The sequence below is a fragment of the Primulina tabacum genome, chromosome 13 (genome assembly GCF_025594145.1).
Source record: "Primulina tabacum isolate GXHZ01 chromosome 13, ASM2559414v2, whole genome shotgun sequence".
Taxonomy (NCBI): Eukaryota; Viridiplantae; Streptophyta; class Magnoliopsida; order Lamiales; family Gesneriaceae; genus Primulina; species Primulina tabacum.
Genome location: NC_134562.1, coordinates 19,681,522 through 19,753,610, shown reverse-complemented (window position 1 = coordinate 19,753,610; position 72,089 = coordinate 19,681,522). Strand labels below are relative to the sequence as shown.

General features: G+C 37.3%; 1 non-coding gene across 1 annotated transcript; it reads left to right on the top strand.

Annotated features, from left to right (window-relative positions):
• Positions 1-32,413: 32,413 nt before the first annotated feature.
• Positions 32,414-32,522, top strand: LOC142523556 (small nucleolar RNA R71). The gene has a single exon (XR_012814744.1). It is a non-coding gene; the product is annotated as a small nucleolar RNA R71 (small nucleolar RNA).
• Positions 32,523-72,089: the final 39,567 nt, after the last annotated feature.

Genomic DNA, 72,089 nt, shown 5'->3' with positions numbered 1-72,089 from the left:
AACCGTTGGGTGATCGCTGCTACGTTTAAGTATTGTGAGTATGATGTTGGGATGATTTTTGGTGCTTCGTTTCGTGTTGATCGGCAATTGATTGCACTAGAAGTCGTAGAAAGCATTTTGGTGTCAAAATATCGTGTTCAGAGGTTGAGTTGCGTTGTATGATTGGTATCGTTGTTTGAGGCGTCCTGGTAATTTGAAAGATTGCCATAGCATCCTAGGATGGGTCTCGAGGTGTTGGTTCACGGTTTGCACGATTGAGTTAGGATGATTAAGCCACAAGTGCAGTGATTTCTGTTGGTTACCATTTTTTGAGAGTCTACACGGACCCAGAGCTAGACCCTGACAAGGGGTCCGTGCCCTTGTTTCTTTCCAAGTGTGAAATTTCAGAGTCTACACGGACCAGGAGCCGGACCCTGTCACGGGGTCTGTGTCTTTATTAGTTTTGTAGGTTTAGTTAGCCGAGGCTACACGAAACTAGACCCGGAGGTGTACACGGGGTCCGTGCCCTCTATTTCTTGGGAAATTTACCACACGTCATATGGAAATTGTTCTGGGGTTCAATGTCATGGTTTAGTACGATGATTAAACGAGTTCATGTCCCGAGAGATTTAGAATGTCATAAGGAAATTGTCATCTTTGGGTGTGAGCATGACTAATACGTCTAAGTTATAAAAGATAAGTGTTTGAACTCATGTTAGTATGTGCAGCAGTGGCCCCAAGCGAGATCCAACGAATCTCTCAACGCCATGTAAGTATGTTCGATGTGCAAAGAAAAAATATATTTTATATTTTTGAGCTATGCTAAATGTCTTATGACCAATTATGAACTGGTTTGGAAGTCGGTGAACGTGGCCGAGGACCTCTCCACCTCGGTAAAGCATGACGGGGTTTAGATCAGGATTGAAAAGCAGTAAAGCATGACCAGGGATCAATCCACCCGGTAAAGCATGACCGGGGATCTCATGTATTTGGTAGTTGATTTTCCCTGCCAGCCCAGTACTGTGGTTTAGTCTGATCAGACACATTTATGTATTGGTCACTTACTTTGAAACATATCTCTACGCAAAATGATGAAGTTATGCATGTTAAAGTATGTATGATGCAAGTATGTTTATGAAAAGTTTTACGATTATGGCACGTCTATGATTATGATATTACGTTCAAGTTTCAAGTATGTACGCTCTACTTTAAAGATGCATGTGGTTTTATTATGTATTACTTGTTATATCTAGTTTATACGTGTTGAGTCTTTAGACTCACTAGACTTGATCGATGCAGGTGATGACGAGTATGAGGAGAGAGGGGTGGGGAGCAATGAGCAGGCTCGGTCTGCATAGGAGGCTAAACCCGAGGACCGCCCAAGTTTTAAGACTTTATGAATTTTTAAATACTTGATTTCACAAGTTGTGTTGACAATGTTTAAATGTTCCCTTTTTGCAAACTTCGATGGTAGTTGTTTTATTCCAAATATTTTAGACGATCAAATATTTGTTAACGCAATTTGATTATTACGATTTATTTAAGAAATTTTTTATTTTTCTGCAAAATTTTAAAATAGTTTAAAAGTGCGGTACATTACAGTTGGTATCAGAGCGGTGTTCTTATAAAGGGTTATGCCTACTACCAGTTGCGAGAAGCTCACGAAGCCACACCTCAAGTCTGTAAGTTTTAAGGTTTTAAATTATTTCATGTAGTAAGCATCAAGTCTTGATTTCAGCATATGTATATTTAAATTCAAATTACATGCATCTTATGATATTGATATGATGTTCATGCATATTGGGTTTACGTGTTGGGAAATTTTGGAACAGTATGCCTCCTAGAAGTATGGTTGCCTGTGGAGCAGGGGATGAAGAAAGGGAGAGGGTCACTCCTCCTCGTCCACCCCCAGATATGCAAGCTCAGATGCTTGCATGGATGACCCAGTTCTTCGCACAGTTTGCGGGGAACCAGATTGTAGTGGACACAAGGGCGAGGCCCAGACCAGAGGCAGTCTACGAGAGGTTTAGGAGGATGGATCCGAAGGAGTTCACGGGGAATACGGACCCGATGATAGCTGAAGGATGGATTAAGTCCATCGAGGTAATCTTTGCGTTTATGGAGCTGCAGGATGCAGACAGGGTTAGGTGCGCCATATTTTTATTGACAGGAGATGCCAGACTGTAGTGGGAGAGCATGTCTGTGTCGGTGAATCTGCAGACTCTGTCATGGAATGGCTTTAAGGATGTTTTTTACTCCAAGTACTTCACTGAGGAAGTACGATCCAGACTGACTAGGGAGTTTATTACGCTGCGTCAGGGAGACAGCAGCGTAGCTAATTTCGTGAGGAAGTTCGAGAGTGGGTGTCACTTAGTGCCCCTAATTGCTAACGATGCTCGAGAGAAGTTGAGGCATTTTATGGATGATTTGCGGCTGATCTTGCACCGTGATGTGAGGGTTGCTGGTCTGACACCTATGTCGTTTCCGTATCTACGGTCTTGGCGGCAGAGCAGGACCAGAGAGACATAGAGGTCGACAGACAGGGCAAGAGGCCCTACCAGGCACCTCAGCAGCAGCAACAACAGCGACCCCAGTTCAAGAGGTCTTTCCAAGGACAGCAAGGGAAAAGGCCATTTCAGGGACCGCCGAAAGGTAAGGGTCCTATCCCGCAACAGAAGGCTCCACAGAAGCTTGGTGAGTACCCGATATGCCCAAAATGCCACCGCCAGCATCCGGGACAGTGCTTTTGGGGATCGGGCAAGTGCTTCAAATACGGAGCCAGCGATCATATGTTGAAAGACTGCCCACAGTGAAGGCAGCCAACCCAGGTTAGGGTGTTCGCCATGCAGGCAGAGGAGGAGAACCCAGACACGACCCTTTTAACTGGTAACTCATTTAATTCAGCACTGCGTTACTTTTGATATGCATGTTTCAAATTTTATTTGGGATTATTAGTGTGCTAGTTAGTATTTTTGGTGACTTGTGTGGAGATTTTTCTACTATGCTTGAGGTTAAGATTAGAATTTTGGGATTTAAGTTTGTGTGTTGTGATAACATCTCTCAGGAAATATTTTCATAAAGAGGTTAGCCATGAAGGCCTTGATAGATTCAGGGGCCATTCACTCCTTTATTTTGGAGACATTTGCAAATCATCTGGACGTCAAGTCTATTGGACTCGACGTTAACTATTCAATTACAGTTCCATAAGGGGAAGAATTATCAGCTACTAGCGTGATCAAAGACATCGATCTCGAACTGCAAGGTCACCTAGTGTATGCCGATCTGATCGTGTTGCCGATGCCAGAGTTTGACATAATCTTGGGAATGGGCTGGTTGACAAAGAACATAATTCTTATTGATTTTCAGAAAAGATCAGTGTTGGTAAAACCTTTGGGCATGGAGTAGTTTCTTTTTGAGCTAGATAGATGGAGAAGTTTCCCTTGCATGATCTCTTGCATGCATGCACGAAGACTTATTCATAAGGGTTGTCAAGCTTTCTTGGCCAGCATTGTTTCAGCGCCTGACGCACCCACTCCATCGATATCGGATGTACCAGTAGTCAGAGATTTTCCAGACGTGTTTCAAGATGACGTCACAGGCCTTCCACCAGAGAGAGAGGTGGAGTTTCCCATTGACCTTGTGCCAGGCACCGTGCCAATCTTAAAGATACCGTACCGTATAGCTCCAGCTGAGATGTTAGAGCTCATGCAGCAGATTCAGGAGCCTCCTAGATAAAGAGTTCATCCGCCCTAGTTTCTCACCTTGGGGCACACCAGTACTCTTCGTAAAGAAGAAGGATTGGAGCATGAGGTTGTGTATCGATTACCGAGAACTAAATAAGATAACAATCAAGAATAAATACCCACTTCCAAGGATCAAGGACTTGTTAAATCAGTTGCAGGGAGCTACATTGTTCTCCAAGATAGATTTACGATCAGGGTATCATCAGCTGAAGGTAAAGGATGCATATGTTCATAAGACAGCCTTCAGAACCAGGTATGGGCACTACGAATTCTTAGTAATGCCTTTTGTACTGACAAATTCTCCAGCAATATTTATGGACCTCATGAATAGAGTATTTCAGCCCTACATAGATCAGTTTTTCATAGTGTTCATTGATGACATTCTCATCTACTCGAAGAGCCATGAGGAGCACAGTCAACACTTGAGTACAGTTTTGCAGGTCTTGCAGAGTCGCAAGTTGTTTGCAAAATTTCGTAAGTGTGAATTCTGGTTGGAGAAGGTAGCGTTTTTGGGTCATATAATATCTAGCAGTGGTGTCGAGGTGGATCCAGCTAAGATGGCAGCAGTTAAGGAATGGGTTGAGCAGAAGAATGCGTCAGAGATCCACTGTTTTCTAGGCTTAGCAGGCTACTATAGGAAATTCATTCAGGGATTTTCTTCGATAGCAGTGCCACTCACCTCTTTGACTTAAAAGAATGCTAAATTTATTCGGAGTGGAAAGTGCTAGAAGAGCTTTGATACTTTGAAACAAGCTCTCATTACAGTGCCAGTGCTAGCCATGTCAGCAAGGCAAGGCAATTTGTGCTATACACCGATGTTTCTAAGCTCGGTTTGGGCGCAGTTATGATGCAGCATAGTCGGGTTATAGCTTATGCCTTCAGATAGTTGAAGGTGCATGAGAAAAACTACCCGACTCATGATCTTGAGTTAGCTGACGTTATCTTTGAAACGTCTGCTTATTCGTTTTCTTAAAACATGCTAATTTTTTTTAACCTCCCATAGCATCGGCCGAACCACCAAAAATTACACAAAATATTTTGGACATCATTTTAAAATAAAACAACCAACTATATATTTGAGAAATATGGGCCCATACTATAATCTCTCAAAAACCTCTCAAAACATAAATAAAAAGTCGTAAAATATTTTTAACATAATTTGAAATCATAAATCATAACTAGTGCGGAAAACTAACGTCGGTCCTCGGGTTATGTGCACCTTCAGTCCAGTCAGATCAACCATCAAGACCTCCATAATCATTATTATCATAAACACCTGCATCAATCACACCTAGTGAGTCTAAAGACTCAACACGTCATATCCTTGATAACAAGTAATACGTAATACAGTTAACATATAACAGTGAAAAATACTTGTACTTAAAATATCATTTTCATGAAGATGCATAAACTTAAAACATAACATTTTCGTAAACATTTTCATGATGCATAAAAACATTTTCATAAAAACATAAACATACTCATATTCATATTCGTATTCCTATTCATATGCATATCCATATTCGTATCCATATTTATATTCGTATTCATATTCATATTCGTATTCATATCCATGTTCGTGTTTGTTGAATTCAGATCGTTGATTGTGACTTTCATATACGTGTTGGGCGATGGATCCATCTACATGTAACCACAGTACTGGGCGGCGGGGACACTAGCGACACTCTCACCCGTCAACTGGGCCTTGGCCTTACATATTAACATATCATCATATACATATACATATCCGTATCCAAGAAAATACGATCGTCGGGCTCCCACTAGGACCATAACCCTCATGATATCTCCAACATATCATCGTGTTAGTCGCAATCCTTTCGCATCTTTTAACATGTTATCATTACTTAATAAAAATCATGCATATAACATTTTTTATTTTAAATCAAGCATGCAACATGTCTTTTAAATGTTTTCCTTAAATCATAAAAATTCCTTAGACATTTAAAAATCATAATTTAACCATGAACATCTCATAAACATTTTAAAAATAATCATAATATCATAAACATCCATAACTATAGAAAGTAAACATATTAGCACATAAAACAGCATTCAGGACACTGCCATGACGTTTACTAATTTCTAGGTGTAAAAAGACCGTTTTACCCCTGGACGTATAATTTCCCGTTTTTGACTTTTTCTTAATTTCATTGACTCTAACATGTCCCAAATAATTATTTAAGCATACTTGAATTTTCTAATATTTTTATTTAGCTTAATTCGATGACTTTTAAATTAATCTTTAAATGTGACGTATTAATGCGTTTTAATCCCGAATTAAACCAAACCTTAATATAAAATTCCCAAATTCAAAACTTAGACTTTTAATAATTATTTAAGCTTAAAACTAATTTTCCATAATTTTATAAAGCTTAAAACTAGGCTTTTCAATTAACTCGTTAATTAGCGTTTCGCGCGGCGATTAAATCTCGAATAAATCCAAAACTCATTATTTTGATCCCAAATTTTTACCATAACCTTTTTATGATTTATTCTACCCTTCCAAGTCATGAGCCACACCCGTGGACTCATGGATTCAATTTTAGCTTTATTATTTTCGTTTTTGACCCTATGTCGAACACACCGAGCCATCTTCCAATTTACTCGAGCCACGCCCGAGTCACCTCAAGCCAAACCCAAGCCAACCCATCTAGGCACCCTCTTGAGCAACCCTGACACATAAAACTAACCCTAGCTCATGCCCAAGCCCTGCAACCGAGCCACCAAAATCTGCACGTGAGCCCTTCCTTGCCCAAGACTCCTAGTGACTCTAGGACTCCTCTAGCCATCTAACCACTGATCACCCATGACCCTTACTGAACCTAGACCAGTCCCAAGCCCGAGCCACCCCAAGCCCAAGCCCCTGAACCAAGCAACAAGGTGCTGTACATGGACAGCACCTGCGCGTCTCCTTATGTGCGTGAGAGTCCTACTTGTGTGGGACTCTTTGCAGCATCCACCAACGAGCCCTAGCCTCCCTGACCCACTATGGACCACCATGAGCCATCACCTGGACCACCGTGGTCGAGCCCCTAAGCCCCACGCAAAGAAACAAGCCATAGCATCTTGTACAAGCCAACCCCACTCACGTACGGTTCCTACTTCTGATATTCACGTTAGCAGCTTGTTGGGGTGTTTTGTGACTCTCTAAAACATGTAAAAACACCCCTTAACCCTATCCTAATCATGGCAGCCCCCTTTTAACATACTAAACATGTTTTTGAATCAATTAACAAGCTTTCAAATTCATGATGAAGCACAAAAACGAAAATAATAAAAGTGCATCTTGTTTTTCCATACTTTTCATGCATAAAAACATATTATGATGTGATGATGAGTAAAGGAGAATATGGCGTGCCTTTGCATTTTAAACGCACGATTTTTCGTTGACGATTGCGAAGAACGATGACGACAACCTTGGCTTGAATTCCTCTTTGAAACTCATGAAATTTTCTACCAAATTGTGGAGTGTGTGTGCCGTGTTTTTGGAGAGATTTTGGAGTGCAAAATTCTGAAAAGTGGCGTGTGAAAAGTGTAGGGTTATGTGGTCTAATTTACATATTAAATAGTTAATTAAGTACTAACCAAGCTTAGGCCCATTAAGCATACAAGTTAGGCCCATTAGTGCTTAATTAAATATTAAAAATATTTTGTTTAATAAAATTTGTTAATTTATTAGCCGGGTTGCCAAAACGTTCGCATTTTTGTTGAAAAACCAACACCGATAAAATTTACGTCCCGGCGTATAAAATCACCTCAAAACCTCATATTTTTTTTAAATAAGAAAAAACATCACCCTTGATTTAAATAATTAAAAATAATTTTTTAATAAAAATATTTTCTATTTTTCAGCCCTCGGTTTCATTCCTCGATCGCAACACGAATAACCTTTTAAAATTACATTTTAATGCAACAATGTAGAAAATATAATTTTAAATATGCAAACATGCATAACATAATTAATTAATGCAACTAAAACAATTAATTAAAATACAAGAGAATTTAATAAATCGTATGCATGTGGTTCGCGTGGACCTTTAAATTTTCGGGGCGTTACAGTCTTTGTGTTAGAAAATATTATTTATCCAAGAATTTTGGTGTATGACAAAATCCAGACAGCTCGTTGTAACAGGTATCAGTTCAACCACACATGTATCAATTCAATCGCCCAGCTTCGAAACCAGCCAAAGCTCAGGAAGTCTAAACTGCACGAATTTCAGACCGCTGACATATTCAATCGTCTGGATAATAAGAAGCTTGGAACCAGTTCATTAAAGAGGACTATTTATTGCTCAAAGACATTCTCTGACCGGCACTGCACATTCAAAGTATTACACATCCTCGAAGTCAACTTATCCTTTTACCAGTCCCAAGAATGATATGCATTTATGTCTCTATCCCAGAAAAGGATGATCGAGTATAGACTTAAAGTTATGATGCTAAAAACAGTTACCAGTAAGGGAACTCCTCAAGAAAAGTGCTTCATAACTATACCGAGCAAAAAGAACATTAAATGCGAACAATTAATGCTCATTAAGTTGACAGCAACACATCTGTTCAGAGGATCAGGTTAACGTTGCTTGTCTTTCCTGACCGTTAAGAAAATCGTGTATATTAACGGAAGAGTGTGCTAGCAGAAAGACGCCCCCGATACACAGTTGAAACATCATTGTTTGCTTTCATACTCAAAAGATCTCAGAGCGCTATCAAAAGTCTACATACTTCATCGCTCAATCAGCACGCTTTGAACACAAATACATTCTATCATCTAAGGATCTTTTTCGTGCTACTCAAAACAAATTGTTTATTCATATCAGTAATCTCTTGGTTATTTGATTAAGTTTTGGTGTCTGGTGAACTGAGTGTTCTTAAAATCCAAAAGTGTAAAGTGATAACTAAGAGTTCCAAAAGAGGCAGTGTGATAAGTTCTGATTAGAGTGGGCTGTTGCAATAAGATTGTAAAGCCAAAGTCTTTTAGTGGAATCCTTCCTAAAGAGGAAGAAGTGGTGACGTAAGAGTATCATTCTTCGAACATCCATAAAAACCTTGTGTCATCTTAATTCTTGCAAACACTTACTTTTACAGTCTCTACTTACTGATTAAGCCTGTTAACGTGTTTAAGTTTTATTAGAGATTGTGAACCGTTTTCCGCACTTAATAATGGTTCACATTTCCAACCGTTTGAGAAGAATTTTTCAACCGCCTAAAAACGGTTGAAATCAACTTTTTACAGGAGAAAATTTGAAAGAGTTCATTCACCTCCCCCCTCTAAACTCTTTCCCGATCCTAATAAGTGGTATCAGAGCGGGGTTTTCTCAAACACTGATATCTTTCAAACACTTATGGAATCTTTGAACAAAATTCCTATGTTTTCTAAAGAAGATTATGATGATTGAAAAATTCGTATGCAGGCACATCTAGCAGCCCAAGATGACGATATGTGGTATATTATCACTGATGGGCCAATGAAAATCTTGAAAGTAAATACAGCTGCCGCTACAATCGAAGGTGCTCCTCAGATGGTAGAAAAGCACATATCCGAATGGACAGCTGAGGATAAAAAGAAGGAAAACCTGGACAACGTTGCAAAAGATATCTTCTACAAGACTCTGGACAAAAATATGTTTGCCAAAATCAAGACGTGCACTACTGCTAAGGAAATATGGGAAAAACTCACTCAATTATGTGAAGGCAACGATCAAACAAAAGAAAACAAGCTGACTGTTGCCATCCTAAAGTTTGATAATGCAAAAATGAAGCCAGGAGAAACTCTGGCAGAATTTGACGAAAGGTTCACCGGTATTATTATCGAACTCATTTCATTAGGAAAAGAATATTCTAACCTTGAAATTGTTTTAAAGGTTATGCGAGCTCTTCCCAGAGAATGGGACGTAAAGACTATAGCAATGCGAGAATCCAAAGATCTGAACAAGCTGGAACTTCATGACCTCTTCGCCGACCTTAAAGCATATGAGTTCGAGCTTGGAATACGAACTGAAGACTCTCAACAAACAAAGGAATTGGCAGCTACCACAGTGACTCTTCCGGTCAAAGAGTCCACAAGTAAGAAATCGGCCGAACAATTAAGCAATGAAGCCATGTCTTTATTTTTAAAATAATTTAGCAAATTCATGCATAAGAATCAATCATAGATGAATAAACCTCACTTCAACAAGGACCATACCGATGATGGTCAAGCTTGTTTTAACTGTGGATAGAAAGGACACTTTATTTCAGAAGGCAACAGGCCAAGGAAAGATGAAAAGAAATCAAGTGACAGAAGACGGGTTAAAGACAACAAAAGATTCATCAAAAAGAAGAATCAGCGAGTCTTAGTTGCAGAAGAAGATAAAGGCAAATGGGCTGAACCAAAGTCAGAAAAATCCATCTATGAAGAATCTTCAATTGAAAGTGAAGATGTGAGTAGAATGTCTCAGCCAAAGAAGATCAAGAATCTACCAATGAGATGATATTTGACTTTAATTCTGATGAATTTACACGAGAAGATATTGTAACCGCACTACACGACATGGTAAATGAGTTTAAAGAGCTATCACAGCAGTTCAATGAAGCTAAAGCAGAAAAGCAAAACTTGAAAAATAAGTTGACTCTCTCTAGCTGCTCGCAGCAAACAGAGGTTGATAGATTAAGAGTAAAGCTAAGTCTGCTAACAGCTGATAACAATGACCTGCGAAGATTGTTCCATGCCATGTTAAAAGAAAATAAATGGCTGATAAACACAGTCAACACTTGGAACAAGTCATCTGATTCTCTTAACAGGATGCATGAGATGCAGAAACCAGTAGGAGACAGAACCGGACTAGGTTATAACATTGATGAATACAGCACCTCTGGAGCACAAACTCAACCGGTACTAGAAAAAGACAGTTTAAACCAATTAAATTTGTCAGATCTTGTTCGGTATATGAACATGATAAGACTGAAGATCAAGTGATAGGATCGATTAACGTATCAAGAGTATTTAGAAGGGGGGTTGAATAAACACTCACAATTAAAACTGATCTTTTCGAATTTTGAGTTCAGTTTGGTGAAAAACTGATTCTCGGAATCTTGTTAGTCAATGACAATCAGTTAAACTAAAGTAGTTGCGGAAAGTAACTGACTGAAAGATAGAATACAAAAATAAAATACATAAGAATTGTTTCTGGATGTTCGGAGATTTCAATTACTCCTACGTCACCCCTTCTATCTCAAGGATAGGATTTCCACTAAAAGACTTTGATCGAATACAAGATTTGTACTGACTCACTTCAGTTTGGACTTATCACTGTCAAAAGCTGAAACTCTTAGTATTACAAAATGTTCTCAGTGCGTAGCTGATCTTAGCACTATCGAATTTAACGATTATTACAAAGTGCTAGTGAGCTCAAATTGTAGCCTTGACTGCTACGAATAAATCAAGTAAGAGTGAGCTAAGATTTTGGCAGAATAACAGCAAGCTTTGAATGGAATGATCTTCTCATTTTTTTTTCAGCAGTTCTTCTGTCATATTTATAAGCTTCACTTCCAACGGTAACTTGAGATATATTTGAATCTTTGTATCCGTTGATTGCCACTTCATTATTGTTTGCTTCATTTATTGTAATGCTGCGTCTTAACGGCTTTAGCCGAAATGCGTTGTTCTAAGCTGTATTGATTGAAGTGCGGCGTTTCATATTCAGTTGCAGTCTTCTATGTCTCTTTTTCGGTTGAATGTTCTTTTCCGAGACATGTTCAGTTGAAGGATGCTTAGCTTAAAAGCATACGGCTGAATGTATCAACTGATCGGTTTCCAACCGATCAGTTTTCTTTATTAGATCAGCTGATTTCAGTTGTTAAGTCTAGTTGCTGAATATAATCGCGCGTATCAGTTGGTTGATCGGTTTGTCAAACTCCAGAATTTAGAGTCTGGTTTTCAACAATTTCCCCCTTTATGGTGTTTGACAAAACTTAGCAAATAATAATAATTGAATACTGAACTTTATGTGGATAAAATAAGATCTGAATTTCTTGAACTGATAGCGGTCTTGATTCAATAACAGCTGAATCTAATAATCTGATTAATTGCTTTTTAACAAGATGGTTTCTTCTGCTGTTTCTCAAGATGCTCTTTGATTTCTTTCCCCTTTTTGTCAAACAAATCCATCTTCTCAGATAATCTTCGAACGTCAGTGGAAATAATTTTGACATCTGAGGAGATACTTGAGACAGCAGATTGTAAAAGAGTCTGTAGCAATTCCATTTTATTAGAAACAGAAGTTTCCCATCGCTCAACTCGTTTGCTGATAACGTCTTGAGTGATGGAGAGACTCTCAGCCAAACCTCTGTTATTTTTCATCTCAAGCACAGTTCGGGAAAGAGACTCCATGTTTGCTTGAATGACTTTCAGTTTTGCTGAATCAAATTCAATTGAAGAATCCAATTTGACAGTATGAGACAATTGTGTGGATTGAATTTTCTTGATTTCAGTAATCATCTGCTGCATATTGTTCTGCATATTCTGGATTTCTTCAAGGACAAGATCCATTTCTGTGGATTGAAGAGGAGGTGATTGATCAAATGTTCTTGGTTCATTTGAGACTTGATCAAAGACCACCATGGTCCTATCAGATAGTATCGTTTCAGAAACAGTCTGTGCTGGAACATCTGTTTCAGTTACTGCTACTTGGACTGGAGGAGATGAGGATTGATGTTGATCAATAATTGGGATTTCCTGCTGAATAAGATCTTCAATGAGAGGGTCATGAACTGATACATCTATTTGATAGTCCTCTGATATTCATGCTGGTTCATCAGTTGGAAGTTTTTCAGAAGAAATCAACAATGCCTCCATATTTTCAGCAATATGTTGATTTGGTGATTGAGTAGGAATCATTCTTGGATCATTTGGTTCAGAAATGGCGGCCTTAACTGGCTCTTCAGTTAAGATTGGATTTTCTTTAGCTATTTGATCAGCGGAGTGATCAACTGATAAAGGTTCATTAATAACAGATTCTGTCACCACTGCTTGAATAATGTCATCAATGTTGGCAAAATTCAACTCGGCTTCAAAGTACATCTGATGTTCCACAGCAGATGATTGTGGCACATCCTGAACTGTTTCTTCAGTTGTAACAATAGTTTGTTCTGAGGATGGCTCTTTCTGCTGGGAGGAGAATGTATCTTCTTCTGTTTTTGAACAGGAGGATTTTTCAGGAAGAACCAATTCCTGATCTTGTTCCCAAAATCTGATTTCCCTTTGTAGGCCATTAAGATCTGAGTCCAGTTGGGTGAACACAGCTCTATCATGATATGCAGTTGGACCTATGGGATTGTAGTTGGATTTCAGCTTTTCAATCATTCTAGTCAGCTTTTTGGCTCGAATTTGATCAAAGAAATATTTTTGCCTCTCCAATGCCTGGGCAATAGTAGCAGCTTTGACTATATTCAACACAATTGCTTCAAGTTTAATAAACTTTTTCAATTGGGATTTGTGCTTCAGCTCTTTGGCAAAAATCTCAGTCCTAAAACTCTTCCAACTATCAAAAGATTTTAGTTTCGATGTGGCAAATGCATTTACCTGTTCCCAAACCAGGTCAATGTGAGTTTGAATGGCATTAGATGGTCTTGGCTTTTCAACTAGCGTGCCCTTTCCTTTTTCAGTAGTGAGAATGTGAGGAATATCCAAACCAGAGTTAGTGGTGTCCACTTGTTCTCTTAATATAATGCCTTTAGATCTGGCCGGAGGCAAAATGGTAAGGCGATTTACATGATTCAAGGGAGCTCTTACTTTAGTGGGTTCCTTTTCTTCAGTAACTGAATCATCAGGTGGAACAACCTAAAAGGGATAGCCTGTATAGGCTGTTGGGCAGGTGATTGAGTCAATCTCTCAGTTAGAATGAATTCCACCGCTGTTATTGGTTTAGTTCTTTGCGTCCTCGGTCTCTTGACAAGCTTAGGAGAAGGAGTTTTCTCCGAATCTGATTCACTGATAATCAGTTTTCGTTTTGCAGTCTTCAATTAGGCCAAAGTTTTGGCCTTCTTGACTGGTGTTGGAGCAGGTGGTTGCGTCCCAACCTCCTGTTTGGTTTTCAAAAACTGTTTGGGAGAAATGTCCAGTTTGGTCTTTGGCGGCAAGATGTTCTTGGCAGTGAATACCTTGAACTTTGATGATTTTCCAGCATTGTCAGCTAGCAATCCCTTTAGTTTCAGAAGATAACTGATTGGAATAGCAAAGCCTCTTGATTGTTTGGTAGATTGAAGCATATTCCTCAGAATATTGAAAATAATATGCCTCCAGTTAGCTTTCTTCTCTCATATGATGATGGTCATCACTTGGAATTTTTCAAGAGTAAGGGCAGCATAAGAGCCTGCCTTAGCCAATGCCCTTCGCCACAATGTCGTCTAATAACTGAATTTCTGATTTCAGCTCTTTCTTTGGATCGGAAACTTTGATTTTCCGCCCATCAGCAGACAGTAAAGATTGCATTTCCTCAATGTCAGATATTTTGACTTCAGAGAAGCTGACGTACCCATCATTTGGCAAGAGAAAATTTCTCCGAAGGCCTCTTCAGATAGGATCAACAGCTGATCATTGACAGTTACATAGATACTTCCATCAGTAGTGACAAACCCCTTCAGATAGAATTCATTTACTTCCTTGGGGTATATCTCCTGCGAAGATTGTCTCAAAAACATCCTGAGACCAGCAGATTCAATCTTCAGAAAGACGTTCTTAATTTCAGCTTCTTGAACTGATAAAACTGAGTCAAAATCAATTGCCATAGCGTTCAACACGTGAGCTGGGATTTGATTCGCCATTTCAAAAGATAAAACGATCTGAAATTCGTAAAAGATAAGCTCTGCAATTAGTATGCTTTTAGGAACTGATTGTATTCGTAAGAAAGAAAACTGAATTGAAGCGGGCATAGTACATTTGTATGTGACTGTTCAAATTCGGGACACGTGTCAGTCCATGAAAAAAATTTGAATAAAAATATGTGTACGTGTGCTGTAAGCGTGTGTTCAAAAAAAGTGAGCGGTTTAAAATAGGCCACGTTATGAAACTGCAGTCACGTCAGTTGATTTGGAATATAATATGATTAATAAGTTAACTTATGTGAGAAGATTAGTGAAATTCTCAACTGAACGATCAGTTGTAAGACTGTGTCCTTTCAGTTGAGAGTTTACTAACATTTGTCTTCTCAGTTAACCTCTTAAAAACTGATATTCCCCCTTAATCGGTGCATAGAATAATTAAAGTGACGATATAAAAATAAATTTAAAGGTCAGAAAGATTATCGTTTGCTGAAACGTTGACGGCCCTTCAGCTTCCATGATTTTCGGCTATAAATAAAAGTAACACGGTTAGTTTCAGTCATATTGGTGAAAATATTAAAGACAAAAAGAATGGCAGATACGAGTAGCCCGAGTGCTTCGCCGTTTGCTCTGGAGACCAGGAAGGCTGTTATAGAAGATGAAGTCTTCTATAAGAGTCTTCACTACTGGGAAAAGTTACAGAAGCTTGAGTTCCTGTATAATACTGGAGATGCTACCACTCCCGAACTGGTGGCAGAGTTGAAAAGAGTGCGGGAGCATTTGAACATAGCTGTGTGGGTGGACATCTTTAAAGATGGTCATATCTATCAGCTAATGATTCGAAAGGAACTGAAAATCCTTAAGCGCATAGCTGTTTCTCAGAGCTTTGTCAAGACATCTACCGCATCTTTATCCACTTGGTTGAAAATGTGGATAATTGTTGTAGAAGAAAAATATGATGATGTAATCCGTGCAAATGTCTATGGTTGAATGAACTATTTATATAAGCTTAATTTTGTTTTTCTCTTTCTTATATAAGTTGACTATGAACTGAAATCAGTTAAGCATTAAGTAATAAATGAAAAACTGATATCAGTTGATAATGAATAACTGATAAATAAGAAGCCTGGGTAAATGAGAAAAACGATTCGGTTGACTTGAGACTCTTTGGTTTCTTCAACATTTAATGTCATCTGTCTATAAACAAGACGAGAGAGATAAAATGTGAGACAATAACAGTTCAATATGTCGGATTCAAGTAATTCTGATGCATGCAGCAGTACGCATATTCAAGTTACTGAACAATTAAGTCCTTATTTAGAAGAGTTGAAGAACACGATGGAGGAATATGTCTTGACGAAAATGATGTCAACATGGTTCAAAATTCATGATTTGCAGAGGATAAGTAGTAGTGGTGCTGCTCCTTCTCGTGCTCAAGTAGCAACAGCAAGAAAATACATTGATCGTTTTGAAGTCAGGCATGTTACAGACCTGGTTGATGACAATGTTCTGTTACAAGCAATGCTATGGAAGGAATGGCATGTGATTGAGAAGATTTCTACAACTGAATCATTTTCTAGAATCCGAATTTATGAGTTGAATAATTGGATTACAGAATGGCAAGATTCAGTTGGTCCTAAGTTATCTTCTGTAAGATGGAATCGATTTTATTCTTAATAAAGTATCATTTCCAATTTGTTGTTGTGTTCTTATTTTCTGCAAAGAATTTTATTAGTAAAACAGCATCAATAATAATTTTTAGGACAAGTCAATTAAACCAAGAATATTGCGAAAGTAAGAAAACTTAGTCTCGGGTAATGGTTTGGTGAAGATGTCAGCTGCTTGTTGCTCAGTTGAAATATACTCCAGCCTAATGTCCTTCTTCAAAGCATGATCTCTAATGAAGTGGTGCCTGACATCTATATGCTTGGTCCTTGAGTGAAGAACTGGATTATAGGTGATGGCAATTGTGCTCGTATTGTCACAAAATATTGGGGATTCATTTGTAATTATTCCATAATCTCTCAGTTGTTGGTGGATCCAAATCAGTTGTGCACAACAACTACCAGCAGCAAGGTATTCTGCTTCAGTTGTTGAGGTAGCTATGGATGTCTGCTTTTTGCTGAACCAAGAGATCAGTTTGTCTCCTAGAAACTGACAAGATCCACATGTACTTTTACGGTCAAGCTTACATCCCTTAAGATATTTCAAAATTCTTTTAGCAGCTGAGAAATGTGATTGCTTAGGATTTACTTGAAATTGATATTCCCCCTTGATCAGTGTCCAATTTTACTGATGAGCTCATGGGAGTATTTGCAACTGAACATGATTCCATGCCAAATTTCTTCAGCAGCTCTTTTGTATATTTAGTTTGACTGATGAATATACCAGTCTCCAGTTGCTTCACTTGCAGTCCAAGAAAGAATGTCAGTTCACCCATCATACTCATTTCAAACTTATCCTGCATTAGCTTAGCAAACTTTTCGCATAATTTGGGATTAGTTGACCTGAATATTATATCATCAACATAAATTTGAACTAATAAAATGTGATCATTCTTGGCAAATTTGAACAAGGTCTTATCAACTGATCCAACAGAAAAATCATGATCAGTTAGAAATTTTGAAAGAGTTTCGTACCAAGCTCTGGGAGCTTGTTTAAGACCATATAAGGCTTTGTTCAAATGATATACATGATCAGGAAAGTTGTGATTGACAAAACCTGGAGGTTGTTCAACATATACTTCTTCTTGCAACTGGCCATTTAGGAATGCACTTTTTACATCCATTTGGTAGACTTTGAAGTTCTTGAATGAAGCATAGGCAAGGAATATTCTGATTGCCTCCAGTCTTGCAACTGTTGCATATGTTTCATCGTAATCAATTCTTTCCTCTTGTCTATATCCTTGTGCTACGAGTCTTGCTTTATTGCGACAACTGAACCATCCTCGTTCAGTTTATTTCTGTATACCCATTTTGTACCTATAATAGTTTTTGAAATTGGTCTTGGAACTAAGTTCCAGACATTGTTATAAGTGAACTGATTTATCTCTTCTTGCATTACATTTACCCATTTAGGATCAGCAAGAGCTTCATCAGTTTTCTTCGGTTCTAGTTGTGAAACAAAAGCTGAATAGATAAATAAATTTAGCATTTGATTGCGAGTTCTTACTGGATCAGATGGATTTCCTATTACCAGTTCAGGTGGATGTGATTTTCTCCATCTGTACTCAGTATTTGTTGTATCAGAAATTTCTTCAGTTTGTAACTGAACACAGTTTTCAGTCTCAGTTGGTGCTTCGTCAACTGGTATTTGAATGTTATCATTATGCTCTATCAACTGATCATCAGCAACGACTTCCTGCACATCTGATTGGTCCAGTACTTCTTGTTCAGGTGTTTGAAGTATGTTTTGATTACCATGACTTTCATTTTTATCATCATCTTTCAAAATGATATCTGTAAATCGACCAACTAGCTCAACTTGATCAGTTGGCTTATCAGTTAGTTCAGTTTCATCGAAATCAACATGAGCAGATTCTTCAACATTTAGGGTTTTCTTGTCGAAAACTCTATAAGCTATACTAACTGATGAGTATCCAAGAAATATTCCTTCTGCAGATTTAGCATCAAACGCTTTTAAATAATTTTTACCATTATCAAGAATAAAACATCTGCAGCCGAATATTTAGAAATAAGTAATTATACTATTTCTTCCATGCCAGATCTCATATGGTGTTTACATATGATTTTTATTAATCATTGATTTGTTATGAGTGTAACACGCAGTGTTTACTGCCTCTGCCCAAAATCTTTGAGAAATACCAGAATCAGCAAGCATCGTTCTAGCAGCTTCTTTAAGGGTCCGATTTCTTCTCTCAGCTACACCATTTTACTGAGGAGTTCTGGCTGCTGAGAGCTCATGCTTAATTCCAGCATTTTCTAGGAAGTTTGAAAGAGTTTGATTGATGAATTCAGTTCCTCGATTAGATATGATTCGATCAATTCCAACTGATTTTTCATTTAAAAGTCTTTTGAAGAGCTTTATTAGTTGCGAAGCAGTATGGTCTTTAGATTTGAGAAAAATAACCCAAGTAAATCTTGAAAAATCATCTACGATTACCAAGGTGTATTTCATTCCCCCTAAGCTCATGACTGGTATAGGACCAAAGAGATCCATGTGCAACAGTTCTAAGAATCGGGATGAAGATTTACAGCCCTTGTTTTTAAAAGAGGATCGTACTTGTTTACCATACTGACATGCTGAGCAAAGTTTTTCTTTTGAAAAGTCTATTTTGGGCAAACCAGTTACAAGTTCATGTTTACTCAGATAGGCAATGGATTTAAAGTTTAAATGATTTAGTCTCTTATGCCACAACCAGTTTTTAGATGATTTGGAAGCAATAAAACAAACTGGTGCATAAGTTTGATCATTCCAACTGACTTTATATGTGTTTTCACAACGTTTGCCCGTTAGTATGATTTTATCAGAGTTTTGACTGAACATGAATTTTTGTCAAATTGTACTGAGAATCCACTGTCGCATAACTGACTGATGCTAATCAAGTTATACTTCAGGTTTTCTACTAATAGAACATCTTTAAAAGTAAAGTTACCATGGATAAGCTTACCCTTATCCACAGTTCTACCTTTGGAATTGTCCTCAAAACTGATGTTTGGACCACTGTATTTGATCAGTTGAGATAAAGCACTTGCATCTCCTGTCATATGTCACGAACATCCACTCTCCAAATACCATATTGAGTTCTTGTTTGTACCTGTTACCTCTTGGCTAGATGATTCTTCTTCTGCATCATTAGCCATCAAGCACTTGACTTCCTCATCATCACATGAGCTGCATGAGCTTTCTGGTTCTGACTCTTCACTATCAGTTTCTGCCCATTTAGATTTGTTTTCTTCAGCTAAGAGTACCTCATGTTTCTTTCTGAAGGACTTATTATCTTCCTTGGGTCTTCTTTTGTGCTCATATGATTCTTTCTTCTATCAGTTGAGCCTTGACTATCCTTCTTGGGTTTAGGACAATCAGCAATAAAGTGACCTGATTTGCCACAGTTGTAGCAGGCATTTGATTCATCTTTGGAGCTGTTTCTTTGGTATGGCTTCTGGAAGTTTCCTTGATTCTTTCTCATGAACCTTCCAAATTTTTTAATGAACAATGACATAGCATCACTGCTCAACTGATCAGCAGATTTCTCGACTGAATTGATTGGTTCTGTTCTGACAGCAGCTAGAGCAGTTGTGGCTGCAGGGGTAGATGGTTCTTCTTCTCTGGTCTGCAGCTCAAATTCATAAGCCTTTAAATCAGCAAATAGATCATGAAGTTCAATCTGGTTCAGATCTTTGGACTCTCTCATTGCCATGGTCTTGACATCCCATTCCTTGGGAAGACCTCTCATTACCTTCAGTGCAATCTCTTTGTTGGTATACACTTTTTCAAGTGCATTTAACTCATTGATGACACTGCTTACTCTTTCATCATACTCGTGCATTGATTCTCCTGCTTTCATTTTGATGTTATCAAACTTTTGAACAGCAACAGAAAGTTTATTTTCTTTGGTTTGATCATTTCCTTCACACAGCTGGATCAGCTTTTCCCAAATTTCTTTGGCTGTCTTACACATCTTTATTTTGCTGAAGGTTACTTTGTCCAGCGTTTTGTACAGAATGTCTTTATCCACATTATCAAGATTTGCTTTTCTTTTATCATCAGTTGTCCATTCATCTCTTGGCTTTTCTATTCTTTGTGGTGCCCCTTCTGTTATGTCAACTGCTGTATTTGTTTTTAGAATCTTCATGGGTCCATCAGTTATAAAATACCACATGTCATCATCTTGTGCAGCTAAATGAGCCTGCATTCTGATTTTCCAATCATCAAATTCTTCTTTGGAGAACATAGGAATTTTGTTGAATGAAGTCATGCTAACAAGTTTATAGATCAAAAGTATTCAAGAACAAGATTCAACCACTCTGATACCACTTGATAGGATCGATTAATGTATCAAGAGTGTTTAGAAGAGGGGGGGTTGAATAAACACTCACAATTAAAACTGATCTTTTCGAATTTTGAGTTCAGTTTGGTGAAAAACTGATTCTCGGAATCTTGTTGGTCAATGACAATCAGTTAAACTAAAGTAGTTGCGGAAAGTAACTGACTGAAAGATAGAATACAAAAATAAAATACACAAGAATTGTTTCTGAATGTTCGGAGATTTCAATTACTCCTACGTCACTCCTTCTATCTCAAGGATAGGATTTCCACTAAAAGACTTTGATCGAATACAAGATTTGTACTGACCCACTTCAGTTTGGACTTATCACTGCCAAAAGCTGAAACTCTTATTATTACAAAATGTTCTCAGTGCGTAACTGATCTTAGCACTATCGAATTAACGATTATTACAAAGTGCTAATGAGCTCAAATTGTAGCCTTGACTGCTACGAATAAATCAAGTAAGAGTGAGCTAAGATTTTGGCAGAATAACAGCAAGCTTTGAATGTAATGATCTTCTCATTTTTTTTTCTGCTGTTCTTCTGTCATATTTATAAGCTTCCCTTCCAACGGTAACTTGAGATAGATTTGAATCTTTGTATCCGTTGATTGCCACTTCATTATTGTTTGCTTCATTTATTGTAATGCGGCGTCTTAACGGCTTTAGCCGAAATGCGTTGTTCTAAGCTGTATTGATTGAAGTGCGGCATTTCATATTCAGTTGCAATCTTCTATGCCTCTTTTTCGGTTGCATGTTCTTTTCCGAGACATGTTCAGTTGAAGGATGCTTAGCTTAAAAGCATACGGCTGAATGTATCAACTGATCGATTTCCAACTGATCAGTTTTCTTTATAGATCAGCTGATTTCAGTTGTTAAGTCCAGTTGCTGAATATAATCGCGCGTATCAGTTGGTTGATCAGTTTGTCAAACTCCAGAATTTAGAGTCTGGTTTTAAACATTAAGGCACTCAGAATGTAATCTTGAAAATAACAGAAGGCGATGTGGCTTAGGATACGTTGAAATTGAGAATGCTAAATCCAACCGATCGTGGATAAGACGCAGGCCAGATACAACCGCTCACAACGTTTCAGGTTGAGCCAGCAGAAAGTCAAGTTCAACCGGATATCATTCAAAAAATAAACCTAACCATTACCACAACAGCCGACCTGTTCAAAAGAGATACCGGTTGAGTGACAATGACAGATGGTCAAAACAACATACTGAAAAAGAAAAGACACTGCATACATCATGTAATGCCCGAGATTTTAGTTGATACTTTTGAGATTATTATGTGTTATGAAAAAGGGAATGGAAGAACAGACATGGAGAAGCGACGTTGCAAATTGAGTTTAGTGACAACAAGACACCGCACCCGCGCCAGGAACCTTGCCGCACCCGCGGTTGTCATTCTGAAATTTTGGTGTTGGTACAGTAGAGGCAGCGCACCCGCGGTAAGAACAGGACCGCACCTGCGGTGGATGTACCGAGACAGAACCGCACCCGCGGTGCAAGAGTCAGCGCACCCGCGGTCGTTCCTTCTGAATTTTTGAAGGTGATCCAATACGCACAGCGCACCCGCGGTCGTTCCTTCTGAATTTTTGAAGGTGATCCAATACGCACAGCGCACCCGTGGTCCAATGTATAGCGCACCTGCGGTGTGACGTGCAGCATGAACATGAAGCCACGTTTCTTGAGCCATGCATGATATATATTTAAAATTTCGTTCCTTCATTCAGATTTAGCTGAAAGGAAGAACGGAAGTCTGGGGAAAAAGCTTTGAATCCTTGATACTAGAATTCGATTCGCGAGAAATTCGCCCGTCTGATTTTGAATCCGACTTCAATACTAAGTTTCTATCGACGCAGGCTATAACTGGACGTAAGTTTTGTTACATTTAGATATGATTTGAAATTATGATATTGTCAGAATCGAATATGAATCAGATATGATGTTTCTGATACAGTAGACATCGTATATTTGAAGTCAGATTAAATAACAGACTATTTATGTAATTGTTATGATTTTCGGAGTTGATTTGATTGAGATTCGATATCAGATTTGTATTGTTATTGAGATTATGAGTTGTACCGATATTGATTATGAGTTCTGGTATTATATATGTGATGTTGAGATTGATGGGGTTATCGAGACTGTATTGTTATGACGTCGAAACATCAGTAGATTGATATTGATCAGATTTACGATTGATGAAGATTGTATTGTTGTACTGTATGTCAATTGACATTGATCAGATTGTATTTTGATTTGAGTATTGATCAGAACAGGTTCTGAATTGAGTTATATATTGATATTGTGCCTGTTCGATATTGTCATTGCCAGATTGGGTATGGACAGAGTTGAATTTGAGACTTCGTCTTCGTCAGACCGAGAAGAGAAAGGTATAAATTAATGTTGAGTTGGGATTGCAAACTCGAGTGAGGTTTGACTCGAGTTTCCCTAAATCACATACTTTATTTTATTGCATTGATATTTGCAATGAATGAATTGATATGCTTGTGCTACTGATTATAGACAACAGGTATTAGTCGAGTGATCTTGTGACAGAAGTACCTGATAGTGGCGGGATTGCCACGGGCACATTGCACGATGTCACAAGATAGGGTATTGGTGAAAAATGCCAAAGTCTGTGATGGTTAGGTCAAGACACTGGATGTTTGGTTATATCGACGTGGATAGAATCGGAATTTCTTCTATTACTGTTGGTCGATATAGGAACACTGTTGCGACTTTGATTGTTGCACTCCCAAGAGCAGGTTGTCCACAAGTAGTATAATTCGGTGAGTCCGAATATCGTATCCACAGGGAAGCTCAGGTAATTACAAGTCCACTACAATGTCTTTTTGTTTTGTTTTTGTTTTTGTTTCTTTTTAATTTTAATTGTTTGAATCTTTAATGGGTAAATTTTAATTGTTCAAATTTTAATTTAAGTAGTTGAGATTAAAGGATCCACTCTTGATATTTTAATAAAGTTAACATTAACGAACATTATTGAAATCCACTTAATAAAATGGTTCCAATATATTAAATAATCATATTTATATTATGTTATATATTATTATCTTATAAGTATATAATATATACCAAAACTTATAAATGTGGTCAAGTATTTATTGTGCTATATAAATTTGTAAACACTGAATCAAGGTTCCCACTTTAAATGGTTGGTAAAACCAAACTAACATTTAAATGGTACCAAGAAATTAATATTATGATATATTTATATATAGTAAATCAAGGTTCCCACTTTAAATGGTTGGTAAAACCAAACAAACATTTAAATGGTTCCAATAATTTAATATTATAATATATTCATATATAATAAATCAAGGCATCCACTTTAAATAGTTGGTAAAACCAAACTAAAATTTAAATGGTTCCAAGAATTTAGTGTAACATATAGCAACAATAAATCAAAACTCCCACTTATAAGTAGGGTATAAAAATGCTTAAAGAAATAAATATAACATAAACAATAAATAATGATTAAATAATATAAAACATAGATTCTTACCTTTTAGTAACCTTATTATCATGCCAAGAGTTTCACCTTTTCATCTCAACTTTAGGAAGTTAGCTATTCATTATTCAAAGTGTAAAACTTTGAATATGAAATTAACATGCTAATTATATTTAAATGAAGAAATAAAGGAAAAATATAGAGAGAAATATTATAAACTCAAAGGTTTATTCATAGAATGAGGGATATCTCAATACATTACAATGCACCCCTATTTATAGCTAAATTTGGGGAGACAACCACAAATAAAATATTATTTTTTTACACAAAAGTCTTCATTAGTTTTCCAAGATATTATATTATATTACACATCACTTTTGAAAATCTTCTTCTTGGAATTTGCTTCTTCACATAAAAAGAAACATGTGGATAATTGAGTTGTCTAGTTGTGGTATTTTTTTCAAATCATTTGACCAAGTAATTTGAGAGATATGGTCAAAATACTAGAGCATGGTAAAACTGCCACTCCTTTGGTAACTTTATTTGTTGCTTAATTTGATCCCAATTGTGAGAGGATTTTTATCTCATGCTTGACACCAATATTGTAGATATTAACATCAACTTTCTACAGGTCCAAGAATCATCTTAATCCCATTTGCAACGCCAAGTTTATTCTTGTTTTATCGAACCTGTAAAAAATAGTAAAAACTTGTAATTACACAACAACTTATATTTTATACAATTTATTATAAAACATATAATATTTAAACATTTAATAAAACAAAAACTATATATTTATATTATAAAACATTTAATTAATGTACAATTTTTATGTTTATCACACCTCCCAACCAGCTTATTGCTAGTCCCTAGCAATTTAAGCGTTAATAGCAATACAAAACATATTAATTAATTTAAATAGAAATGTAATCAAAACTATCTAAGTGTTTAAATTAAATTTGAAAACTGTAAAAGTTATATCAAGATCATCATAATTATAATTTATGAAATAATTTGAGATGATCAATTCAAAGTTTATTTCAGGTAGTTAAATGTACACGGCCTTCAGAAATTCCTAGTAAGAGTCTCAACTTCATATCCTCACAGGTTAATAAATGTTTCAATTTATGGCAACGATTTATCTCATGGAGTTGGAATACAGATAAATGCTCAGAAAAATAGTTTATAGAATGCAGACAGACAAACGAGCCAAACTAATCAAAAGATAGAAAATCCATTGATTCAAAATCTAGTTGTTCTTATTATATATTTTTTCCTGATATTATTTTATTTTATTTTATTTTTTGCATAACATCATGGAATCAGACTAAGTTTATGCTTCTTGACCACATATTTATTTAATTTGTACAATAAATTTCTCTCTTTTTTGTTTTTTGTTTTTTTTATGAGAGATATATTGGTCGTAGCATATAACTTAAAAATTACATAGATATTCAATATCTTTCTTTTTGTATTTTTCTCCCTTTTTTTTTCAAGAAATATCATTTTTTTTTCTTCAAAATAAGAACTCAAGATCTAAACAATAGATAGTCTCTCTCATGATCAATAAACGCTCGAAAGCTGTTTTCTCAGTCTTCTCCACTCACTCACAAAATATGTGTGAGTTTAAAATTATAGGCACTCTTATAAGGTATATCTTGGGCCATATACTTTAATACCTGATATTATCACAATGGTTAATCACTCAAAAAGATTTCATAAATCATATTTTTATATTGATCAGAATATTAAAATTGACTTTTTTTTCAAATAAAAATTTAAACATTCTTAAATAGATTAATGCATGTTCTAATTTAAATCTTTCAAACATGTAATGTATGACAATTTTTGCAAAAATTACTAAGATACAAACAATAAACATGATTTTATTTTAAAATAATATATATTATTTTTTTTATTTATTTTTTTTTAAATTTTTTTTTATAAGTTTGTTCTCCCCCCAATCAGAATATGACATTGTCCCTAATGTCAAAATAACTATTAATAAAGAGTACGTAATGAAAGAGATATCACCTGGAATTTTATTGAAGATAACAAACTGAAATAAACGCAAACCAATCCACGACTTTTGAATCAATGATCCAACTTCCTTTTCTTACTGCTTGATTGCGACCAATTGATCTTTGTTATCATCGGATCAGGCTTATGAACAAAAGCTTCCAAATCATCAATTAATTGGTCGGCAGTCGTAGCACAGATGAGCATCCGTCGTGAATTTTCTGAAATGAAATTCTGTTCCACAGCTTTATCAAGAAATGTCAACAAACTGTCAAAATAATTATTGATATTCAACAAGCCCATAGGTTTATTATGGATATTAAGTTGTGCCCAAGAAACAGTGTGAAAAATTTCTTCTAATGTACCAAAACCACCTGGTAGTGCAATAAAAGCATCAGAATTTTCAATCATTTGAGTGATTCTTTCATACATAGAAGAAACTTTTAATTCCTCCCCAATCGTAACACCTCTAATATTTCCTTCAGTTAGAGCTGTAGGAATAATACCCAAAACCTGACTACCTCCAAGATGAGCAGATGTTGAAACAGATCACATTAACCCAATATTACCTCCCCCATATACCAAGTGAATTTTTCTCTCAGCCAATATCTTTCCAAGATTATTCGCTGCTTCTACAAACACTTCATTTTTTCCAGGACTCGCACCACAAAATACACAAATATTTTTCAATGTTTGTGCAGAGGATCCAATCATGTTTTTACTTTCTTTTTTTTTTCTGCGAAAATAGAGAGAAAGATGAGAGATTTTATAGGAGTAATATGTTATCATGACAAAACTATGGGTCACAGCTGTAAACAGAATAAATAGTAAAAACAATAATGACACACATGCATATAAACAGTAGTGTGATTGTGGCTCACAATTTTCCTCTGGTTTTACGTCCAGAAACGGCTTCAACGCCTTCTATGAGTCGAGGATATGCTTCCCATCCAATTTTCTTATAAATTGACAAACATGGTCTTTTTTAGTCGGATTCCCAAGACTATGACGCTCATCTTGGAATTGTTTCCATAAACGGAGAAGTTCAATATGCACATGTCCACTAGAATGCGTCTCAAGAGTCAATAAGATGTTATCTAAAGACTCCTTACTCAGCCCATTCTTAATGAAACCAATTTTATCTTCTCTGTTATTGGAAACACATCCCAAAGATCTGCATCGTTTGTCACAAGTCCATCTTGCACACTTATGACAAACCCCTAAACTTTTGGCCCTTCGTTTTTTCGCTAAGTGCTTTTTCCTAATCCAGGCAAATACCGAATGAGCAATGATTGTGGAACTTCTCCTCCTAATCGGACCTTTGCTTCTATTACAAGACGAATATCTTCTGGAATTCCTTTTTGCATTAGCAATCTCAATCTTTCACACCTTCCTGCATAAATTTTTCTTAGAACATTTTCAGAAACAGAGGGAAAATATTTACAAATTTTTGAGAGAATTTCATCCATTTTGAAAAGAAAAGAAATTTTTTTTTTTATTTTTGTATCAGCAATCGTGGGAAACTGATTTAACCGACTATGAGAGTCACGGAGTACCGTTATCCGCCATTTAACCGGGAAAATAAAAATATTAAGAAAACCTGAAATAAAAACAAACAAACTTAAATGCAACAAAAAAAAAAAATCAAGGATCAGAAAGGGAAATAAACTCTTCTTGAAAGATTTCATTTTCTAAAAATGGTTTAAGCCTTTGTCCATTTACTTTAAAAATATCACCATTTTTAGGATTTTCAATATCCACAGCTCCATAAGTATACACATGCTTTACAACATATGGGCCTGTCCATCTTGATCGTAATTTTCTTGGGAATATGTGAAGTCGAGAATTATAAAGCAAAATTTTTTTACCAATCTCAAAAGATTTTCTAAGAATTGTTTTATCATGAAATGATTTGATTTTTGCTTTATAAATCCTTGAATTCTCATACGCGTCATTTCTGAGTTCATCAAGTTCATTAAGTTGCAATTTACGCAATTTGTTGGCATCATCCATGCTTGAATTTAAAGTTTTGATCGCCCAATAAGCTTTATGTTCCAATTCCACAGGCAAATGACAATGTTTTCCATAAACCAACCTATAGGGAGACATATTCAATGATGTTTTAAAAGCTGTTCGATATGCCCAAAGTGCATCATTAAGTCGCAGAGACCAATCTTTTCTATTTGAGTTAACAGTTTTTTCCAAAATTTGCTTTATCATCTCCCTATTAGCTAATTCAACTTGTCCATTTGTTTGAGGATGATAAGGAGTAGTTACTTTATGAGTAATACCATATTTTTTCATTAATGAAGCAAATGATTTATTAACAAAGTGAGTTCCCCCATCACTTATCATGGCTCGAGGAATTCCAAATCTACTAAAAATATTTTCTTTTAAAAATTTGATGACGATTTTATGATCATTTTTTCGACATGGAATTGCCTCTATCCATTTGGAAACATAATCAACTGCAACTAAAATATACAAGTATCCAAACGACGATGGAAAAGGTCCCATAAAATCAATTCCCCAACAGTCAAAGATTTCAATTTCAATGATAGGATTCAAAGGCATCATGTTTCTTTTTGAAATCGCACCCAATTTTTGACAATTTTCACAGATCTCGCAGATTTCGTGGGTGTCTTTAAACAAAGTGGGCCAATAAAATCCACACTGCAAGATTTTTGCAGCCGTTTTCTTTGAAGAAAAATGTCCTCCGCATGCTTCTGAATGACAAAATTTAATGACACTACTTACCTCATTGTCGGGTATGCAACGTCGAAAAATTTGATCTGGACAATACTTGAACAGATACGGATCATCCCAATAAAAGTTTTTTACCTCATTCAAAAATTTTCTTTTATCTTGGGAACTCCATTGCGGTGGCATTTTTCCTGTCACAAGAAAATTTACATGTTAGCAAACCAAGGTGTAGTAGTAACTGAAAATAGATGTTCATCAGGAAAATTATCGTTAATTAGTGTCATTTCACAAGATGATCCTGTTACTAGTCTCGATAAATGATCGGCTACGACATTCTCGGTTCCTTTTTTATCTTTGATCACAATGTCAAATTCTTGGAGTAACAAAATCCATCGTATCAGTCGTGGCTTTGCATCCTGTTTGGTCAACAAATATCTAATAGCAGAATGATCAGTAAACACAATAGTCATTGGATCCAATCAAATAAGAACGAAATTTATCTAATGCAAATATTACAGCAAGTAGTTCTTTTTCAGTTGTGGAGTAATTCATTTGAGCATTATTTAAAGTTCTACTTGCATAATATATCACATAAGGCTTACCGTTTCTTCTTTGACCCAGTACTGCACCGACTGCATAATCACTCGCATCGCACATGATTTCAAATGGTAAAGACCAGTCAGGAGGTTGCATGATAGGAGCTGATGTTAAATTTCGAATAATTTTATCAAAAGCATTTTGACATTCTTGAGTCCACTCAAATGCAGTGTCTTTTGTTAAGAGGTTACAAATGGGTTTAGAGATTAAACTAAAGTCCTTTATAAACCTCCGATAAAATCCAGCATGTCCCAAAAATGAGCGAATTTCTTTAATGGTTTTTGGAGGGGGTAAATTGGCAATGACATCAACTTTTGCTTTATCAACTTCAATTCCATGAGATGACACGACATGTCCTAAAACAATTCCAGAAGTAATCATGTAATGAAATTTTTCCCAATTTAAAATAAGACCTTTTTCCTCGCATCTTTTTAAAACTTTTTCCAAATTTTCAAGACAATTATCAAATGTATTCCCAAAGACAGTTAAATCATCCATGAAAATTTCCAAACAATTTTCAACCATGTCGCAAAAAATGCTTAGCATACATCTTTGAAATGTTGCTCGGGCATTGCATAAACCAAATGGCATCCTTCTGAATGCAAATGTTCCAAAAGGACATGTGAATGTAGTTTTTTCTTGATCTTCGAGTGCAATGGGAATTTGATAATAACCTGAATATCCATCAAGAAAACAGTAGTATGGATGACCTGCTACTCTTTCTAAAATTTGATCCAAAAATGGTAATGGAAAATGATCTTTTCCAGTGGCGTCATTTAATTTTCTATAATCAATACACATCCGCCAACTAGATGGGACTCGACTTGTTAACAATTCACCTTTTTCATTTTTTATCACTGTGATGCCAGATTTTTTTGGAACTACTTGTGTTGGGCTTACCCACTTACTATCAGAATAGGGTAGATAATCCCAACATCAAGTAGTTTGAGAACTTCAGTTTTCACAGTATCTTTCATATGTGGATTTAATCTCATTTGTGTTTGTTGAGATGTTTTAGCATTTTCTTCTAAATGAATTTTGTGTGTGCAAATTAGTGGATTTATGCCCTTGAGATCTTTTAGTGTCCAACCAATTGCATTTTTATGTCTTTTAAGCATATCAACTAATTTACCTTCTTGATCACTTTCTAGTTTGGAAGAAATTACCACCGGATATGTTTCATCTTCTCCAAGAAATGCATACTTCAATTCTTCTGGCAAGGGTTTTAACTCCAATATGGGTGGTTCGTCTTTGTTCTCATATTTTGCATCAAATTCTTTCTCTGATCCTGGTAACGAGTGATACCTGATAAAATCATCAAGATCAATTTCAATATTTTCTTTAACAGTTTCAATTGAACAAATATCTAATTGATCACGAATACTCCCTTCTTGAATGTTTTCTTCCACAAGAGTTTCAATAAGATTTTCATCTTCACTTTCATCTCCTTTGTCATGTGGTTGCTTACAAAGATTAAAAACATTGAGCTCCAAGGTCATGTTACCAAATGACAACTTCATTATTTCATTCCTGCAATTTATAAGGGCATTAGAAGTTGATAAAAATGGACGACCCAGAATTACAGGAATTGCATTACAAGCTTCGATAGGTTGTGTATCAAAACCTATGAAATCGACAGGATATACAAAGTTATCAACTTGGACCAATACGTCTTCTATCATACCTCTTGGCACTTTAACAGATCTATCGGCAAGTAAAAGTGTTACCGAAGTTGATTTTAACTCGCCTAGATTGAGTTCCTGATAAACTGAATATGGAAGTAAATTCACACTAGCTCCAAGATCAAGCAAGGCTTTTTTAATCTTTCGTTCTCCAATAATACATGAAATAGTAGGACAACCAGGGTCTTTGTATTTCAAACTATTATTATTTTGAATGATTGCACTTACTTGTTCGGCTAAAAATGCTTTCTTTTTCACATTCAATTTTCTTTTCACAATGCACAAGTCTTTCAAAAATTTGGCATATGATGGTACCTGTTTTATTGCATCTAATAAAGGAATATTAACTTTTACTTGTTTAAAAATATAATATATATCAGAATTCAAATTTGATTTTTTTGTATTTTTCAATGCATGAGGGAATGGTGGTGACACTGTCTGTTGAACCTCCTCTTCGCAAGTTATGGGTTCCACTTCCTTACCCTTTGGAGTTGATTTATCATCATCTTCACAAGGTTCAAGAATGGATTTTTCCACAACCTTACCACTTTAGAGGGTAATAACAGATTTTACCTGATCCATCAATTGAGTTCCAGAAGTTCCAGTTTGTGAATGATGATCCTTGGGATTAGGCAGAGGTTGTGAAGGAAATTTACCTTTTTCATGAACATTAAGTGCAGATGCAAATTTAGCAAGAGTATCTTTCAAATCTGTCATGGTTTGAGCAGTTTGAGTATTGATAGACTCTTGCTTTCCAATGAAAGAATTCAATGTAACTTCCAAATTTCTTTTAGGTGGGGGAACATAAGGTGCATAATTTTGAAAATTTTGTTGATTTTGGAAATGTGGTTGTGAAAATTGTGCAGCATTATCATTCCTCCAACTAAAATTTGGATGATTTCGCCAACCTGGATTGTAATTTTGAGAAAATGGTTCAAAATTTGGCTTTTTGAAATTGTTCAAAACATTGGCTTGTTCATGGAGACATTCTTTAAAAGAGGGCAAAGTGGGACAATCTTTTGTAAAATGATCACTTGTATCACAGATGTGACACACAATTTCTTGAACAGATTTTAATTGACCATTCTTTTTCAATTCAAGTGCCTCAACTTTTCTTGCCAAAGAGGTAAATCTAGCTTGAAGATCATGTTCATCTTTGAGAGTGTACATACCTCCACCAGATGTAGGAGATTGAATCTTGTTTGATGGTTCGATTGTACCTATAGTGTCCCAATTTTGAGCATTTTCAGCTAATGAATCGAGATACTCAATTGCCTCATTTGGATCTTTATCTTCAAATGTTCCATTACACATAAATTCAACCATTTGCCTATCTTTAGGTGTTAAGCCTTCATAAAATTGAGAAACAACTCTCCAAATTTCAAAACCATGATGTGGACAAAGATTAAGCAATTCTTTGTATCTATCCCAACACTGATAAAAAGTTTCTCCTTGTTTTTGAGTGAAAGTAATGATTTGCCTTTTGAAAGAATTTTTTCTATGAGATGGAAAAAACTTTTTCAAAAATTGTTGTTGCAATTCATCCCAAGTTCGAATGGATCCCGATCTAAGATTTTGTAGCCAAGTTTTAGCTTTATCTTTTAAAGAAAAAGGAAAAAGCTTAAGTCGAATGGTGTTCATGCTACAATTTAGATCATTATATGTGTTGCACACTTCTTCAAACTCTCGTAAATGCATGTATGGATTTTCAGAATCTAAGCCATGAAAATTGGGTAAAAGTTGGATAATACCAGGCTTAAAATTGAAATGAGATGCATTAGGGGGAAAAACTAGACATGAAGGTGCACTAGTACGTGTAGGATTCATGTGATCTCTAAGTGTTCTTCGTCTATCATGATCATGTTGAGATTGAATTTCATCTTCATTTTCTTGGATGGGTTCTTTCGCCATGTTTTGTAAAAATAAAGGGTTATTTCGAATGAGTCGACCACTAAGTGTACGTGACCAAATGCTCATGCAAATGCAAATGCAAAACAAAAAAAACACACAAAAGCAATAAAAATTTAAATAAAGAAAAATAAACTATAAAAAAAATTAAATAGACTTGAAATTAAATTATACTTCCCTGGCAACGGCGCCAAAAACTTGTTGCGACTTTGATTGTTGCACTCCCAAGAGCAGGTTGTCCACAAGTAGTATAATTCGGTGAGTCCGAATATCGTATCCACAGGGAAGCTCAGGTAATTACAAGTCCACTACAATGTCTTTTTGTTTTGTTTTTGTTTTTGTTTCTTTTTAATTTTAATTGTTTGAATCTTTAATGGGTAAATTTTAATTGTTCAAATTTTAATTTAAGTAGTTGAGATTAAAGGATCCACTCTTGATATTTTAATAAAGTTAACATTAACGAACATTATTGAAATCCACATAATAAAATGGTTCCAATATATTAAATAATCATATTTATATTATGTTATATATTATTATCTTATAAGTATATAATATATACCAAAACTTATAAATGTGGTCAAGTATTTATTGTGCTATATAAATTTGTAAACACTGAATCAAGGTTCCCACTTTAAATGGTTGGTAAAACCAAACTAACATTTAAATGGTACCAAGAAATTAATATTATGATATATTTATATATAGTAAATCAAGGTTCCCACTTTAAATGGTTGGTAAAACCAAACAAACATTTAAATGGTTCCAATAATTTAATATTATAATATATTCATATATAATAAATCAAGGCATCCACTTTAAATGGTTGGTAAAACCAAACTAAAATTTAAATGGTTCCAAGAATTTAGTGTAACATATAGCAACAATAAATCAAAACTCCCACTTATAAGTAGGGTATAAAAATGCTTAAAGAAATAAATATAACATAAACAATAAATAATGATTAAATAATATAAAACATAGATTCTTACCTTTTAGTAACCTTATTATCATGCCAAGAGTTTCACATTTTCATCTCAACTTTAGGAAGTTAGCTATTCATTATTCAAAGTGTAAAATTTTGAATATGAAATTAACATGCTAATTATGTTTAAATGAAGAAATAAAGGAAAAATATAGAGAGAAATATTATGAACTCAAAGGTTTGTTCATAGAATGAGGGATATCTCAATACATTACAATGCACCCCTATTTATAGCCAAATTTGGGGAGACAACCACAAATAAAATATTATTTTTTTACACAAAAGTCTTCATTGATGTTCTAAGATATTATATTATATTACACATCACTTTTGAAAATCTTCTTCTTGGAATTTGCTTCTTCACATAAAAAGAAACACGTGGATAATTGAGTTGTCTAGTTGTGGTATTTTTTTCAAATCATTTGACCAAGTAATTTGAGAGATATGATCAAAATACTAGAGCATGGTAAAACTGCCACTCTTTTGGTAACTTTATTTGTTGCTTAAATTGATCCCAATTGTGAGAGGATTTTTATCTCATGCTTGACACCAATATTGTAGATATTAACATCAACTTTCTACAGGTCCAAGAATCATCTTAATCCCATTTGCAACACCAAGTTTATTCTTGTTTTATCGAACCTGTAAAAAATAGTAAAAACTTGTAATTACACAACAACTTATATTTTATACAATTTATTATAAAACATATAATATTTAAACATTTAATAAAACAAAAACTATATATTTATATTATAAAACATTTAATTAATGTACAATTTTTATGTTTATCAAACACCAACGTCTGGAAATCGGGATCCCTAGACTAGGATTGAGTCTAGTATGAGTTTAAGAGTTACGGATATTGATTCATTGATTGATGTTGATTTATGTTCCTGATTATGGTACATGTTTAGAGTAAGGATTATTGTTGATATTAATTCATGTTTCGGATTATGATACATGCTACGAATATTTGATTCATGTTCTGATTTTGATACATGTTATGAATATCTGTTATATGATTTTATATTGTTTATATGATTGCATGTATACATGATTTATACTGGGAATGTAATTCTCACCGGAGCTATCCGGCTGTTGTCTTGTTTGTATGTGTGCATGACAACAGGTGGGACAGGATCATGGTCAAGAAGAGAACGAGGCTGGACTAGATAGCGTGGAGATCCGGGCTCAGAAGTAAACTAGGAATCATCACTTGATATATAGTAGTTGAACTTAGTTGAATTATTGTAGGAAATACAAGACTTGTACTTTTATGTATAATGTGTATTTCAGATTGATTTATCTTACGTTTTCGCATTGTATTTAAAAAAAAAAATTTAGACCCTGTTTATTATAATTGATTGATTAATTCTAAGAACGATTAAAAACTTTAATTAGCGTCCGGGTCCCCACAACATGTGGTATCAGAGCTTTAGGTTCCAGAACAGTAGGTTCTAGAACTGTATTTTTTTTTAGACTGAGATAGAAGCTAGTAAGCGGGGTAGAATGTGTTTTCTTTCCTTGCATGTGATTGCTAGCATGTGATGTATTATAATGTTGAATTACATTGTATATGTTAATATTGCAGTGTGTTTTACTGCTTTGGAAGATACATGTTACCTGAATATCTGAGTTGATTTGGTAATGTGTATTATTTGAAAATGGATCAGAACCAATTCTTGATCAGAGGTAAGCTGATCAGAAAGGGACTGAGACGGATTTATCTCATGTGATTGCTAACTCTTGTGGTAATCAGATATACCTCCTCGAAATATTCCAGAACGAGGTAGTACTTCGACTGATCAGATAGATGTGTCAGAAACTCCGATGGAAACACAGTTGCAGAGGTTTCAATCGTTTCAACCGCCGATTTTGAAGGGTACTGAGACGCCAGTTGATTGTGAGAATTGGCTAGATGACTTAGAAATGCTATTTGAGTTTCTGGGTTTCACAGATGATTGTAGAGTTAAACTGATTGGGCACCAGTTACGAGACATCGCAAGGAGCTGGATGTCTCGTAGCTGGTGGCTGGTAACCAAAGAAAACCTAGAACAGCGTGGTCCAGTGATTACGTGGAAAGTTTTTAAAGTTGAATTCTATCAAAGATTCTTCCCCGTATCATACAGACAGGATAAAAGTGCAGAGTTTGCAGATCTGAGACAGGGTCAGTTGAATGTTGACGAGTATTTGGCCCAGTTCTTTACCTTGCTACGTTTTGCTCCTCAAGTGGCTAGGAATGATGCAGCTGTGTTTGATCAGTTTATCCAGGGATTGAATCCGGAGATACGTACATTGGTAAATGTGAAACAACCGAATAACATTGCTGATACTCTGAACAGAGCCAGAAGAGCTGAAACAGTTTTGATGAGACAAAAGGAAGCCTCGTATGTTCTTCCAACACCGAAACCACTGCGACTACCTCCATGAATCGAGATTGGTAGCAGCAGTAGTGAAAAGAAAGAACAGTTGAAAGCTCGAAAGAAGCAGTTCAAGAAGTTAGGGAGCGGTTCATCTAGCTCCAGTGGTTCTAGCCCGAGTTATACTGGAGTTTATTGCAGAACTTGCGTAGGGAGACATCCCACGGAGCAATGCCAGGGAGTGACTAGTAGGTGCAATATCTGTAAACAGTAGGGACACTTTGCTAGAGTTTGTCCACATAGAGGTTCTCGAAGATTTCAGGGAGCAGAATCATCTGGTGGTAGTGACCGAGGAATAGACCCAGGAGGCACTTGATGATATAGTGGCAGGTAATTGTTCTTTTATGATTATTTTGCATATGTATTAAGACATATTAATACATCTTATACCTGATTCTGTATGAATTGCATTGACATATGCTTTATTCTGTTTAGTCTGTATATACTATAGTATTGATTTCTTTATCTTTTGGGGGGAGAGGATTTGATATCAGTGACATTCTGTGAAATATTGTATACTGCAGTAAGATGAGAATGAGATTGAGTTAGATTATGTTGTACTTGGATTGTCTGATTCTGGCAGCATTATTGATATGGATATATTGAACAAGTACAGAGCTATTGTAGATTCTTATCAGGAGATGGTAAGATTCGGACTTGAAATGGCCGAAGAATGAATAATGTACGGTAAGGATTTTCGATTTTGAATTCCTTTGATTTCCGTATTAATTATGATTCGATGATTATCGAAAGGAATGGAGTTATTACTTATGCATTCAGTTGATTACTGAAAATGAATATACCATGAGCTGATTTGTCAGTAGCAGGAGAATTGCTAAAGTCTTTCCAGATGAAATTCCGGATTTGCCTTATATCAGGGAGAGTGATTTTCCCCTTGATTTGATACCAGGTACTGATTTTATTTTAGAAGTCTGTACAGAATGATACTGATTGATTTGAAAGAATTGAAATATCAGTTAGAAGATTTACTGACCGAAAGTTACATCTGATTGTGTGTTTCTCTGAAAAATACTTCAGTTCTGATTATGGGTTGATGAATCCTGTATTTAGAGGTATTCTGATGATTTTATGCCGTTTATCTATGATATTTTGTGATATACTATCTTGTATTGAAGGATCTGAGAACTGAAATTGTTGTATACAGAAATTGTTCAGATATAAATCTTGATTGAAACAGATTGTATTCCGAGTATGTGATATCCGAATATGGTATACCGATTGATATTAGCACAGCTGAGGCAGTGATTAATGGCTGAGAATGACACCGAGTCAGAAATGTCAGAAATTTATTTTTTTCATGAGTTTAGCAGATTATGATATGTAACTGTTTTTTTGAAATTGCTTACGAATTGTTATTGTTCTAAAACAGTATTTGAGACAGGGTATATTGTTTGGGGGACATTACATTCGAAGATGATATAGCAGTTGATCTAAACAACGTTGAAGATGTAATCGGTTAGTCAGATCGACAATATTGTAAGAAATTACGTTCTATGAGTTATTGGATCAGTATAGATGAGTGATATTTAGAATCTGAGCCGATATTGCTGTTATTCTGAATCCGTATTTGATACAGATTGTTGTATATTGTTGAGATTATATACAGTTCAAGCCGAATCAGAGCTGATTTTAAAAGTTACAGCAGTTCAGAAGTTTGATCAGAATGTTCAGAACTTGATTTCGATAAGCAGAGTAGGGTGTCAATCAGAATATCAGGTAGGTACTACTGTATTATATGTGAGTAACCGACTTGTTTGTGCCGAATATTTCGAATCTGAATGATAGATGTTTGTCAGAGGCGCACAATAGTCAATTCAGTATTCTTGCTGATAACAGAAAAGATATGATACTTCGAAAAGACAGTTTTGATATAAACAGAGGAGATCAGTTGTAGCAGAATTTGTACGGAAATGTCTGAATTGTCGACAGATGAAGACAGAAAGATAGAAACCAGGAGATTGGTTATCTAAATTATCGGTTCTTGAATAGAAATGGGAGTACATTTCTATGGATTGTGTGACGATACTACTGAAATCTTGACAAGACTGCGCTGTGATGTGATTATGATTGACAGATTGCTCGAATATGCCTCTATTATGTTGTACATGAAGATGTACAGATATGATCAGATGACTGAGATTTATGTAAGAAAAGGGGTTAGATTGTATTGAATGCCAAAGTTGATTATATCATACTATGATTTTTGATTGATTCTGTACTTTTGGCAGAGTATACAATAAACTCTTTTATCTATTGTCTATAAATCGACGGATAGTCGGAGCGAACTATCCTGAGACGGGAGGATATCCAGGACATGTAGTGCTGGATTGTAACACTAGTTGACATGATTTATTGTCACTTTGTGAATGATCGTATAACTATAGCTATCAGATGAGTATTGAGATAGCTTCAATTGCGGTATTGTACAGTGAGAACTGTAAATTTCCTTTGCATAGAGATAATATCTCGGACATACCTGAGATTGGATCTGATAAGGTCAGAGATATGATAAAGAAAATACCTGAGATTGGATCGGATAGGATCAGAGATATGATAAAGAAAATGAAACTAATTTAGAAGAAAATGAAGACAACTCAGAATAGACAGACTAAATAAGCCAACGTCGAACGATGACTGTTGATATTTGAGGCCAAAAATTGAATATAGCACTGACTGGGATAAACAGAGGTGGTAGCAGATGCTGATATTGATTTGTTAGCAGCGGTTGATTGGTATATACGGATGTTGTATAGCCAGTATTTTGCAATTGATTCGATCAGAATGATTTCGAGTGGTATTATGATATTATACTTCTTGAATGACTACTCCAGTCTGGAATCAGAGATCCGTGAAAGAAAGAAAATTCAGAACGAAGACTATTCTACTATTGAATATACAGTAAAGTCGTCAGGGCATTAGAAATGTTACTTGAAAGACAGAATCTGATATGAGACTGAGATTTCAGGATTGTTTCAGGGAGATGAGTTTTCTGAGTAACCTCTCTTATACATTTCTTTCTTATATATATCTGATTTGATTACCTGTGATTTCGGGGACAAAATCGTATCTTGGAGGGGGAGAAATGTAATGTCCGAGATTTTAGTTGATACTTTTGAGATTATTATGTGTTATGAAAAAGGGAATATAAGAACAGACATGGAGAAGCGACGTTGTAAATTGAGTTTAGTGACAACAAGACACCGCACCCGCGCCAGGAACCTTACCGCACCCGCGGTTGTCATTCTGAAATTTTGGTGTTGGTACAGTAGAGGCAGCGCACCATCGGTAAGAACAGAACCGCACCTGCGGTGGATGTACCGAGATAGGACCGCACCCGCGGTGCAAGAGTCAGCGCACCCGCGATCGTTCCTTCTGAATTTTTGAAGGTGATCCAATACGCACAGCGCACCCGCGGTCCAATGTATAAGCGCACCTGCGGTGTGACGTGCAGCATGAACATGAAGCCACGTTTCTTGAGCCATGCATGATATATATTATAAATTTCGTTCCTTTATTCAGATTTAGCTGAAAGGAAGAACGGAAGTCTGGGGAAAAAGCTTTGAATCCTTGATACTAGAATTCGATTTGCGAGAAATCCGACCGTCTGATTTTGAATCCGACTTCAATACTAAGTTCCTATCGATGCAGGCTATAACTGGATGTAAGTTTTGTTACGTATAGATATGATTTGAAACTATGATATTTTCAGGATCGAATATGAATCAGATATGATGTTTCTGATACAGCAGACATCGTATATTTGAAGTCAGATTAAAGAACTGACTGTTTATGTAATTGTTATGATTTTCGGAGTTGATTTGATTGAGATTCGATATCAGATTTGTATTGTTATTGAGATTATGAGTTGTACCGATATTGATTATGAGTTCTGGTATTATATCTGTGATGTTGAGATTGACGGGGTTATCGAGATTGTATTGTTATGCCGTCGAAACATCAGTAGATTGATATTGATCAGATTTACGATTGATGGAGATTGTATTGTTGTACTGTATGTCGATTGACATTGATCAGATTGTATTTTGATTTGAGTATTGATCAGAACAGGTTTTGAATTGAGTTATATATTGATATTGTGCCTGTTCGATATTGTCATTGCCAGATTGGGTATGGAATGAGTTGAATTTGAGACTTCGTCTTCGTCAAACCGAGAAGAGAAAGGTATAAATTAATGTTGAGTTGGGATTGCACAACTCGAGTGAGGTTTGACTCGAGTTTCCCTAAATCACATACTTTATTTTATTGCATTGATATTTGCAATGAATAAATTGATATGCTTGTGCTATTGATTATAGACAGCAGGTATTAGTCGAGTGATCTTGTGAATGAAGTACCTGATAGTGGCGGGATCGCCACGGGCACATTGCACGATTTCACAAGATAGGGTATTGGTGAAAATGCCAAAGTCTGTGACGGTTAGGTCAAGACACTGGATGTTTTGTTATATCGACGTGGATAGAATCGGAATTTCTTATATTACTGTTGGTCGATATAGGAACACCAACGTCTGGAAATCGGGATCCCTAGACTAGGATTGAGTCTAGTCTGAGTTTAAGAGTTAGAGATATTGATTCATTGATTGATGTTGATTTATGTTCCTGATTATGGTACATGTTTAGAGTAAGGGTTATTGTTGATATTAATTCATGTTTCGGATTATGATACATGCTACGAATATTTGATTCATGTTCTAATTTTGATACATGTTATGAATATCTGTTATATGCTTTTATATTGTTTATATGATTGCATGTATATATGATTTATACTGGGAATGTAATTCTCACCGGAGTTATCCGGCTGTTGTCTTGTTTGTATGTGTGCATGACAACACGTGGGACAGGATCAGGGTCAAGAAGAGAACGAGGCTGGAATAGATAGCGTGGAGATCCGGGCTCAGAAGTAAACTAGGAATCATCACTTGATATATAGTAGTTGAACCTAGTTGAATCATTGTAGGAAATACAAGACTTGTACTTTTATGTATAATGTGTATTTCAGATTGATTTATCTTACGTTTTCGCATTGTATTTAAAAAAAAAATTTGGACTCTGTTTATTATAATTGATTTATTAATTCTAAGAACGATTAAAAACTTTAATTAGCGTCCGGGTCCCCACACACCACCTGATTATGCACATCACAACACTCACTTTAGGACACACCATGAAAAATCCTTCAGGATAATTAAAGTATGGATTCCTAAATGACTAATAAACTCAGGACCCAAATAGAAAATGGTATCAATCTCTTATTTCAATAATGTCAGGTATCAAAGAAAAAAGAGTTAGAGGAATCCATCTGGTTTCTGGACAGTAGCTGCTCTAGACACATGACTGAAAACAAAGATCTTTTATCAGAAGTAATCAACTACAGAGGTCCAACAATCACCTTTGGAGATAATTCTAAAGGTAGAGCTGTAAGGCACGGGGCCGAAGAGGGCCGGGGGTGATCGCCGGTGCCATGAGGTGGCACGGACAATGTGCGGCTCCTGGCAGGCTTCTAGGTCGAGAGAACATGGATGAAACGTTCTTACACTGGAAGGAGAGGGATTCCGAGACTGTTCAATGTAATGGACTGTACAGTTGAAGAGGGCTTAAAAGATTTGATTGGTACTAATCATATCACGAAGGTGCATCTTCCTTTCGGTAGCTCATCACATAAGAACTCCAAAGTTAAGCGTGCTTGACTTGGGACAATTTTGGGATGGGTGACCTCCTGGGAAGTTTCCTAGGGTGCGTGTGAGTGAGGGCATAAGCACGCTGGAAAGACTCGTCTTGGTACAGTGAGGACAGTCGTCGAATCTGGAGCGTTACAGTTGGTATCAGAGCCGACCTCTCCGAGTACGGTGTGGTTCGGGGACGAACCAAGCGGAAGCTGGTGGGCATGTAAAGCCCGGGGCTGAAGAGGGCGGGGGGTGATCGCCGGTGCCATGAGGTGGCACGGACAATGAGCGGCTCCTAGCAGGCTTCTAGGTGGAGGGAACATGGATGAACCGTTCTTACACCGGAAGGAGAGGGATTCCGAGACTATTCAATGTAATGGACTGTATAGTTGAAGAGGACTTAAAAGATTTTATTGGTACTACTCATATCACGAAGGTGCGTCTTCTTTTCGGTAGCTCATCACATAAGAACTCCAAAGTTAAGCGTGCTTGACTTTGGGCAATTTTGGGATGAGTGACTGAAAGGATCGGTTGGAAGGATGAAAAGTGTTTAGAAGGGGGGGTTGAATAAACACTTCACGAATTTTAAATTCTCTTCGAGATTTGGATTCAGTTTGGTTACAAACTGACTCTAGGTATCACGTCGGTCAATGACAATCAGTTAAACTGAAGAAAAACAGTTGCGGAATATGAACTGACTGAAAGATAGAATATCTAACTAAAATATAATAACTAAGTAAAAGAACAAAATTGTTTCTGGATGTTCGGAGACTTGAATAACTCCTACGTCACCCCTTCTATCACGAAGATAGGATATCCACTAAAAGACTTTGATCAAATACAAGACTTGTACTGACCCATTTCAGTTTTGACTTATCAATGCTAAAACTGAAGCTCTTAGCTACAAACGCTTTTACAGTCCTTGACTGAACTTAGCACGACTTAAAGAGTTTGCAGATATTACAAAGTGCTATTAAGCTCAAATGTATAGCCTGAATGCTACTGATATATCAAGTGAGTGAGAGCTTTCGATATTTAAATGCAATAAAAGAATTTTGCAGCGTAACAGCAAGCTTGGAAATTCGTTGTAGGTTCGTTGGTTTCTCAGCTGCTCTCTTCAACTATTTATAAGCTTCCATTTCAACGGTAACATTAACTGCTGTTTGAATATTATATCCGTTGATATGCCACGTCGTTATTCTTCTGACAACAGTACTCTGTGACCTCTGAAATGTGGCGTTCCACTAATAGTTGCAGACTGTAGTGGTACTATTTGTCGGTTGTTAATGACGCGTTCAGCTGAATTAATCAGCTGCTGGGCAATAAACTGGTGAGGAGAATAACTGAGTTGCGTTTCAGTTGCGTAGATCAGTTTACTATATTCAGTTGCTGAGTTCAGTTTACTAGATTCAGTTGGTTCGCATAATCAGTTGGCAATTTGTCAAACGCCATAATTTTGTTTCCAACAATTTCCCCCTTTAAGGTGTGTGACAAAACTAAGCACAAAATAACTGAACAACTGAACTCATTGTAGATAACATAAAAGTTTAGAATTGAATAACAGACAATGACTCAAAGACTGCTCTTCTTTTGATGATCTAGGAGCTCTTTAATCTCTTCCCCCTTTTTGTCAAATAAACACATCTGAAGAGATAATTTCCGAACATCAATTGATAAGAGATTGACAGAAGAGGATATGTTAGAGACGGCAGAGAGCATTGTGGTTTGCAACGAGTCTATTTTGCTTGTTACAAGCATCTCCAGATTTTCAACTCGTTTGCTGATAACGTCTTGAGTGATGGAGAGACTCTAAGCCAAACCTTTGTTCTTTTGAAATGCGTCCACTGACTGAGAAAGAGAGATTAAGGCTTCTTGAATTGCTTTCAGTTTCTCTGAGTTGAATTCTTCAGCATGTTCTAGCTTCAGAGAATGTTCTAGTTGAGTATGCTGAATTTTGTACAAATCATTAATCACTCTCTGTATATTATGCTGAATGTCCTTAATCTCTTCAAGAGCAAAATCGAGATCTTTCGCAGAGTGAGGATTTGGCTGATCCGACGCTCCAGTTTCCTGAGAGAGTCGATCAAAAACCACCATGGTTCTTTCAGATATCATTGTTGCAGCAATAGTCGATGCTGGAATATCTGTTTCAGTTACTTCCGCTTGGACCAGAGGAGGTGAAGACTGAAGTTGATTAGCATTTGAGCTTTCCTGCTGAATGTGAGAGTTTGCAGGGTCTTAAACTAGAGGGTCATGAACTGATGCTTCTGCCTGATGATCATCTGAGATTCGAGTTGACACAACAGTTAGAGGATTTTCAGAAGTAGTCAATAGATCCTCCAGATTCTCAGTAATGTGGTGATCTGGTGATTGAACAAACATTATTTCTTGAACATTTGGTTCAGAAATGACAGTTTCAACTGGCTCGTTAGTAAAGATGGGATTCTCTTCAACTGCTTGATTAGCGGAGTGATCAACTGACAAGGGTTCATTGGTGGAAGTTTCTTGAATCACTGATTGAATGATTTCATCAATATGAGCTAGTGTCAAATCAGCTTCAGAATACATCTTGGGATCATCAATAGGAGAAGGTGACACAAATGAAGATGGAGCAATTGAAGATGAGGAGACATCTGCTTTCTGAGAAAGGATAGCAGTATTGTCCTTGTCAGACTTTCCAGCTGATTGTTCAGCTAGATCTTCAGTCACAATTTCTTGAGAAAATTCTGGTATGATCAGTTCTTGATCCATTTCTCATTGTTTAATTTCTGCTTGTAGTCCAATTAAATCTGTCTCCAGTTGAGCATAAACTGCTTTATCATTGAATGCAGTTGGACTTGTGGGATTGAAATTTTGCCGAAGCTCAGTAAAAATCTGCTTCAGCTTCTTTTCTCTTGAAAGATCAAACAAATACCTCTTCCTCTACAAAGCTTGATAAATTGAAGAAGCTTTGACAAACTTCAGCACTGCTCTTTCTAGAGCAATAAATCTTTTCAGCTTAGACTTTTTGTTGAGGTCCTTGGAAAAAACATAGACTCTGAAATTTACCCATTCTTCAAAAACTTGGAGCTTCTCTTCAGCAAATTTATTGACCTCTTGCCAAATTAGATCAATGAGAGTTTGAATGGCATTCGAAGGTCGGGGCTCTTCTTGTATTTTACCTTTGCCCTTGGAGTCAGTAAAAATATGAGGAATGGTTAATCCCGACGTAGTTGCATCAATCTTTTCTCTGAGCACAACCCCTGTTGGTCTGGAAAATGGTAAAGGAGAGTAAGGAGAAATACTAATAAGTGGAGCTTTTACTCCAGCAAGTCTGGTTTTATCACTAGATTTAGTGATTATACTCTTTGGCGGAATGGTGAACAAGGGTAACTGATCCTCAGTTGAGGACTCAGTTGGAATTGCCTTCAATGGAACAGCCTGGATTGGCTGTTGAGCTCCTGATTTCATCAACTTATTGGTTGGTATGACTTCAAGTGTAGCAGTAAGTTTGGTTTTCAGTGTCCGTGGTTTCTTGCCAATTGGAGGAGACAGGGTCTTCTCTACATCAGAATCACTGATAAGCAGTTTGTGCTTTGAAGTCTTCTTCTGTGGTAGAGCCTGGGCAATCTTAACTGATTTGGGAACAGCCTGCTGTGTCCCAATCTCTGTTTTGATCTTAACAAATTTTTCAGGAGTGATGTCCAACTTAGTTTTTGGAGGCAAGATATTCTTGGCATTGAACACTTTGAATTTAGATAATCTCTCTGAATCATCAGTTACTAACCCTTTGACTTTCATCAAATAGCTCAGTTGAATTGCAAAACCTTTGGACTGCTTGGTGGAAGAGAACATATTTTTCAAGATGTTGAAAAGAAGGTGCTTCAAGTTGAGTCTCTGTCCAGCCATGATGACAGTAATGGCTTGAAATTTTCCAAGGTTCAAGCAGCAAAGGATCCTGCCTTTGCCAATAGCCCCTTGGCTACAATGTCGGCCAGTAACTGAACCTCATGCTTCAGCTCCTTCTTTGGATCGAAAACTTTGATTTTCCGTCCATCAGCAGAAAATAAGGTTTGCATTTCTTCGATATCAGATGCTTTGACATCAGCAAGTTGTGCCAATCCATCAGAAGGCAGCAAAAATAATTCTCCAAGAGAATCCTCAGAAATGGTCAACAGTTGATTGTTGACAGTGGAGATGATGTTACCTTCAGAGTTGATAAATCCATTTGAGTAGAAATCTTGAAGTTCCTTTGGATAAATTTCTTGAGAGAATTGCGCTAAGAAAGTTTTCAACCCTGCTGATTCAAGCTTCAGAGAAACATTTTTCACATCGGCTTCTCCGATTGACAGGGATGACTCAAAATTGATAGCCATAGCGTTCAATAAATGTGCCGGAATTTGATTTGCCATTGCTGAGATTAAGAAAACCTGAAATTTCACTAAGACACAAGCTCGGAGTGTATAAGTTTTCTCTTGAAAGTTGATGTACGCGTAAGAATAAACTGAAGTTAAGCGGGGAAAGGTACTTATGTACATGACTGTTCAAATTCTGGACATGTGTTAGTCCATTGAAAATTTGAGTGAAAACATGTGTATGTGTGTTGTAAGCGTGTGTACAAATTAAACGGTTAATATGCGTCCACGTTTTAAGATAGGATAAGATTCATCATGAGATAGCAGACAGTCACGTCACTTCATTTGGAATATAATATGGTTAATTAGATAGCTTATATGAGAAGATTAGTGAAATACCCAACTGAACGATCAGTGTTAAGACTGAGTCCTTTCAGTTGAGAGTTGACTAACATTTGTCTTCTCAGTTAACCTCTTAAAACCAATATTCCCCCTTAATAGATGCATATAAAAATTATAAGCAATATTAATTAAAATTATCCTGATGCTTAGTAGTGTAAGCGTCTGCTGTAATGACATTGTCCTTTCATCTTCATTGTCCTGGTCTATAAATAAGAGTAGAACAGTTAGTTGCAAATATATCAGCAAAAAGAAATTCAACAGCTAAAATGGCAGATGCAAGTGGTTCAAAAGCTCCGGATATGGCTGAAGAATTTATGCGAGCTGCACTAGAGAAAAGGAAGGAGACAATAGAAGAAGAAGTCTTCCATCAAATTCTTCGCTACTGGGAGGATTTACAGGAACTCCAATTACTTTGGGAGAATGAGATGGCTACCACTCCTGTCCTGGTGGAGAAACTGGAGAAATACCAAAAGCGCCTGCACGTGGCACACATGGTGAATATATTCGAGTATGACAGAGATTATCAGCTGATGCTCTATAAGGAGAAGAGAATCCTAGAGCTTATGGCTGAATCTGACAGCTTCCATAGACTTCCACTGGAGATTTATCTCAATGGATGAGCAAGTGGAGAGCTTTTGTTCAGGAAGAATTGATCACTGTAATCCATGATGATTTCTTCAGATGAATAAAATGTCATTCCAGTTTATCTCTGTCTTTATTTTCCTGTATTTGTTTCCAATTTTATCAGCTGAAAAATAACTCATAAGCAAGATTACTGATAAAGATTAACTGATAAAAATTAAGATAAATCAATTAAGACAAGTATATTGCGAAAATGAGAAAACTTAGTCTCAGCCAATGGTTTGGTGAAGATATCAGCTGCTTGCTGATCAGTTGAAACATATTCCAGTCTGATCTCCTTCTTCAAGGCATGATCTCTGATGAAGTGATGCCTGACATCTATGTGCTTGGTCCTGGAATGAAGAACTAGATTGTAGGTAATAGCAATCGTGCTTGTATTGTCACAAAATATGGGTGATTCTTTTGCGTCAATTCCATAATCTCTCAGTTGTTACTGAACCCAGAGCAGTTGAGCACAGCAGCTTCCAGCAGCAAGGTATTCTGCCTCAGTTGTGGAAGATACTATGGATGTTTGCTTCTTGCTGAACCAAGAGATCAGTCTGTCTCCTAGAAACTGACATGATCCACTTGTACTTTTACGATCAAGCTTACATCCTGCATAATTTGCATCTGAATATCCAACTAAATTGAAAAATGAATCCTTAGAATACCATAACCCAACATTTTGTGTGCCTTTTAGATATTTTAGAATACGCTTGGCAGCTGTGAAATGTGATTGCATAGGATTTGCCTGAAATCTAGCACACATACAAACAGCAAATACAATATCTGGACGACTAGCAGTTAGGTACAATAATGAACCTATTAGACCTCTGTAAAGCGTCGTCTCAACTGATATTCCCCCTTGATCTGTGTCCAGTTTTACTGATGAACTCATGGGAGTATTTGCAGCTGAACACGATTCCATGCCAAACTTCTTCAGTAATTCCTTTGTGTATTTAGTTTGACTAATGAAAGTACCCGACTCCAGTTGCTTCACTTGTAATCCAAGAAAGAATGTCAGTTCACTCATCATGCTCATTTCAAATTTCTCCTGCATCAACTTAGCAAATTTCTCGCATAATTTGGGGTTAGTTGACCCAAAGATGATGTCATCAACATAAATTTGAACGAGTAGAATATGATCATTCTTGGAGAATTTGAACAAAGTCTTGTCAACTGATCCAACAGAAAAATCGTGATCAGTTAGAAATTTTGAAAGAGTGTCATACCAAGCTCGTGGAGCTTGCTTAAGACCATATAAGACTTTGTTCAAATGGTAGACATGATCAGGAAGGTGATGATTGATAAAACCTGGAGGTTGTTCAACATAGACTTCTTCATGCAACTGGCCATTTAGAAATGCACTCTTTACGTCCATCTGGTAGACTTTGAAGTTTTTGAATAAAGCATAGGAAAATTCTGATTACCTCAAGTCTTGCAACTGGTGCGTATGTCTCATCATAGTCAATTCCTTCTTCTTGCCTATAACCTTGTGCTACTAGCCTTGCTTTGTTGCGCACAACTGAACCATCTTCGTTCAGTTTGTTCCTGAAAACCCATTTTGTACCTATAACAGTTTTTGAAACTGGTCTTGGAACTAGGTTCTAGACATTGTTATGGATAAACTGATTTAGCTCTTCTTGCATTGCATTTATCCAGTTTGGAGCAGCAAGAGCTTCATCAACTTTCTTTGGTTCCAGTTGTGATACGAAAGCTGAGTGAATAAATAGATTGAGCATCTGATTTCTTGTTCTCACTGGATCAGATGGATTACCTATCACCAATTCTGGAGGATGTGATTTCTTCCATCTGAGTTCAGCGTTTATTGCTTCTGATTCAGCAACTGCTTCTGTGGGCAACTGAATGTTTTCAGTTTCAGTTGGAGCGATTTCAGTTGGTAACTGAATATCATTTGTTTGCTCTATCAACTGATAGTTAGGAACAGCTTCTGGTTCAGCTGGTTGATCTAATACTTCTAGTTCAGGTGTTTGGAGGTTGTTTTGATTGATATGATTGTCTTCTTCATCATCATCCTCCAAACTGATATCTGTAAATCTATCCACTAGCTCAACTGGATTAGTTGGCATATCAGTTAGTACAGTTACTTCAAAAACAACATGGATAGATTCTTCAACATTCAGAGAATTTTTATTAAAAACTCTATAGGCTTTGCTCACCGAAGAATATCCAAGAAATATTCCCTCTGCAGATTTTGCATCAAAAGTTTTTAAATAATTTTTGCCATTGTCAAGAATGAAGCATCTGCAGCCGAATATTTTGAAATAAGAAACCACACTTTTTCTTCCATGCCAGATCTCATAAGGTGTTTTCATATGATTCTTATTAATCATTGATCTCTTCTGAGTATAACACGCAGTGTTTACTGCCTCTACCCAAAATCTTTGAGAAATACCCGAATCAGCAAGAATTGTTCTAGCAGCTTCTTTAAGGGTCCGATTTCTCCTTTCAGCTACACCATTTTGCTGAGGAGTTCTAGCTGCTGAGAGCTCATGCTTAATTCCAGTATTTTCTAAAAAATTTGAAAGAATTTGATTGATGAATTCAGTTCCTCGATCGGATCTGATTCTATCAATACCAACTGATTTTTCATTTAATAATCTTTTGAAAAGCTTGATCAGTTGTGCAGCAGTTTGGTCTTTTGTCTTGAGAAAAATAACCCAAGTAAATCTTGAAAAATCGTCTACAACTACCAAGGTGTATTTCATTCCCCCTAAGCTCATGACCGGTATTGGACCAAATAGATCCATGTGCAACAGCTCTAAGCATCGGGAAGAGGAATTACGGCCCTTGTTTTTAAAATAAGATTTTACTTGTTTACCAAACTGACATGCTGGACAAATTTTGTCTTTGATAAAATCCATTTTGGGCAAACCAGTGACAAGATCGTGGTTACTCAGATATGCAATAGATTTGAAATTCAGGTGGTAGGATGATCTCATTATTTGAGCATTTGACTGAACAAGAATGTTTGTCAAACTGAACTGAGAATCCATTATCGCATAATTGACTGATGCTAATCAGATTATACTTGAGATTCTCAACTAATAAAACATCATTAATGATAAGGTTACCATGGATAAGCTTACCCTTACCCACAGTTTTACCTTTGGAATTATCTACAAAACTGATGTTTGGTCCAGTGTACTTAACCAGTTGAGATAACAAGTTTGACTCTCCTGTCATGTGTCGTGAGCATCCGCTATCCAAATACCATATTGATTCAATGCTTGTACCTGTTACCTGTAATCACACAAAAGATAAGATTCTGGTACCCTTTTCTATTTGGGTCCGAAATTGATTAGTCCTTTAGGAATCTAGACTTGGATCAGTCTAACTGACCGTCCAGTTGCTGTATTTCAGATGGTCTTTCCCGATCTGTGTGTGCTTGGTGTATGGTGTGCAGAAGATACAACATGTGATTTGCCCTTTTTCAACTGATTGTTCAGCCAGTATCTTTTCTGAACTGACTTTCTGTTATAGTAATTGGAGTAGCCATTTGAATAATTTTTGCTAAAGTTTTTTGGTGACTGACTGCGTGAATCAGTTACCTCTTTTGGGCTATAACCAATACCACATCTTTTGCCCTTGTTCATACTTTCAGTTGGCTGTTCAACCAGTTTACTTAGTTCCGGTTGTTCTTGTTCCATAACTGATTTGACAAAGTGAATATATTTTCCTTTGCCCATAATCAGTTTTGGTCGAGTATCTTTGGGAGACATTTCATCTTGGTTACTGAACCCTAGACCAGTTTTATCAGTAACTGATTTCTGTGAGTTCTGTATATCAGTCAATGTAACAGATGATTTGTTCCAAGCCTGAATAAGCTCAGTTTGCTTTGATTTTTCAAGCATTAACTTTTGAATCATTAATTGATCCTTGCTTCTTTCAGTATTGAGTTCAGCAATCTCCTTTTTCAGACTCAACATATCAACTGATTCATCAGTTTTAGTCTTATTGACTATAAGATCAGTTTGCTTTACTCTAGCCTTTTCAAATGATAAGGCAAGCTTATGATACTCACTAACCATATCATGCAAAGTTGAAATAAGTTCTTCTCTGGTAAAATAAGTTGAGCTAAAGCCAAATACACGTTGGCTGCTGGACCCAGTTCTATATCACCAGCCATCAAGCATTTCACTTCCTCTTCATTGTCACTAGAACTGCATGAAGTTTCTGGTTCTGATCCCTCGTTGTCAGTTTCTGCCCATTTTGATTTGCTCTCTTCAGCCAAGAGCACTTCATGCTTCTTCCTAGAGAACTTCTTATCATCCTTAGATCTCTTTTTGTGATCATAAATTTTCTTTCTTCTTCCAGTTGAGCCTTGAATGTCTTTCTTTGGTTTGGTACAGTCAGCAATAAAGTGACCTGGTTTGTCACAGTTGTAGCAAGCGTTTGATTCTTCCTTGGAATTGCTTCTTTGATATTTATTCTGAAAATTTCCCTGATTTTTCCTCATAAATCTTCCGAACTTTTTAATGAACAATGACATGGCATCATTGCTAAGTTGATCAGCAGCTTTTTCAACTGAGCCAGTTGACTCTGTTCTAACAGCAGCTAAGGCAGTCGTGGCTGCTGGAGTAGAAGATTCTCCTTCTCGAGTTTGCAGCTCAAACTTGAGAGCTTTCAAATCAGCAAATAGATCATGAAGCTCAACTTTGTTCAGATCCTTGGATTCCCTCATTGCCAAGGTCTTCACATCCCACTCCTTGGGAAGACCTCTGATTACCTTCAATGCAACTTCTTTGTTTGTGTACACTTTTCCAAGTGCATTTAATTCATTGATGATGCAGCTGGTTCTTTCATCATATTCATGCATCGTTTCACCAACTCTCATTTTGATATTGTCAAACTTCTAAACAGCAACAGAAAGTTTGTTTTCTTTGGTTTGTTCGTTCCCTTCGCAAAGCTGGATTAGCTTCTCCCAAATCTCTTTGGCTGTCTTGCACATTTTGATTTTGCTGAATGTTACTTTATCCAGCGTCTTGTATAATATGTCATTTGCCACATTATCCAAATTGGCTTTTCTTTTATCCTCTGTCGTCCATTCTTTTCTGGACTTTTCTATACGATGAGGTGCCCCATCAGTGATGGCAACAGCTGTGTTGGCTTTCAAAATCTTCATGGTTCCGTCAGTTATAACGTACCACATATCATCATCTTGTGCAGCTAAGTGAGCCTGCATTCTTATTTTTCAGTCATCAAAGTCCTCTCTGGAAAACATTGAAATCTTGTTAAAAGAAGACATACTGAACAGTTTGAGTAAGATATTCTGAGACGAAATACAACTGCTCTGATACCACTTGAAAGGATCGGTTGGAAGGATGAAAAGTGTTTAGAAGGGGGGGTTGAATAAACACTGCACGAATTTTAAATTCTCTTCGAGATTTGGATTTAGTTTGGTTACAAACTGACTCTAGGTATCACGTCGGTCATTGACAATCAGTTAAACTCAAGAAAAACAGTTGCGGAATATGAACTGACTGAAAGATAGAATATCTAACTGAAATATAATAACTGAAGTAAAAGAACACAATTGTTTCTGGATGTTCGGAGACTTGAATAACTCCTACGTCACCCCTTCTATCATGAAGATAGGATATCCACTAAAATACTTTGATCAAATACAAGACTTGTACTGACCCACTTCAGTTTGGACTTATCAATGCCAAAACTGAAACTCTTAGCTACAAACGCTTTCACAGTCCTTGACTGAACTTAGCACGACTTAAAGAGTTTGCAGATATTACAAAGTGCTATTAAGCTCAAATGTATAGCCTGAATGCTACTGATATATCAAGTGAGTGAGAGCTTTCGATATTTGAATGCAATAAAAGAATTTTGCAGCGTAACAGCAAGCTTGGAAATTCAGCAAGCTTGGAAATTCGTTGTAGGTTCGTTGGTTTCTCAGCTGCTCTTTTCAAATATTTATAAGCTTCCATTTCAACGGTAACATTAACTGCTGTTTGAATATTATATCCGTTGATATGCCACGTCGTTATTCTTCTGACAACAGTACGCTGTGACCTCTGAAATGTGGCGTTCCACTAATAGTTGCAGACTGTAGTGGTACTATTTGTCGGTTGTTAATGACGCGTTCAGCTGAATTAATTAGCTACTGGGCAATAAACTGGTGAGGAGAATAACTGAGTTGTGTTTCAGTTGCGTAGATCAGTTTACTATATTCAGTTGCTGAGTTCAGTTTACTAGATTCAGTTGGTTCGCATAATCAGTTGGTAATTTGTCAAACGCCATAATTTTGTTTCCAACAGTGACCTCCTGGGAAGTTTCCTAGGGGTGCGTGTGAGTGAGGACATAAGCACTCTGGAAAGACTCGTCTTGGTACAGTGAGGACAGTCGTCGAATTTGGAGCGTTACAAGAGCCGTGGGTAAAGGTAAGATTATTCACGGCAAAGTTTTCATTAAAGATGTGCTTCTTGTAGAAAATCTATGTTACAACTTGATAAGCATAAGCCCAACAATGTGACAACGGTTACACCGTTAGAGTTTCAAAAACTCATATGCACTGTTAAAACCATAGTTGGTAATATCATGTTGACTGGTCATAGAGAGCAAAATACATATAAAGTAAAATGGAATGATGATTATCTTAATGCACCTACCGGTTTTATTGCCTTAAATGGTAATAAAAATTGGCTTTGGCATAAGCGACTCAATCATCTCAATTTTAAATCCATTGCTGCCATTAGCAAACTTAAACTGGTATCTGGCTTACCTAACATTGACTTTGCCAAAGATAGAATTTGCAATGCCTGTCAATTAGGTAAACAAGTCCGTTCAACATTCAAAAGCAAAGGAAGAAACTCATCAGCAAGATGTCTGAAACTTTTCATATGGATCTGTTTGGACCGATATCCGTAATGAGCTTAGGGGCAAAGAAATATACTCTTATTTTAATTGATGACTTCTCCAGTTTACATGGGTAAAATTTCTAAACTCCAAAGATCAAACCGCCGCCCAACTAATCAAGATGCTCAAAAGACTTCAAAATGAGAAGCAATTGATAGAATTAGGAGTGACAGAGGAACTGAATTTCTGAACCAATTCCTGTCATCATATCTTGAAGATCATGGCATAAAACATGAACTCTCAGCTGCAAGATCACCTCAACAGAACGGAGTAGCTGAAAGGAGAAACTGCACATTGAAGGAAGCAGCTAGAACCATGATGGCAGAATCTAGTATTTCACAAAGGTTTTGGGCAGAAGCCATTAACACAGCTTGCTATACTCAAAACCGTTACATGATCAATAAAAATCATGAAAAGACTCCATATGAAATCTGGACCGACAAGCAGCCAGAATTTGGATACTTTCACATTTTTTGTTTAAAATTTCTAAACTCCAAAGATCAAACCGCCGCCCAACTAATCAAGATGCTCAAAAGACTTCATAATGAGAAGCAATTGATAGAATTAGGAGTGACAGAGGAACTGAATTTCTGAACCAATTCCTGTCATCATATCTTGAAGATCATGGCATAAAACATGAACTCTCAGCTGCAAGATCACCTCAACAGAACGGAGTAGCTGAAAGGAGAAACTGCACATTGAAGGAAGCAGCTAGAACCATGATGGCAGAATCTAGTATTTCACAAAGGTTTTGGGCAGAAGCCATTAACACAGCTTGCTATACTCAAAACCGTTACATGATCAATAAAAATCATGAAAAGACTCCATATGAAATCTGGACCGACAAGCAGCCAGAATTTGGATACTTTCACATTTTTTGTTTAAAATTTCTAAACTCCAAAGATCAAACCGTCACCCAACTAATCAAGCTGCTCAAAAGACTTCAAAATGAGAAGCAATTGATAGAATTAGGAGTGACAGAGGAACTGAATTTCTGAACCAATTCCTGTCATCATATCTTGAAGATCATGGCATAAAACATGAACTCTCAGCTGCAAGATCATCTCAATAGAACGGAGTAGCTGAAAGGAGAAACTGCACATTGAAGGAAGCAACTAGAACCATGATGGCAGAATCTAGTATTTCACAAAGGTTTTGGGCAGAAGCCATTAACACAACTTGCTATACTCAAAACCGGTACATGATCAATAAAAATCATGAAAAGACTCCATATGAAATCTGGACCGACAAGCAGCCAGAATTTGGATACTTTCACATTTTTTGTTTTAAGTGTTTCATTCATATTAATGGCAAAACACATCTCAGCACATTTGATGTAAAAGCTGATAATGATATCTTCTTAGGATATTCAGCAGTGGCAAAGCATACAGAGCTTATAACCAAAGAACTCTCACTGTTGAAGAATCCATACATATTGTGTTTGATGAATCTTCTATATGTCATGACAATTGTAGTAGAAGTATAAATGATTTAATAAATAATGTTAATGCTACTAACCTTGAATCCAGCAGTGATGATGAGGTAGATCTGAGAAAAACATGTGAAAACATATCAAAAGAAGATCCAACCGCTCAAGAACAAACTCAACAGGTGCACGAACCATAGGACAACCAACAAACGCAAAATATACAAATAGAAGAAGGAACACTGGAGCAAGAAGATGAAATCATTCAACCAACCGAGTCAAATCCATAAGAACCAAGTTTCCAGTGGAAAAAGGATCATCCACTCGAGCTGGTCATCAGTAACCCTACTGCTCCTCTTAGAACTAGAAATCAAATGATAAATGAATTTATGCATGCTGCGTTTGTTTCTCAGATAGAACATAAGAAAATCGATGATGCATTACTCGACACAAATTGGATAGAGGCCATGCAAGAGGAACTTAATCAGTTTGAAAGAAGTAAAGTTTGGCATCTAGTCCCTCGGCCTAATAACACTCATGTGATTGGAACAAGATGGGTATTTAGGAACAAAATGAATGAAAACGGTTTAATCATAAGAAACAAGGCTAGACTAGTACCTCAAGGTTATAGACAAGAGGAAGGTATAGACTTTGATGAATCATTTGCCCCAGTAGCCAGGTTAGAAGCTAATAGAATATTTCTGGCATGTGCTGCATTTAAGGACTTCAAAGTATATCAAATAGATGTTAAATATGTATTTTTGAATGGGTTGTTAAATGAGGAAGTTCGTGTAGAACAACTGTCCGAGTTTTTTAATCACACTCTCCTTGATTATGTTTAAAAACTTGATAAAGCTCTGTATGGACTAAAGCAGGCTCCGAGAGCATGGTATGACACATTAACCAAATTTTTGCTTGATCATGGTCTCTCTATTGGAACGGTCGATAAAACTTTGTTTAAATTCTCAAAAAATGAACATTCACTTTTTGTGCAAATATATGTTGACGATATTATCTTTGAATCAACTAACTTTAAGTTATGTGAGAGATTCTCCAAGATGATGCCGGAGCAATTTGAAATGAGTATGATGGGCGAATTAAATTACTTTTTAGGATTGCAAGTCAAGCAGTCCGAAAATGGTATATTTATCAATCAAGTAAAATACACTCGAGATATGCTAAAGAAATTCGGCATGGAAAATTGTTCCCAAGCCACCACGCCAATGAGCTCATCAATCAAACCGGATAAAGATGAAGGGGGAATCTCCATGGATACAAAAATGTACAGAGGGTTAATTGGTTCTTTACTATATTTGACTGCAAGTCGACCGGATATTATGTTTGGTGTATGTTTATATGCACGGTTTCAAGCTAAACCCATGCAATTTCATTTTATTGCTTCTAAACGCATAATTAAATATCTTAAAGGTACTACTAATGTGGGTCTTTGGTATCCCAAAGATTCAAGTCTTAATCTTTTAGGATATTCAGACGCAGATTATGCCGCAAAATTCGACAGAAAAAGTACAAGCGGTTCATGTCAGTTCTTAGGCGAAAGACTAATATCATGGCTTAGCAAGAAACAGACGTCTATTGCTACATCAACCGCTGAAGCAGAATATCTCGTGGCTGGAAGTTGTTGTGCTCAGATGCTGTGGATACAACAACAATTGAAAGATTATGGTATCCAAGCTACTGAATCACCTATTTTCTGCGACAACACCAGCGCAATAGCAATCACATACAACCCTGTTATGCACTCTCGGACAAAACATATTGACATCAAACACCATTTCATCCGAGAACATGTCATCAAGAAAGATATTCGGCTTGAGTATGTTCATACGGATCAACAAACGGCCAATATTTTCACGAAACCACTACCAGAGGCTAAGTTTTCACATTTCCGAAATATGCTTGGATTAATCGATTTATCTTAATATGATTACTTCTTGCGTGTGTTTGGTTTGTATTGCAGGAAATAAAAGAGATAGACAAAGAGACAATCAGTAATACAAAATAAAATTTTTATTAAGATAGGCGTGCATGTACAACAGCGATCTCCCCCTTAACCACCTCCCTCCATGAGGCCAACCAAGTGGTCAGCCCTCCGGTGGAGGTACGTAAAAAGTCCTCTGAGAAGGCAATCCTTCTCAGAGCCCTCTGTTCCTTTAGGAGCATGAGGAGGTAGACGCTTTCATCAGTAAAGATGTTTGCAGGATCAGCAATGCCTCCGCGTCGCTGATATTTCTTCAGAGTTGCCACCCCTTTTGGGGTAGCAACTATTCCTCTCCCAAGGGAGGACTGAAGCTCCTAGACCTTAGTCCAGGTTGACAGCGTCTTCTCAAAGACGCTGTCCTCCAAAGTGGTCTTGCGGGAGACCACAATCGCCTCCATGAATGTCTCTGCCAAGTCTGGCTCGCTCGAACTGCTGTCTTTTGCCATCCTTATGTTATCTGCTTTGTATTTTTTCAAGTAATTGTGAAACTAACCCTTCTACCTGTATTTATAGATAAAATTCATATGAAGGGTCTCTCTCTCTCATTATGACTGTCACTAGGATTTGAAGAAGCTTTCTGTCAAAGCTACCGCCGGTTCATCTCCCAAGATTCATTTTAATCCACATGTTTAGGGGGAACACTAGTTAAGTCATTAATTAAATAGACTTCTCAACCGCTTCCTTCCTAATCACATTATGTATCTGGTTCATTTTTGTGGGCACAGTACTTCCACGTCATTTCATACAAGTTACTCAAACTCTTCGACTGCCTTTGATTTACGTGACAGTTATCTTTTTGAAATTTGAAATTAATGATTTTACCGCCGCCCAAATTTTTTTAAAAATTTTCAAATCCCTCCACTAACAGTCCTCCACATGGACTGACTTGTGAGCATCTGAACCAAAAATACATATTCAAAATATACAGCATTCTTAATTTACCTTGTTATCATACTCGATTGCGTATAAACTCATATTGCAGGAATTTATATCAATCTTTCTTTGTCAATCAAGATTATGGCTGTCTCCATCGCTCAAAACACAGTTGCTGTTAACTTTGCATCAATATTTTTCATGCCCAACAAGACTATGCAAGCCATGTTTCGTACGATAGAACATTCTGAGCTTCGTTCTTTTCTAAGTTGTCGCTACAATTACTCCGACACCTTATTGAAGGAATTCTTTGATTCTGCATACATGAAGAATGGAGAAATTGTCTGTATCCATTTCAACCAGAAGATGTTTGCTGATTTGTTCAGCTTACCAACGGCTGGAATTACTGATTTCTCCACACTGCCAGATGGAAATATTGACATTTGGAGAAATACCTTCTCTATCACAGACTCTCCAATTTCATCTCCAACATGTCAAAAACGTGATTTGAAGATCGAATCCAGACTGTTGGCTGATATTGTGGCAAAAGGACTTCTTGCAAAGGCTGGTGCATATGACAAAATATCCTTAGAGAAATTTCTTGTTATGGCCACCATCTCATCCAAACTGCGGGTAAATTGGTCTGATGTTCTATTTAAGACGCTGATGGCTATGATCAAGAAAAAAAATCAATCGCTTTTTGCGTTTCAAATCGGTCACATGGTGATTGATGCAGTAGTCCAATCGCTTGATATGACAGAAGTTGGAAAGACCAAGCTGTTCAAATGGGTAATGGTTGAAAAATTTATCAAGAAAAATCGACCGGCTGATGAGGAGGTAGTCCCCATCAAAACCGAGACCAGGGTAGAATTTGTGAAATAGAAGAAAGAATCAAAGACAGTTTCAACTCCCAAGGAAACAAAGAGGAAGGTGGTCCTAAAATCCAGTTCCGATGATGAATCCAAGGATGACATTCCCGTCTCTCAAGTCTTCAAAAAGAAACGAACTGGAACATCAAAAACAGCGAAGATCAAACTGATTAAACATCTTTTTGCACCGCTAATTCCCGCACCAATCCCTGCAGCCTCAATCAAAAAGCTTCAAGGAATTCAAATTACTGAAACAGAAATTGAGTCCTATTACTCAGAAGTTCCTATTATTCTCTCCACAGACAACGGTAAACAAGTCATGATCGAAAATCAACCGAAAAACAATTCGGTACATACAGCCATAGTCCTCACCAGTGAACGTGTCAATGAGGCCGTTAAGAAAAAGATGGAAAAGTTCGATCAATGGACTAAATATCGAACAGTTGTAACATTTGACACATTGATTCAAACCGGTAAAATTAAAGCAGCTGCCAAACTTGAACGGTCCATCTTGGAATGGACAGAAACATCTGATATTCAAACCGCTCTACGTCGTCGAGACTTATTGGAACTTCATATGAAAGAAAACACTCTCCGAGCTATCATTCAACTAAAAAGGAACAATTTTGATCCTTTCTGCCCTACTTCCAAGGATGATTCAGCTGTTATCTCTCAACTTGAGATGGATGCCTTATCGCTTGTACACATGTTGCTCTAATGCGACAGGATCTTCACCTTCCAGCAGTTACAGAACAGAGTAAGCTCGACTCTATGTTGGCACTACATGAAGCCCCATGTTTTGAACAGCTCAAAGACACATCTACCATTCAGAATCAGTCATTTTTATCATCCGCCATGAACACTAAGCCTTCTTCACCAGGAATACTTACAAAAACTGGTCAACTGAATGTTGAGGAGAACACTGAACCTCCTTCTGAAAAGATCACGCCGGAAAACATTCCCAGTACTAAACAATGCCACCAAATTGATCCAAACCCTATATCGGTTTCACACACAATATCTGTAACGTACCGTATTTTGAACTACTTGAAATTTGCGGAAAAATAAAAATTTTCCTACAGAAGAAATAAACTCTCAAATTTTAATTTAAAATAAATTGTTCATCCAAAAATAATTGCAATAAAAAGATCGTGAATAAAGTTTTCTAAAAACACTTGTTTAAACATCGTAACCCAAAACATGAAATCAGAGTAGTTGAAGCATTGCATAAAACTAAAAAGAAACATGGGCGGTCCTCGGGTTTAGCCTCCCACTCAGTCCAAGCCAGCTCACTGGTCCTCACCTCTCGTCTCCTCAACTTCATCCCCCCCTACATCGATCAAGTCTAGTGAGTCTAAAGACTCAACATGTATAAGCTGGAGATAACAAGTAATACGTAATAAAACCACACGCATCTTTAAAATAGGGCGTACATACTTGAAACTTGAACATGCATGTAAAAGCTTGAACTTACATACATAACATAGACGTGCCATAACGTGAAACTTTTCTGAAACATGCTTGCAACATACATACTTGAACATACATGGACTTCATCATTTTGCGTAGAGATATGTTTCAAAGCAAGTGACTCATACATAAATAAGCCTGATCAGACTAAACCACAGTACTGGGCTGGCAGGGAAAGTCCACTACCACATACATGAGATCCCCGTTCATGCTTAACGGGTGGATTGGTCTCTGGTCATGCTTTACCGCTTTCCAATCCTGATCTAAACATGTTCATGCTTTACCGGGGTGGAGAGGTCCTCAGCCACGTTCACCGACTTTCAAACCCATTAATAATTTTGTCACAAGACATTTAGCATACATCAAAAACTTAAAAATAATTTTTTTTTATTTGCACGTCGAACATACTTACATGGCGTTGAGGGATTCGTTGGGTCTCGCTTGGGGCCAATACTGCACATACTGACATGAGTTCAAACCCTTATCTTTCATAGCTTAGACATAGGTACTCGTGCTCACCCACAAACTTGACCATTTCCTTATGAAATTCTAAATCTCTCGGGTCTCGACCTTGCTTGATCATTGCACTAAACCAAGACATCGAACCTCCAAAGCAATCAACATATTTTTCCCAAAAAATTGAAGTACACAGACCCCGTGCCCAGGTCCGGCTATGGGTCCGTGTAGGCTCTGTAAAAATATACTTTAAAAGAAGTAAGGACACGGACCCCGTGTCAGGGTCCGTCTATGGGTCCGTGTACCTGCGGGAGAAGCAAACAAACGAGAATTCCTATGCTTGTGACTTAGTCTCCCTAACTCGATCATTCCGACCGTGAATCGACACCTCGAGACCCGTCCTAGGATACTATAGCACTGACCCAAGCCTATACAAATGCCCCAAAACAACTACACATCACAAGCAACGCAACAAATCCGTGAACACAACATTTGACATCAAAACCATTCCTACGACTTCTGATTCAACTAAGTGCCTAACGACACTAATTGAAACACCAACAATCACCCCACCACATTCTCGATATACCTAAATGCAGCAGCGATCACCCGTTGATCCCCAACGAAGCCTGTAACAATAAAAATTCAAGAACACATCAAGAACGTATTTTCAGAAAAACGCAGTTTGAGCAGTCCCACGAAAACGATCGTAACTCACTCATTTCTTATCCAAATATTTTGAATTTACTGTAAAATAGAATATATCAAAAAATTCTACATTTTATTTGTTGAAAGTTTTTCCAGATTCTCGACCGAAAAGTCGCAGTATTTAAAATGACAGCAAATTTTGAGTTTTCAGATCTAAAATCATTTCAAAACCGATCTAACAAATTTTTGCTCAAACTTTTTACAACGTACATGAATTTTTACGCATAATAAACATAAGAACATATAATATAACAAGATCAATGCAGAAACAAAAGATTATACATGTCCTTTGATAATTGAAATACCGAAACGACGATACCGAAGCGGGAACGGTGCAAGGATTGATCCGGGACGAAGTTGACGATTTTCTTTGAAGAAAAGTAACAAAACTTGCTGGAAAAATATTCAGAGGATGGGGGCAGCTACACTCTTGTTCTAAGAACCCTAATTTCTCCAATAAAAATCTGAAAATGAAATGTGTATGTGTGTGTTGTGTGTTTAAGCGTGTAAGTGTGTGTGTGTGTTGTGTGTTTAAGCCTGAGTTTAGGTAGTAAGTAGGGGAAATTATGTGCTTAATCAACAATTAACAATTAATTAAAATACTAACCTTCCTCTAACTTTAAATAAAATCTCTTATTTTAAAATAAAGTGTACAAGTGACAAATCTTTAAAAGTTTAAACTCATAAAACCACCTAATAATTAAATTAGGCTTTAAAATGCTTAAAACTAAATAAATCTTTTAAAATGCCCCAACTCTAACTTAAAATAAATTACCACATTTTAAAATTGCCAAAATCGTCGACGGTATCATTTCCTCGATCCCGCATTGTGAAGAGGCCTAAAACTCCTTTCTTGAAATTTGCGGAAAAATTAAAAATTTTCTTTTTAAAAGAACTTAAATGGCCTCATTCATAAAATCACTGGGGAATCAAGTTCAATGTTTAAAATAATAGCAGCGGAAGAAAATAAAGTTTTGCCAACAACAACGATTTAAAAATATCCAACGACTGATAAAATTGTTTGCGGGAAAAAAAAAATAACAACTGCTGCTCTGAGGTCCTCGGGTGCCACTACTGCCGACCCAAGCTGGCTCACTGGTCCCCACCCTCGGCCCGGGCCTCATCAGTACCTACAACAATCAAGTCTAGTGAGCCTAAAGACTCAGCATGCATATATCGCAGGTAACGAGTAAAAATCTGAATTTAAAATATGCATGAGTTAACATATCCTGTCCTGAGGCATACTGAAAATAATCTGTACTAAGCAATTATAATACGTGCATAACTGAACTGATAATCACGGTAAAAATATTTTCTCCTTGGAGCCTGTACTGAAATAACTGATAAAATTTTCTGTTGAGATTATGTTTTACGCCTGTGGCCACTGCACTAAGCTGAACTGATCGGTAACTGGCTACCGGGGAGGCTGAAACTGAACTGAGCTGGCCGGTCACTGGTAACCGGGTGGTACCATACTGAACTGATCGGTCACTGGCGACCGTATAACATAACACTCCCACATAGTGAATGAACCACAAGCCATATCGCATAAATCTCAAAAATAATCATTTTCTATTTAATGCACGTAAAATAATTAACTGGCATAATGAAAATGTCCCGTAATTTTACCAACTGGATTGGATTGGATCGTCCTCAGGCTCGCTGCAACCTAACTGTGCCATGAAAAATATGCAATAGCTTAAACTTGACCAACTACGCAATTTACGTTCAAAAGATGCGACTATGACGCCTAATGACTTCGCATTTAATCATGACTCCGAGCCAACTTGAACCGACACTGAACCGACGTATATTCATGATTAAAATATGCTGAAAAATCATAAAATAATGCTCCTAAAATGATAGGGTCGAAATCTAGGTGGAATGGAGGCCAAAACACGAAACGCTCTTTCGAGAGTCAATTTGGCACATTGCACCGTAAATTCTCGTACGACCTCGAAAATGATCCGAATGACAAACGGTCAAAAACATGACCTTCCCAACTCAATGAGGCATTGTCCAGTCCAAGGCCATGGGCTAAAAGCCAACCAAGAACTCAAACGAGCCTTCTAAACGACACAGCAACATGCTGTAATTTCCAGCAGCTGCGCAACTACAAGACTTGCGTTGGTTTCGAGACTATCGTCCATTAGGGGCGTGAACCACCGACCAGAGACTCTTACCAACATCCCAAGGAATGATTTGAACCATGGCTAAGGGCCCTAGGCCAGTCACAATCCGCATCACACCAAAACTCAACCGAAGGGTCCAACCGAGAGCAACGTGCGTGCGTGTGTAGTGTTTATGCTATGATCGATGTCTCGTGTCATTCCAATGGCCATTTGATTGACCATGGCACGATCTAGACATCTAGGAGCATGATATGAACCGTGGCTAAGGGCCATAGGCCAACCAAGATCCACACCAAGCAAACACAAACCGAAACCATATGCTGAACAAAGGAAGAAGCCGAATGGGGAAAGGGGCTGTTTTGATGTTTTGATTAAAAAACGTGGGGCCATGGACCAAGCCACCAAAAGGGCAACTTAGTCACGTCTTAGACATGCTAGGGAAGTGATCCAACCATGGCTATAGGCCCTTGGGGCAGCCAAGATCATATCCTTCCTCCATGACAAGAAACTGAATTTTCGAACAACATTTTCTGCACCTATGGGGACTTGCTGTCATTCTGAATTTCCAGCAAGCATGGGGCTGGTTTGAATGGACCAACATGGTCCTAATGCATCCTACTACATGTGTATAAGCCGCCTTGGGAGCCTGGAGTCGATCCAATACCTGAAACTCACAAACCAAAAGAAACCGTGAAGCTTGCCAAGGAAATCGAAAATTCTGCATGTGTGGTTTCAAAATGTTTTGACATGGATCTCGATTTTTACTTGAATAAACATGATCATGTACTGAAAAATAAATGATAATATGACTTGATTGAGGTTTGAAAGAAATCTAGACATGTCTGGTTTCGTTTCGAAAGAAAACGAACGAAACAACGACGACGCGGCACGGAGGAGGTGGAGCGCTTCTCTTTTCTACCTTACCTTGCCCTCGATTTTTCTCTCTTCTTTTTGGCTAGGTACCTCACGATTTTTCTACTGAAAATGAGTGTGAATTCACTCTGAATTTTCGAAAAGGAGAGGGGGGGAAAAATGGTTAGGAGGGTGAGGGAAGTGGGTGCAAGATTTAAGGAAGATCCAAGACCAAGTCTTCCCAAATTTGAATTTTGAATTATGGTTTGATATCAAATGAGTTGGTGGATGCTTCTAGGAGGTAGTGGCCGAATTCTCTCTTGATTCTAGACTAGGATATGTCCATTTATTTAATTAAATTGTGCTCCCAAAAATCCTAAAATTATCCTACTAATTACATGCAAAGAATTGGTCAAAGTTGATGAGTTGGAAAATGAATCTTCTAGCAACTAAGGGTGGCCGAAAAATGCATAATAAAATAAAGGGGAAATGTTGGTTATCTAGTCAACTAATAATCCTTGAAAGCCTTACTAATCCTTTAAATAATTTTAGTGAGCTAACCCCTTAATTAAATAACTTAAATGAGTTCATTTCTTAATCACCTCCAATAATTAAATTAAATCCTCAAACCTCCCTTTCTAACTTAAATGAACTTGGTTGCTAGCTAAATTAACTTCTGGAAATATTTCTCGAATCTTAAATTCTATCTCAAAACTCCAACTCCGGTCCGGCCTCACTGAAATAACTGAAATGCTAAAAATCAAACTACTGAACTGAAATAATAAAATAATTAACTTCAAATAAATGCATTTAAAATAATCATGCAATGAAGTCAATTAAATTTAAAAATCTAGAATTATGCACGGCTTCTACGTCTACTAACTTACGGGTTCCACACGCATCTAATAGCCTCCTGAAACATGAAACTCAAGAAAACATTTAACGTGCATCACAAAAACATAAATAATTTAAAATAATGCAAATTAAATAGATCATGCATCGCTATAAATTATTTTAAACTTAAATAAATAATTTAACATTTAAATAAATGCATGGATTTTACGTGTACTGATTTTGAGCTCTACAGTTCCTCCTCCACTTAAATAAATTTCGTCCTCGAAATTAAATCTTACAAAAAAGTTCCGGATAGCGACTTCTCATATCTGCTTCTGTCTCCCAAGTGGCCTCCTCACTGCTTAATTCAGCCACCGGACTTTGACCAGCTTGGTCACCTTGTTCCGAAGTCTCCGCTCCTGTCTGTCTAGGATTTGGACAGGTCTTTCTTCATATGACAGATCTGAAGCAAGCTGCAACGGCTCAAAGCTCAAAACATGCGAAGGATTCGCTAGGTACTTCTTCAGCATCGAGACGTGGAATACATTGTGTGCTCCGGCCAGATTCGACGATAGGGCTACACGATAAGCTAGTATCCCAACTCTGTCAAGAATCTCGAACGGCCCGATAAATCTCGGACTAAGCTTGCCTCTCTTCCAAATCTCATAACACCCTTCATGTGTGCTATCTTTACAAAAACGTGATCGCCTACGGCAAACTCAAGATCCCTTCTTCTCTTGTCTGCGTAACTCTTTTGACGACTCTGGGCGGTATTCATCCTGTCTCGGATCTTGACCACCACATCTGCAGTCTGCTGAACAATCTCTAGACCAAGTTCTGATCTCTCACCGACTTCATCCCAATGGATCCGTGATATGCACTTCCTCCCGTATAGTGCCTCGTAAGGAGCCATAACTATAGATGATTGAAACCTGTTGTTGTAGGTAAACTCCACAAGAGGTAGCTTCGATTCCCAATTCCCATGGAAATCAATTACACAGGCTCTCAACAAATCCTCCAAAATCTAAATCACTCGCTCAGACTGGCCATCTGTCTGAGGGTGGAAAGCTGTACTGAATAGTAACTTCGTCCCCATGGCTGCATGCAAACTCTTACAAAAGGACGGTGTAAATCTTGGGTCCCTGTCGGACACAATAGAAACTGGGATTCCATGCAATCGAACTATCTCCCTGATATAGAGCTCCGCAAACTTCGTCATGGAGAAAATCGTCTTCACTGGCAAGAAGTGTGCCGACTTAGTAAGTCGATCCACTATAACCCAAATGGCATTGGATCCTCTGACTGACCTCGGCAAACCAATAACAAAGTCCATGTTGATATTCTCCCACTTCCACTTAGGGATAGGGAGTGGCTTAAGCATTCTTGCTGGCCTCTGATGCTCTGCCTTCACCTGCTGACAAGTGAGACATTTAGACACAAATCGGTGGATGTCTCTCTTCATACCTGGCCATCAATACAAAATCCGTAAATCCTTGTACATCTTTGTACCTCCTGGATGGATGGAATACGGAGATGCATGTGTCTCTGTCAAAATATCCTCTCTGATCGAATCAACACTAGGCACCCACATCCTTCCTCCGTATTTTACAATACCATCAGACACTGTGTAGAGTACACCACCCTTGGTCTCATCCTTCAGTATCCGTTTCTGTAACTGCTCATCTGAATACTGATCTACACGGATATGGTCTAGCAAAGAAGACTGGACTATCAGATTAGACAACTTATGGCCTCCTCCCTTGGGATAAACCTCTAGACCAAATCTCTGAATCTCTCATTGAAGAGACCTCTGCACTGACAAATGTACTACGACTGTAACCTTTCTACTCAAAGTGTCTGCCACAACATTAGCTTTCCCGGGATGGTAGCTAATCTCACAATCGTAGTCTTTTACCAACTCCAACCACCGTCTTTGTCTCATATTCAGCTCTTTCTGCGTGAAGAAATACTTGAGACTCTTGTGATCAATAAATATCTTGCATTTCTCGCCGAACAAATAATGTCTCCATTTCTTCAACGTAAAGACAACGGCAGCTAACTCAAGATCATGAGCCGGATAATTCTTCTCATGCACTTTCAACTGTCTAGAGGCATAAGCTATACCCCGACCATGCTGCATCAAAACTGCGCCTAGACCGAGCTTAGATGCATTGGTGTATAGTACAAAATTGCCTTGACCTGCTGGCATGACTAACACTGGGGCTGAAGTAAGAGCTTGCTTCAAAGTATCAAAGCTCTTCTAGCACTCGTCACTCCAAATGAATTTAGCATTCTTCTTGGTAAATGAAGTGAGTGGCACTACTATCGAAGAAAATCCCTGAATAAATTTCTTGTAGTATCCTGCTAAGCCTAGGAAACTGCGGATTTCTGACGCATTCTTCGGCTCAACCCATTCCTTAACCGCTGCTACCTTAGCTGGATCCACCTCAATGCTACTGCTAGATATTATATGACACAAAAATGCTACATTCTCCAACCAAAATTCACACTTACTGAATTTTGCAAACAACTTGCGACTCTGCAAGACCTCCAAAATTGTACCCAAGTGCTGACTGTGCTCCTCTTGGCTCTTCGAGTATATGAGAATGTCGTCAATGAACATTATGACCAACTGATTTAGGTAGGGCTGGAATACTCGGTTCATGAGGTCCATAAAAATTGCTGGAGCATTCGTCTATCCAAATGTCATCACTAAGAACTCGAAATGCCCATACCTGGTTCTGAAGGCTATCTTATGAACATCTGCATCTTCAACCTTCAGCTGAAGATACCATGATCGAAGATCTATCTTAGAGAACATTGTAGCTCCCTGCAACTGATCAAACAAATCCTCGATCCTGGGAAGTGGGTATTTATTCTTGATCGTTACCTTGTTCAGTTCTCGGTAATAGATACATAGCCTCATGCTCCCATCTTTCTTCTTTACAAAGATCACTGGCGCGCCTCATGGTGAGAAACTAGGGTGAATGAATTATTTGTCTAAAAGCTCCTGAATCTGCTGTTTGAGTTCTAACATCTCAGCTGGAGCTAACCGGTACGGTGCCTTAGAGATTGGCACAGTGCCTGACAAAAGATCAACGGAAAACTTCACCTCTCTCTCTAGTGGAAGGCCTGTGACGTCATCTGGAAAGACGTAATGAAATTCTCTGACTACTGACACATCAGTTAATGACGAAGTGGGTACGTCAGGTGCATACACAATACTGGCCAAGAAAGCCTGACAACCCTTGTGCATAAATCTCCGCGCCTGCATGCAAGAGATCATGTGAGGGAAACTTCTCCATCTAGCTGGCTCAAAGAAAAACTGCTCCATGCCCAAAGGTCTTACCAACACTGACTTTTTCTGGAAATCTATAAGGACTCTATTCTTCGTCAGCCAGTCCATTCCCAAGATAATATCAAACTCTGGCATCGGTAACACAATTAGATCGGCGTACACTACGTGGCCCTGCAGCTCGAGATCTTTGTCTCTGACCACGCTTGAAACGTCCTGCCCTTTTTATTTCTTTAAAAGTACTAGAAATTTTTTTTTTCTTTTTAAAACCTCACATAGCATTCGGCCAAATCATAAAATATTTTGGAACCATTTTAAAATAGATCAACCAACTAACATTTGAAAAGTATAGCCCGTACTAAACCTCCCAAAAATCTCTCCAAAAAGCATAAATAAATGGTCTTAAAATCTTTAATCATAAAACATGAGTCAAAAGTCATAATGCGGAAAAAGTAGAAGCGCTGGTCCTCGGGTTGTGTGCACCTTCAGTCCAGTCAAATCACCCGTCAAGTCCTCCCTCAAACTCACCTGCATCCATCACACCTAGTGAGTCTAAAGATTCAACACACCATCATCTTTATAGCAAGTAATACGTAATACAGTCAACATATAACAGTGAAAAATATTTGTATTTAAAATATCGTTTTCATGAAGATGCATAAACTTCAAACATTTTCGTAAACATTTTCATGATGCATAAAACTTTAAACATAAACATTTTCATAACATGCAAACATGAATTTCCTTTTCCTCAACATGACATGACATAAAACCTTAAACATAATCATGAACATTTCCTTTTTTTCCTTTGTTGAATTCAGATCGTTAATTGTGACTTTCCTGACATGACATGACATGACGATGGATCCATCTACGTGAAACCTCAGTACTGGGCGGCGGGGGACACCAGCAACACTCTCACCGGTCAACTGAGCCCTGGCCTATCATGATCGAATAGAAATACGATCGTCGGGGCTCCCTCTGGGGCCTTCTCCCCTCACGATATTCTCATTCTTACCTCAAACCTCATAACCTCATATTCGTAATAATGGAAACACAATCGTCGGGCTCCCACTGGGACCATCACCCTCACGACATCGCCATCATTAACGAATTAGTCACAATCACTTCACTTCCTTCAACATTTACATTCTCATCACTTTATAAAAATCATGCATAACATAACATTTTGTTTTTGAAACCAAGCATGCAACATGTCTTTTAAATGTTTTCCTTAAATCATAAAAATCCCTTAGACATTTAAAAATCATAATTTAATCATGAACATTTCATAAACATTTAAAATGACATTTTACCCTCAAAACATGTAAAATAACATTTTTACATATTAAATCATAAACATATAGAATTCCTTAAGCATTTAAAATATCATTTTAACATAAAAAAAATTCCATAAACATCCATAACTATAGAAAATAATCATATTAGCATATAAAACAGCATTCATGGCACTGCCATGACGTTTACTAATTTCTAGGTGTAAAATGACCGTTTTACCCCTGGACGTATAATTTCCCGTTTTTGACTTTTTCTTAACTTGTTTTACTCTAACATGTCCCAAATAATTATTTAAGCCTACATGAATTTTCTCATATTTTTACTTAGGTTAAATCGAGGACTTTTGATTTAATTTTTAAATAAGACGTATTAACATGTTTTAATCCCGAATTAAACCAAATCTTAATATAAAATTCTCAAATTAAAAACTTAGACTTATAATAATTATTTAAGCTTAAACTAATTTTTCATAATTTTATAAAGCTTAAAACTAGGCGTTTCAATTAATACGTTAATTAGTGCTTCGTGCGACGATTAAATTTCGAATAATTCCAAAACTCGTTATTTTGATCCCAAATTTTTAACATAACCTTTTTATGATTTATTCTACCCTTCCAAGTCATGATCCACCCCCGTGGACCCTTGGATTCATTTTTAGTTCTTTAATTTCGAAATATGACACCTAAGGGAACCACCCGAGCCATCTCCCAAAATACTCGAGCCACGCCCGAGCCACCTCGAACCAAAACCTAGCCAACCCACCTAGGGACCCTACTGTGCAAGCCAGCCCAAAAACATGAACCTAACCCACTCAAAAAGCCTACTGAACTTGAACCAATTCTGCACTCCCCTTGAACTCACGCTAGAAGACTCCTAGTCCTCCTAGGTCACCTCCAGCCGAGCCACCCCCGAGCCCAGCCGACCCTGACTACCCCTGGACAACGCCCAGACCAAGCCCAGACCAGCTCAGGCCCCTGGACCAGCACACAAGCCAGCTGAAGGAGGAAACAGCCTGTGCGTGGCTCTATGATGCAACCCTCACGATTTCCTTGTTTTGGTCGAGCCAGCAGCGAGCCAGCCGCACCAGCCCCTAGCCCGACCCCTGCCCATGACCTTTGGACCCTGATGAACCACCTAGCTTGCCCCCAGACCGAGCTGCAACTCTCTCTTCTCTCCCGAACCGATTCTACACGTGAATATGGGAGAAGTCCCACTTCGGGTGGACTCCTTCCCCAAGCCTAGAACTTGAACCCTAACCACCCTAGGACCCAACCCAGCCCTAGACCGAGACCATCCATGACCCTGACCCAGCCCTGATCGAGCCCCCAAACCCCATGCAAACAATCGAGTCCCTTGAACCACACATGCACATGAAATTTTAAAAAAACTCACGGCTCTTACTTAACTTCCTTGCCCACGGTTCCTGCATATTTCTTTTTTCTTTGCAGCGTTTTCCATGTTTTCTAAGGCCCTAAACTTGTGTAAAACTTTCCCCTTAACATCCTATTTCATGGCAGCCCCTTTGACAACAATAAAACATGATTTTGGAATCAAAATTCATGGATTTCATACATGT